The sequence below is a fragment of the Ornithorhynchus anatinus genome, chromosome 11 (genome assembly GCF_004115215.2).
Source record: "Ornithorhynchus anatinus isolate Pmale09 chromosome 11, mOrnAna1.pri.v4, whole genome shotgun sequence".
NCBI lineage: Eukaryota > Metazoa > Chordata > Mammalia > Monotremata > Ornithorhynchidae > Ornithorhynchus > Ornithorhynchus anatinus.
Window position 1 is genome coordinate 29,860,103 of NC_041738.1, and position 68,675 is coordinate 29,928,777.

The 68,675-nt window shown below is 42.2% G+C and overlaps 1 protein-coding gene across 2 annotated transcripts; it reads left to right on the forward strand.

Moving 5' to 3' along the window:
- Positions 1–19,208: 19,208 nt before the first annotated feature.
- On the forward strand, positions 19,209–59,162 carry ZNF507 (zinc finger protein 507). Of its 2 annotated transcripts, XM_001508659.5 has the most exons (6): positions 19,209–19,355; positions 34,904–37,035; positions 40,952–41,069; positions 44,584–44,698; positions 54,875–55,009; positions 55,131–59,162. In XM_001508659.5, the coding sequence occupies exons 2-6, from the start codon at positions 34,909–34,911 to the stop codon at positions 55,489–55,491; spliced, it is 2,856 nt and encodes a 951-aa protein (XP_001508709.2). In that variant the 5' UTR covers positions 19,209–19,355; positions 34,904–34,908; the 3' UTR covers positions 55,492–59,162. The 2 variants fall into 2 exon arrangements, 1 of the variants encoding a protein (XP_001508709.2); XR_005660530.1 differs by lacking the exon at positions 40,952–41,069 and having other exon boundaries at positions 55,131–55,229.
- Positions 59,163–68,675: the final 9,513 nt, after the last annotated feature.

Consider the following 68,675-nt stretch of genomic DNA (forward strand, 5'->3'; position numbering starts at 1 on the left):
TGCATCTTCCCCAGTGCTTAGAACACTTTCTGGCACATAGTAAGTACTCTACAAATATCATTAAAAAAATTATTTTTAAATCACCGATTGACAGTTCTCCACTCCGTCATTCTCTTTTATCCCCTTTAGCTTAGGATCTGAGTTTCCTCCTTCCCTCAGATCATAGCACTGGCCTGTTTTCCCTTTCATTATTCTATGCTAATGTCTTCTACCCTTTTGGGTATTAGACCTTACGTCATCTGTTCTAACTCTTTTGTACTCTCCTCAGGACTTAGTACAGTGCTCTACACAAAGTCGGTACACAATAAATACTTGACAGTTTGCATCTAATAAATTCTTTCTCAAAGAAATTGTATACGAGGTCCTGAGAGGAGATAGAGAAAACAAGAGAGCCAGGAGACAGGGAGAGATGAGTCAAAAGACCGGGTTTTAATTCCAGCTCCGTTATTGTCTTTTGTGTGACTCTGGGGAAGTCATTTAATTTCCTTGTGTCTCAATTATCTCATATGTAAAACAAGGATTAGATCCTCCTCCTTCCAATTTATACTGTGAGTCTTATGTGGGACAGAAACAGTGTCTCACCTGATTATCTTATATCTGCCCCAGTGCTCTGCACAATGCTTGATATATAGTTAGCACTTAAATACCATAAAGAAAAGTAAAAGGAGAATGTGGTAAAAACAGCAATTCTAGGTAGATACAAGGTAATTAGATCGGACCCAATCCCTGTCTCACATGGGGCTCACAGTCTAAAGAGTAGAGAGAACAGGTATCTATCCTCCATTTTACACATTAAAAAAAATGAGGCATGAAGTAGTTAAGTGATTTGCCCAATGCTACACAATAGCCAAGTGTCAGAGTCAGGATTAGAACCCAGGACCCCAACTCCCAGCCCATGCTCTTTCTAGTAGGCCACACCACTTCTCGGTGAGTTCCTCTATAGCTAAGTATCCCTATAGAGTAGGGGTACAGTCTAGTATTAAAAGAATGGGTGAATCATATGGGTAAAGAGGGATTGCCTAAGAAAAACAGAAAAGAACTTTTGAGGACTTGAACTTGTCACCCTTGGAAAACTAAAGTTGGGGAGGCATCCACCAAATTCTAACAAGTATCTCTGAGTCAAACGTATGTTCTCTGCCAAAAAGACTGCTAATAAGAATAGTTGAGGTGATGGATAGTATTTATCATCTCAATTACTTAATGTGGGCTAGACAGAGTTAATTATTACATGTGTTAACATTATGGAGGTTTCACCCATTTTTATTCAATACATAAAAGATTTACAGGAAATCTTCAGGCAGTTAAATGAAAAGGCTGGGTTCGTCCTTAAATTGGCCTGACGCCAGTCTTCCGAGAGGAACTTTAATTCCTGGGATATAGAGTCATGCAATCAGGAAGCAATCCTGACCTCAATAAGGTCAGTGTCATAGGCAACTACCAAGTGCTCAATTTAGAGACATAACTATGACAACTACTGTACCCAATAAGTTATTAGAAGAGATTTATTGACGGATATGCTTGAACAGCGAGACCATTAATTGCAATTATCAGACAAGACACTTTGTTCATCTCAGGGAACTGATTGCCAAAATGCCCTAACAACTTCAAAATCCCATTTACTTAAGCTTTCTGCTGGTATTACAGCACCTGATTTCCAACTTCCAGATTTTTCTGTATCAGGTATGAGTGAAGTCAGTTTTAGAAATAGTTCTGCTGACAGGAAGATGATGAGATAGGTAAGGCCATTGTGTTTGCCAAAGGGTACGTGAGAAAATGGTAAATAGAGAAGAATTTAGGCCCAAAAGTTGAATCGTCCCCACCCGGGGGTCGCCCATAAAACACAGAGAACTTCTAATAATAATGATTATAATAATTGCGGTATTTGTTATACGCCAAGCTAAGTTCTAAACGCTGGGGTGGGTATAAGCAAATCAGGTTGGACACAGTCCCTCTGTGGGGCTCATGGTCTCAATGCCCATTTTACAGATGAGGTACTGAGGCACAGAGAAGTGAAGTGACTTGGCCAAGGTCACACAGCAGACATGTGGCAGAAGCAGGATTAGAACCCATGAGTAAGATGCCATCATTTAGAATTAGTTCAGAGGGAGAAATGCTTCCTCATCAATAATCAATCAATTAGTGGTGTTTAGTAAGTACTTAATATGTGCAGAGCACTTTACTAAACACTTGGGAGAGTACAATAGAGTTGGAAGACATTATAATAACAATGGTATTGGTAAAGCGCTTTCTATGTGCCAAGCATATGATCCCTGCCCCAAAGGAGTTTACAATCTAGTTGGGTTAACAGATTTTTAAAATAAATTATGGATAATGGGGGAAGGAACAAAGTATAAAGATATGTATCTAAGAGCTGTGGAGTTAGGGTAGGGTAAGTATCAGAGTGCTTAGGAAATATGGGCTTAAATGCATAAATAATGCAGAAAGGAGGAAGAGGGTGGGGATGTGAGAGGAGAGTCAGGGAGAAGATATGATATTAGGAGGGCTTTGATGAGGAGGAGAGTGTAGTCTGCTAGATATGAAGGGTGAGGAAATTCCAGACTGGAGGAAGAGCATGAGCAAGGGGCTGATGGGGAGAGAGACAAGTGGTGCAAAGTATGTGCGATGGGTTGTAGTAGGAGAGGACCAAGGAGGGATGGAGAGTAGGAGGGAAGAGACAGCTGGTGGACAAAGGCACTGGTACCTTTCAAGCACATCACAATAACCTAACTACCGAGGACTCCATTCTGAGGCTCTGACGGAGTTCAAGATTCTGAAGCTTAAGGAAAATTGACAGTGAAGCAAAAATTGCTCAAACGGCATGAAACCCTCAGGTGTTGTCATTTCAATCGCCTGGTTTTCAACTTGCTTTTCTTTCCATGGCTCTGTCAGAGATTCCTTTATCATATCCAAAGCAAATGATACATTTTTTTCTTCAAACTTTAAACCCCCGTTTGTGATCACTCAGCAATCAGATTTAATAATTTGGCATCAGAAAGGCCAGGGCTTTTCCTCTGGGAAATTTGATGAGACAATAGCAAACCTGGAGGTACGGTGTATAGATTGAACAGGCCCATTTGAGGTCGAAGAACCAACCTTAACTGTGGGGGTCTCTCAAGGTTCAGTTCTGGGTCCCTGTCTATTTTCCAATTAGACCCACTCTCTTGGAGAATTTTTCTGTGCCCATGGTTTCAACTACCATCTCTATGCGGATGATACCCAAATCTACTCCTCCAGCTCTGATCTCTCTCCTTCCCTGCAGTCTCGCATTTCCTCTTGCCTTCAAGACATCTCTATTTGGATATCCTCCTGTCACTGCAAGTTTAACATGTCCAAAAAAGAACTCCTTATCTTCCCACCCAAACCCCACCCTCCCCCTGACTTTCCCATCACTGTAACAATAATGATAATGATAGCATTTGTTAAGCGCTTACTATGTGGAAAGCACAGTTCTAAGTGCTGGGGGGATACAAAGTGATCAGGTTGTCCCACGTGGGGCTCACACTCTTCATCCCCATTTTATAGATGAGCTAACTGAGGCACACAGAAGTTAAGTGACTTGCCAAAGTCACACAGCTGACAAGCAGCGGAGCTGGGATTTGAACCCATGACCTCTGACTCCGTAGGCCATGCTATTTCCACTGAGTCTTGCTGCTTCTCTATAGCGCTGTAGGCGGCATCACCATCCTTCCTGGCTCACAAGTCCAGAACCTTGGCATTATCCTCAACTCCTCTCTCTCTCATTCAACCCACATAACCACAGATCCACCACTAAATCCTGTCAGTCCCACCTTCACAGTATCGCTAAAATCTGCCCTTTCCTCTCCATGCAAACTGCTACCACATTAATGCAATCACTCATCCTATCCCACCTGGATTACTCCATCAGCCTCCTTGCTGACCTCCCAGCCTCCCGCCTCTCCCCATTCCAGTCCACACTTCATTCTGCTGCCGGATCATTTTTCTACAAAAATGTTCAGGACATGTCACCCCCACACCTCAAAAAATTCCACTGATTGCCTATCCGCCTCCATATCAAACAAAAACTCCTCACCATTGGTTTTAAAGCACGCCATCACCTTGCCCCCTCCTACCTCACCTCACTACTCTCCTACTACAACCCAACCCCCAGACTTCACTCCTCTAATGCTAACCTTCTCACTGGGCTTTGATCTCACCTATTTTGCCACTAACCCCTCACCCAGGTCCTGCCTCTGGCCTGGAATGTCCTCCCTCCACAAATCCGACAGACAAATGCTCTCCCCTCCTTCAAAGCCTTATTGAAGGTATATCTCCTCCAAGAGGCCTTCCTTGATTAAGCTCCCCCTTTTCTCTTCTCTCACTCCCTTCTGCTTCACCCTGACTTGCTCCCTCTGCTATTCCCCCATCCCAGCCCCACTGCACTTATGCACATAACTGTAATTTATTTATTTGAATTGATGTCCATCTCCCCAACTCTAGACTGTATGCTCTTTATGAGCAGGGAATGTGTCTGTTTATTGTTGTATTGTACCGTCCCAAAAGCTTAGTACAGTGCCCTGCACACAGTAAGCACTCAGTAAATATAATTGAATGATAGAATGAATGAACCCTTCTCTGATTCTCTGATCTGTTCCAGGTGAGTCACCTCAACCCATGCTCTTGGGCAAGGCTAACCTCACCAGAAACTGAAGAGGCCTGTTGTGGGCAGGGATTGTCTCTCTTTATTGCTAAATTGTACTTTCCAAGTGCTTAGTACAGTGCTCTGCACACAGTAAGTGCTCAATAAATACAACTGAATGAATGAACTGAAGCTGAGCCTGGGAGCAAAATGGTGATGTCAGTAAAGTAGGCTGCTGGCCAACTGCTTGAAATTTTAGCTTAAAAGATAAAAACAAGAAAGAAATGAATAAATGGAGGGATGGAAAAAAGGAAAGAAAGAAGGACATGTCAGAAGAAGGGAATGGGGGAAGGAAAAAGAGGGAAAGGGAGGGGAAGACAGAAAAAAAGGGACTGATGAAAGTAGAAGAGAAGATAACAGATGAGATTGCTTATATAGAACAAATCCAAACTCCACGATACTGTCAAAGTGAAAAGAGAAAAAAAAGCAGGAGATAGGAAAGAAGAAATCTAAAGTGGACCAGATTGCAACTCTTTTCATCATAGGGTGCTAGATTGCCAGGTGAAGTCAATTTGTGAAATAAATCAAATACAATATCCTGAGAGAATGATCAAGAAATAAATCACAAGAGATGAATACCTTAATAATTTGTTAGAATGTTGGGTGCGGAGGATGGGAAGAAATGATTTTATTAAACTGAGATTCACTGTTTTTTAATTTAGAAAGTACGATCATTAAATGACATACCCAGGGCCCAACCAAACTAAAAGAAGCAGTGTAGCTTAGTGGAAAAAGCACAGGCTTGGGAGTGAGAGGCCGGGGGTTTCAGTCCCTGCTCCTCCACTTGTCAGCTGTGTGACTTTAGGCAAGTCACTTAACTTCTCTGTGCCTCAATTACCTCATCTGTAAAATGGGGATTAACACTGTGAGCCCCACGTGGGTCAACCTGATTACTTTGTATCTACCCCAGCGCTTAGAACAGTGCTTGGCACATAGTAAGCGCTTAACAAATACCATCCTCATTATTATTATTATAAAAGGAAACATGGCATGGATATTCTCCTACTTATAAAATCAATACAGTACAAACCATATTTACAACTTCTGAGCAAACTATTTGGATTTAATCAACATATTCCTTCCTTCTCAAAATGTGGAAGATGCATATCCAAGATTAAACTAATAGAAACCAACCCCTAGATGTCATTGTTGCAGCTGAAATATTGCTCTACGGATTCCGAAAACTTGAATCTAAAGAGATAGCAATGCAGGGCTGAATAATACATCTAAATAATGCAAATTCAATTCACTTTTAATTCTTCACCACAAAGCCTAAAGGCTTCTGGACTCCTAAACTAAATTGCAGCTATATCTTAGAATGCTAGCATGCTCTGGATTGCCAAGAAGAGCAGCACTTACTCAGATTACACAAAAAAATACATGTGCTGTATCCATAGGAGTATAAATACAAATAACATAGAGTAGAGCCAATTCTGAAAACTTTAAAGGTTAATTATCCAGTTTGTGAATTAACCAGGCTTTTCCTTATACTCCCGCTCTCCTACTCTAGCGTACTTCTGGTTTGTAGTTGGGCAGATAGGAGGAGGAGATGGAATTCAAATCAGCCCATTTTGAAATCTATTAGAAGCTCAAATAGGTTTGTGTGGGAATAAGGTTGAAATAACTGACTAAAATGATACATGCTTATCTGTAGACTTCATTTAGTCATACTCCTCTTACAACGGATAATGAGTTATATCTATTCACCCAGACGGAGTAGCTGGAAATGAGATCATGTATTTCCTTAACTGGATTCAGAAAAACAGAATCCTCAATACCAAAATTTCTCAACTCTTTCAATAAATCAAAAATCAAAATCCTTTGAAAAAAGTCTACTCAAAACCACAATAAATTGTGGGGAAGCTCTGATTTGGAAAGTGATCTTTCTTAAATTTCTGCAGACCTTTTCAAAGCATCTGCATAAACAATCAATCAATCATATTTATTGAGAGCTTATTATGTGCTCAGCGCTGTACTAAGCACTTGGGAGAGTACAATATAACAGAGTTGGTAGACACATTCCCTGCCCAGTCTAGAGGCATAGGTTTTACCTTCAGAAGGTGAGGATTGATGATGACAATGTAAAACATCTGTCTCAAATCCATCAATCGAAAGGCATCCAACTCACAAACTGATGGCAATTCAGCCCTGTTTGAGAGTCTGGTATATCCACTTTTCCCCTTCTTCATCTCCCTTCTGCACAACTCTGACTTACTTGTCCTTCCCAGCTGCCGTAATGGCCTTTGGTTTGGCACCTGGAGGATGTTGCTGTATAGGGAGGGATAAATTTGCTTGTTTTGGAAAACTGGAGCGTCCTCGTGATAAGGTTCAATGGAGACAGCTTGATGTAATAGAAGGAAGGGTGCCACAGGTCCCCCAGCTCCTGAATTTCCAGTCTCTTGGGGGTTCCCGCCTCCTGAGGTTCAAGATCATCAAGGTTCTAGTCTAGATCATTGAGGTTCTAGATCACTGAGGTTCTAGATCGTTGAGGTTCTAGGTCCCTGGGGCTCTAGACCCCAGCTCCCAGGGTAGCTCTGACATCCGAAGGCTCTGGCGCTCCCAAGGCTCTAGGTTCCTGAGGCAGTTCCGGCATCCAGGGGCTCTAGCGCCCAGTGGCTCTAGGTTCCCCCCTCCCCCCCAGGAGGCTCTGGCATCCAGGGGCTCCAGCTCCCTGAGACCTCTAGGTTCCTCTCGCACCCAGGGGCTCTAGTTGTTCTAGACTTGTGAGATTCTAGATCATTGAGGTTCTGGATCACCGAGGTTCTAGATGAGTGGGGCTCTAGATCATCGAGTGTCTAGATCACCAAGGTTCTAGATCATTGAGGTTCTAGGTCCCTTGGGGCTCTAGACTCCAGCTCCCAGAGGCTCTAGGATCCCAGGGCAGCTCCGACATCCGGAGGGTCCAGCGTGCCGATGCTCTAGGTTCCCCAGGCGGCTCTGCAAATACCTTTCATTGATCGATAAAAAATATTTCCATATCCTGTTTTTTTCCCCTGAATCCATTTCTTTCATTTAAACAGTCCCCCTATGCTTAGTCTTACCCATACCTTTGTTTTATTTCGTGCTTTTCTTTTTTCATTTCAATTTATCGTCTCATTTTATCTCCGGAATTTCCCTGTTGGCGTCGGGGCTGGCGGGGGGGGGGGGGGGGGGTCGGGCGGGGAGAGTTATTATCACCATTTTACAGACAAGGAGACTGAGATTCAGAGAAGACTGCTCACAAGATCCCACAGCAACTTTAGAAAGAACAGCTATTAAACTCAGACCTTTTAACTTCCAACCCTTTATACATCCTCCCCCCTAACCAAGCCCCACAGCACATGCACAGCTCTGTAATTTATTTATGTATATTAATGTCTGTCTCCCCTTCCAGTCTGTAAGCTCACTGTGCTCAGGGGATGTGTCCGTTATATTGTTATACTGTACTCTCCCAAGCGCTTAGTACAGTGCTCTGCACACAGTAAGCGCTCAATAAATACAATTAACTGATTGACTCCAGTGTAAGCACCAGCCCCCTTTTCCAAGTTCTCCATTTTGCTTAGCAAAAGGAGCTTCTTACTCTTCTCGCTCTCTTCATCCTCACTGGGGAAAGAGTTGGGGAAAAGGGAAGGAACCACGAGTTTAATGGATAATTAGGCATAATGCCATCTCATAAGCACTTTTTTTGGAGAAGGGAACCTTTTTCACAGCTTAAATAGATTATTTCTCTCAGAAGAAGGTGATGATGTAACACCCTTTGGAATAAGCATCACCCACAGTTCGATGTCGGCCCAAATGGTACCACTGTCATCAGCCCACCTGGCCCTTCTGGGCATAAAGTGCCAATAAATCGTCAAACCTGGCCAGAGCCCAGTGGAGACTTCAAGTTCTCTTTTTTATATCCCTTGGGAAGAAGAAACAGATCTTATTGACAAAGATGACTGAAAATGACTTGGAGTACTCATGTTGTACGTCTGCATCAAAGCTGAGAGACAGTCTGGCTGAGGCGAACGCATTGCAACCCTGAATAACTCTACTGGGTCATGGTTTAGCTCTACAATTGCTCTGTGGTATATCCAAACCCAGACTCCATGGAGCCTTCTGTTATCCTCAAAACCAGCCCTTCGCCACCTGCACTTCCATCGTGCTTGTACATTTCCTGGATCCCAACCATAAATCAAAATGAATTCTCAGAATCTCTGACAGAAACAAGTCTTTCAGATGATTTAGAGGTAGGAGGCTGGCTAGTGATGGCAAAAAAGTACCAACTTAGAAACCAACTGCTCCTTCCTGGACAGCTGCACAGTTAGCTCGTGGAGCTTGGGAAAACCACTAGATGTCACTATTCCAAACAGGGATAATTCGTAAGGCACGATAGGAATTCTGGAAGAAAACGTTCAATATCTCCTTAACCAAGTATTGCTGGACTTCGAAATGCTCGCAGCATTTTCGACCAAGGGATCATATTTAGGCATGTTAGTGCCAGCTGCTATTTAGAACAGATAGAATTTTGAAAATCTAAAAGGTGTGCGAAGTCATGAGCTGTAAATATTGTATGTGGATTAAATATAAATACTCATCCTTGGGCTTCACCAAACCCTGCTTTATACAACCAGTGAACCTGACACCATTTCTGTAAGGGACAACACTATGACCAGTATAAAAATCCTGTTTCTTCCTGCAACTTAGTGGTGGACAATATCTCCAGCTCAAGTCAGTGAACATCAGGGGGATCTGACACTAGTTACTTTTCATTATGATTCAGAAAGAAGGACCTGAACGGTATTAAGCTGAGCACATACTCTTATTCATTCACTCAATAATATTTAAAGAGCACCTACGATGTGCCAGCCCTGAACTAACCACTGGGGACGGTTCAGACATGACCCCTGCTCACATCCTATGCTCACTTGCCATGAGATTTCATCTCTGTGCGTGTCCCAGAGGAATCAGCTCAACTGATGGATCCTGCCCAGAGACCAGCGCCCTGGCAGGTCTGGGTGGATCCCCCAGGATAAGGTGGCATTTCGAAGGGGCCAGTTCCTGTGTGGGCTGGTTTGAGCTGGTATACTTTGTGTCGAGTTCCAAGAACTCTTTACTTGCTTGGAACTTGGACCAAATCAAGAGCCGCTCAGAATCACTTGGGAGAGCAGCAGGTAGAAGTAGATGAGTTTCCATTTTTCTAACTTGCCCTTCCCCTGGCTCTTAAGTACTTAAGGCAGGATTTTCCATCAGTGATTTATTTTTGTGCCCATCTAACCTGGGGTGCCAGCTGCCCTGTACATTCTAATTTAACCCTCTCTCTGAACAAAAGCAACTGTCCTGAGGCCTTCAGGCGAATCACAGAATTTGGGGACAGGGTAAGAGGATGGGAAAAGCATGGATTTTTAAAAAATATTGTGTTGATATAAGGTCTCCTGAGCAGACTTGGGAAGTCCAAAGGCTCCAAACAGTTGATCTTTTCTGCACATGCATTCCTCTCAAACAAGAATGTAAGCTCACTGCGGGCAGGGAACGTGTCTACCAACTCTGTTATTGTATTCTCCCAAGCGCTTAGTAAGTGCTCTGTACATAGTAAGTGCTTAATAAATACCATTGATTGATTTCTCTGCATGCAGCAAGCGATCAATAAATGTGATTGATTGATTACATTGAGTAGCAACATTAGATTTGCTGCACGCAAATTATGACCCTATTTGGAATTTTCTGTAGAAAAATTACCTTAAAAAAATGCCTCCCCGTCTTTCGGCCACCTCTTGAGCTCTGGGAGGAAAAGAAAAATGAAAACTATATAGCGTATGTGATAGTGACAACAGGAATTTTAAATGTCAGAATCTTCTGCAGTAACATAGGTCTTCTAGCTTTTAACATATGCAGAATGACAGATATCTAATTTATGATCATTCTTGAGACCTGCACTATAATTACAAAGCATTTCTAGGTATACATTCAGGATCGAAAGCATAGGGAACTTTGAGTTAAGGTTAATCTAGTACTGACAGCTGTATATGTAATAATTTATCATGTCGGTTCATTTTACATTTCCTGAGTGCTCACATCCAGAAGTCTATTCATTCATTAATAAAATCAAGACTTATCATTCATTTTAATGACTGAAAAATGTTTTGAACCTGAGGGACATCTATAATTATACTTCGGATGCAATCCTATAATACCACATATCTGAAAATTTAAACAAGCATTAATTGACCTTATTTTAGGAGTAAAATATTGCCACAAAAAAAGTTCAACAACAGGCTCAAAATCACCTAGTAAATATTTTCTTATGACAGGATGAACACTTTTGAATTTTACTACTGGTCCTCTAGCCATTAGCCCTCATCATTTTCTTCATTTCACCCTCTTTTCTTTCCATCCCCTCTGTACCACCTATCTTTTGAGCACATCACATGGCTTTATCAGTTCATGTATTCAAAAGTTTTTTTGTTTTTCAAAAAAATCCGTAAAAGGTTTAGAGGGCTTTCCCAACTAGAGAAAGGATGCAATTTAGTGTCATCTCTATTCTTTGGGAATCTAGAATGTACATTATTAATCCTTAAAAAGGAATTCTAATCTAATCACACTGAACAGAAAGGTTGAGGGGTTTTTTTTGGTCTTCGTCACAGCATGGAAGTTATTTGCTTCTATCAAGTTTTAACTGCTTTTGTGTGTCCTGCTTGCAAGCAATCATCACCCTGAGATTATTGACTCCACGGCCCTCAGAACATTCCAAGAAGGTAAGAGAAGACCTCACTTAAATTATAAAACACCATGTTACCGAAGTAGATGTAAACCAAGATACTTCTAAGTCAAGTAGATCCTTTACCTTCCCAACTTTTTAATTACCCCAGAGTAGAATAATATGGTACTGTGTGTGGAGATAGTGATTTAGTTATCTAGAGTATCTTTCATCAGGACTCAGTATCGGATTCCACTGTACCCAGCTTAGATAACGGAGTAAGCAAGTTTTATATCTTTAGAACTAATTCCCCTGAGATGACTGGCTAATTAAATCATGATTAAATACATGTCTAAGGCAGGTGAAAAGGGACTTAGGTGGGGATGGAAAGTCCTCAGGTTCAGGGAAACTGGATTTCAAAGTTTCCTTGTACTTCCTTGCCAAACAGAGAACAGTGTGCCTTAGTGGAAACAGCACGGTCCTGGGAGTCAGAACCTGGGTTCTAAATCCTGGCTTTGCCAGCTGCTTGCTGTGTGACCTTGAAAAGTCACTTAACCCTTCTGTGCTTCAATTTCCTCAACTGAAAAGTGGGGATACAATATTTGTTCTCCCTCCTACACAGACTGTGGGCCCAAGCGAGACAGGGACTATGGCCAACCTGATTAACTTATACCTACCCCAGCGCTTAGAACGTGCTTGTAAGTGCTTAACAAATACCATTTAAAAAATTCTTAAATCTGATTTCTGGAAAAAATAGAAAGAAGGGCCACTTCTGTTGTGCACTTTTAAAATGGTCAGATTTGTTGCTTTTCTGATTTAAATAGATGGAATCCTCTTACGGTTCTTAGATCCTCAAAATAGTTCTCCTTCGAATTTGAAGATGACCCTACAAACTCAAAAAAGGCTAAAGAGCACTGCAGGTCTGTAGACTTTTAGTTTGGTCTGAAGAACACCAAACTCTGACATTCTCCCAAAAGAGTTTCTGACCTTCATGACTCAGAGTTCTACTTCCTTGTCAACCTTTACATTTTGGGGCCGTCAACAGCCTACATGATAGAATTCTGTGATGGCATTTAGTTTTATGTTACCAATGAAAATCTTTATTTATAAGGTTTCCTAGTACTGGTAGATAAAGCACCTGGGTTTGCATCAGTTGTACTGTCAGTCCAAAGCCCTGGCCTGCCTTTTCAAATCGGTATCCATTTATCTTGTGTTCCTGGGTACATGACTTTAAGATTGTATGGTCAACTGTCTACTAGATTGAAAGCCCCACCATTAGACTGTCAGGGCCTTGTGGGCAGTGTGCAGGTCTACCAATTCTAAAGTGCTTTTCCAAATGCTTAGTGTAGTGCTCTGCACACAGAAAGCATGCAGTAAATACCACTGATTGATAGAGCAAGTCTTGGAAGACTGTTTCTAGTACTTTTGATGATGCTCTTGACTTGAACTTGGATTTGCTCTCTTTATTCATCCCCTCCCTCATCCCCACAGCACTTATGCACATATCCGTAATTCATTTGTTTTCATTAATGTCTGTCTCCCCTTCTAGACTGTAAGCTTGTTGTGGATGGGGAACGGGTCTACCAACTCTGTTATTTTGGACTCTCCCAAGAGCCTAGTACAGTGGTCTGCACACAATAAGCGCTCAATAAGTATGACTGATTGCTCCTGTCCTATTGAGTTGCAAAAACTTCTCAGAGGACTGAAAGAGTATTTTACTGATAGTCCGCGTCCTATGTTACTTCCTCTAGAACGGCTAGATCCTTTAAACTAGACAGGATATGTCTACTCCCCAGCCTGTTTACCCCAACAGAGATGAAGAGTGGATCAGTTAGGATGCTCTCACAATAGGGGAAGTAGCCCCGCCTAGAGGACAGAGCACAGCCTGGGAGTCAGAAGGTCTTGGGTTCTAATTCCAGCTCTGCCACTTGTCTGTTTGGTGGCCTCGGGCAAGTCACTTCACTTCTCTGTGCCTCATTTCCTTCCTCTGTAAAATAGGGATTAAGAATGTGAGCCCCATGCGAGGCAGGGACTGTGTCCAACCTGATTTGCTTGTACCCACCCTGGGGCTTAGTACAGTGCCTGATATATAGTAAGCACTTAACAAACACCACAACTGATGATTGGCCAGGTAGTCGTGGAGCTCTCTCAAAATCCTGATGAATTTCTCAGGGCAGCCAAATTTACTAAGCAATTGCCCCAGCCCTGATCTACCGATGGCATCAAATCACTAAATCCTATCGGTTGAACCTTCACAACATCGCTAAAATCAGCCCTTACCTCTCCGTACAAAAGAATAGCACGTTACTCCAAGCACTTATCCTATCCTGCCTTGACTACTGTATCAGCTTCCTTGCTGACCTCCCTGCTTCCTGGCTCTCCCCACTAAGGTGCATACTTCATTCTGCTGCCTGGATCGCTTTTCTACAAAAACTTTCAGGCCCTGTTTCCCCACTCCTCAAGAACCTCCAGGGGCTGCTTATCCACCTCTGCATCAAAAAGAAACTCCTCACCATTGGCTTTATAGCTCTCAATTACCTTGTCCCCTCCTACCACAACTCAGCCCGCACAATTCACTCATCTAATGCCGATCTACTCACTGTACCTCGATCTCGCCTATCTCACCACCAACCTCCCACCCACATCTTGCCTCTGGCCTGAAACACTCTCCCTTTTCACATGTGACAGACAATAACTCTTCTCACCTTCAAAGCTTTATTGAAGGCACATCTCTTCCAAGAGGCCTTCCCTGACTAAGCTCTCATTTCCTCTATTCCTACTCATTCATTCATTCATTCATTCATTCAATCATATTTATTGAACACTTACTGTGTGGAGAGCTCTGTACTCAGTGCTTGGAAAGTACAGTTCAAGTTCTCAGTTCCCTCATCTGTAAAATGGGGATTATGACTGAGAGCCCCACATGAGACAGGGACTGTATCCAACCCACTGTGCTTGTATCACCACCCTCGAGTGCTTAGTAAAGTGCCTGGCATATAGTGAGTGCTTAACAAATACCATAATTATTATTACTTTGTACTCTCCCAAGCACTTAGTACAGTATCCTGCACATAATAAGCATTCAATAAATGCAGCTGATTGATGCTTTTGTAAGGTGAGTGAAAACCATGTCTTGGTACTGATCTCTATATTTCTCTTGTATTTGATGTACCATGGTGTGGCCTGAAACACAGTGCAATTCAGGGAACGTATGTCAACCATATTCTTCAGGAACTGATGCAGAAGGATTCTGATTAGGATCTTGCAAGCTGTGGAGGAGTGAGATGTCAGGATAGTTGCCACAGTCTGAACGTTCTTTCACCTATTTTTTCTTAATGCTGTGGATCTTCAAAATTAAAGCAGTCATCATCGTCAACTTTTTTTTTTTACTAAGCTCCTATTAAATACAAAGCACTCAACGACACGCAGGAAAACTACCTAAAAAAAAAATAAATTTGCTTTATGCTGCTCACAAACTGCTGCAAGGGATAAGCAAACAAAAGGAAACATACTGAGTGCTCAAGCACAGATAAAAATAACAGAAATATATGCATAAAGTGTTATTTATATATACATAAATATATATATGATGGTTCCTGTGATCTGTAGACCTTGAATGACCATGTTAGTGGAGGAATTAAATCAAAGAGTAGGAAAGTCATGAAGAAGATATGGTTTTAAAGGAGGCTTTTAGAAGAGGGGAGATTCACGGTCTGGCAAAATAGAAAAGGAACAGACTTCAGACTGGAAAAAACAATGGATTGGAGCCTTTAGCCTTTTAACTCCCATTTCTCTCTGTCCATTAGACATATTTTGCTGTCTACACATTTTATCTCCTCCTTATTCAACATTTGAAGGTTCACCTATTCAACCTATCATAGTGTATTTACAATTCTCCAAGTTTTCCACTACTCTTCTCTTTATTAATATTTCTTCCATTTGGCTACTGCAATGGCATAGCTCATCATCCAATAAATTGGCCTGCTTTCTGTCTTTAGCCTGTATAAATTCAAGGATCTTATCGTTAACTAAGGTAAAGTTGTCTTCGCACAGGCTGCTGCGAGCTGAGATTCTATGAATCAGCAGAGCAATAGAGGTAGAAAGTTTGGATTCTCTGTACATGTACTGTGCACTCAGTCCTGCCACAACACATGTTTTCGATATGAATTTTGGCTAAAAAGTAATTAGGGGATTAGGGGATGGATCTTCTAACAGCATGATCTTGTTTCAGCTCAGTGTGCTGAATTATCAAAGAAACTGCTTGTACACACATGTGCTGTGTTGGAACTGCCAAGTATTACAGCAAAGATTTTACTAAAGAACACAACTCCTGGAACAAAGAACAGGAGGTATTTGACTCCACTAATGGTTTCAGAGGCAGAAGGAGTAATGTCCCTGCATTTCAGGAAAGCCCTTTTATCCTGATCACTCTTTTCTACATTTCCTTTACTTTTCCTCACTCCTTTATTTCTACTTTGACTTAGATCTTCCTGATTCTCCCCTGTCTATTTCTCCTTTCTGTCACTTATTGTGTCTTCCTGCTCTGGAGGTATGCTTGTGTTCTGCCATTAGAAATCCTCTACTTCCCCCCTTCTGTTGTTTATCAAAATGACCGGCATGGAGTCAGACCAATGTTAGGATTCTGGGTTATTAGAAGTCAGTGTAAGAATTTAAGTCACTTCCCCAGTAGTCAACAATTTTTTGAAATGGCGCTACTGGTCCAAGAAATTACCGACAAGCATACACGGCACTTGATCGGATACCATCATAGTTTCAACCATAAACGATGCCCACTTGCAATCTGGCTGCGTTATTACCATGACCCTCCAGGCAGCCTTCTGGGGAACCGAAATCTTTGGTTTTTCAGGGGGAATATGGTTGAGCCCAGCTTAGTGGAAAGATCACGGGCTTGGGAGTCAGAGGTTGTGGGTTCTAATCCTGGCTCTGCCACTGATCAGCTGTGTGATTCTGGACAAGTCACGTGACTTTTCTGTGCCTCAGTTACCCAGTTACCTCATCTGCCAAATGGGGATTAAGACTGTGAGCCCCACGTGGAACAATCTGACTACCTTGCATCTACCCATGGCCTAGTGGCAAGAACACGTGCTTGGGATTCAGGGGTCATGGGTTCTAATCCTTCTTCCACCACTTGTCTGCTGTGTGACCTTGGGCAAGTCACTTCATTTCTCTGGGCCTCAGTTACCTCATCTGTAAAATGGGAATTGAGACTGTGCGCCCCACGTGGGACTACCTAATCACCTTGTATCTACTCCAGCGCTTAGAACAGTGTTTGGCACATAGTAAGCACTTAACAAATGCCATCATTAATTAACAAAGTTGATTTCACCTGAGCTGGGCAGCAGCGGCGGCATGGGAAAGAGTCAAAGACCATGTGATCAAAGCTTATCAAAGAGTTTTTACTGCGTAAGAAGGCAGTGGTAAACTAGCAGTGCAAACTGCCTCCTTAGCTGTAGTTAAGATCCCCAATTATTCAAACAATCGTATTCAGTGAGCACTTACTTTGTGCAGAGCATTGTACTAAGCACTTGGGAGAGTACAATGTAATAAACATTCACTGCCCACAGGAAACTGGGGCTCAACTGAGTCACTTATGGGTAGAACCAGGGGTTAATGCAGTACAACCTTAAGCACTGCCTGATGTAGGGACCCCTGAAGCCTCAAAAGTTGTATGTGGATTTAGAACTTCTCCAAAATAAATGGGAAATAGGGTGGGAGTTTCAGTGTATACCCCAGGGACAGTGAGGAACTCTTCACGGTTTTCTCTGGGGAAGAAAGTAGGCAATGAGCTGGATGTCTGCGGGAACCATCCTGCCATGAGAAAACAGGGGCTGGACTAGATGAAATCCCTTCCATACAGGAGGGCTGGAAGTCTTGCCTAAGGAGAATCTGGGGAGAAGAGTGATTAGAATGAGGCTGGCTCCTGAAGTCCCCACTCCCCAATCTGGGCAAAATCCATTATCTCTTTGAAGCGGCGTGGTTTAGAGGGCAGAGCACGGGCCTGGGAGTCGGAAGGATGAGGGTTCTAACCCCGGCCTCCCTTCACATCTGCTGTGAGACTTTGAGCAAGCCACTTAACTTCTCTGTGCCCCAGTTACCTCATCTGTAAATGGGGGATAAGGCTGTGGGCCCCCCTTGGGGTGGGGTGGGGGGACGGACTGTGTCCAACCAGCTTAGCTTAGAACAGAGCTCGGCACCTAGTGAATGCTTAGAAAAGCAGCATGGCTCAGTGGAAAGAGCCCGAGCTGGGGAGTCAGAGGTCATGGGTTCAAATTCCTGCTCCACCGCTTGTCAGCTGTGTGACTGTGGGCAGGTCACTTCACTTCTCTGTGCCTCAGTGACCTCATCTGGAAAATGGGGATGAAGACTGTGAGCCCGACGAGGGGCAACCTGATCACCTTGGATCCTCCCCAGCGCTTAGAACTGTGCTTTGCACATAGTGAATGCTTAACAAATAATAATAATAATAATAATGGCACTTGTTAAGCACTTCCTATGTGCAAAGCACAGTTCTAAGCGTTGGGGAGGATCCAAGGTGATCAGCTTGTCCCTCATGGGGCTCACAGTCTTCATCCCCATTTTCCAGATGGGAAGGTCCAGAGAAGTGAAGTGACTTGCCTAAAGTCACACAGCCCACAAGCGGCTGAGCCGAGATTTGAACCCATGACCTCTGACTCCCCAGCTTGGGCTCTTTCCACTGAACCTGCCATCATTAGTATTATTCTTAACAAGGACTTTGATTAGAGAAGCATCGTGGCTCAGTGGAAAGGGCGCAGGCTTGGGAGTCAGAGGTCACAGGTTCGAATCCCGACTCTGCAGCGGGTCAGCTTTGTGACCTTAATAATAATAATGTTGGTATTTGTTAAGCGCTTACTATGTGCCGAGCACTGTCCTAAGCGCTGGGGTAGATACAGGGTCATCAGGTTGTCCCTCGTGAGGCTCAGTCTTAATCCCCATTTTATAGAGGAGGTAACTGAGGCACAGAGAAGTGAAGTGACTTGCCCACAGTCATACAGTCGACAAGCGGCTGAGCCGGGATTTGAACCCATGACCTTTGACTCCCCAGCCCGGGCTCTTTCCACTAAGCCCGCCATTATTATTATTATTTTTAACGAGGACTTTGACTAGAGAAGCAGCGTGGTTCAGTGGAAAGAGCGTGGGCTTGGGAGTCCGAGGTCACGAGTTCGAAGCAGCGTGGCTCAGTAAGCGCTTAACAAATACCAACATTATTATTATTAGTCCTGGCTCTGCCGCTGGTCAGCTGTGTGACCTTGGGCAAGTCACTTCTCTGGGCCTCAGTTCCCTCATCTGTCAAATGGGGATGAAGATCGTGAGCCTCATGTGGGACCATGTGATGACCCTGTATCTCCCCCAGCGCTTAGAACAGTGCTTGGCACATAGTAAGCGCTTGGCACATAGTCAGCGCGGCTCAGTGGAAAGAGGCCGGGCTTTGGAGTCAGAGGTCATGGGTTCGAATCCCGGCCCTACCACTTGTCAGCTGTGTGACGGTGGGCAAGTCACTTCACTTCTTCGTGCCTCAGTTCCCCTCATCTGTAAAATGGGGATGAAGACTGGGTGCCCCACGTGGGACATCTGATTCCCCTGTGTCTACCCCAGCGCTTAGACCAGTGCTCTGCACAAAGTAAGCGCTTAACAAATACCAACATGATTGTTATTATCAGCAAATAGCACAGTCCCCCGCGCCCGTCGTTAAGCGGCAAGTGCAGGCCTCGCCCGAACGCCCGCCCCTTGGCTTCACCTCGCCCACCCCCCGTCACGTGACCCCGTCTCCATCGCCGCCATTTTGAAGCTCCGGTCGGGGAGGGGAAAAGAGAGGCCGAGGGGGGAGGGAGGGAGGGTCGGGGCGAAGAAGGGGAAAGAAAAAGAGGAAGAAGGTGCGGAGGGGAGAAGCAGGGAACGATTCGCCGCCGGGCTTTGGGTCGCCGAGGGTCGGAAAGACGGGATCGGGCCTAGGAGGAGGAGGAGGAGCCTTGGGCCTGTCAGCCGCCGCGGGACGCGCAGGTATGGCGCTCCCCCCCCAGGACCCTCCGCCCTGCCGGTTAGCTCGGCCCCGCAGAGTGCTTCTCTCCCTCCTTATCATCCCGGCCCCGTCGCCGCCTTTTTCTCTCCCTCCCTCCCTCCCTTCGCCCTCAGCGGTCCTCGCTTGACTGGGCCCGGCGGGCCGGTCCTGCCGCCTTCCACCCCCCCCCCCCTTCCCCTCCTTCTGATCACTTTATTAATAGCTCTCATTTTATCGATATCGTTTTATGAATAGCTGTTATTTATCACTCTATTAATGCTGCGTAGATATCTGTGATCCTCCTTATTTTGAGGCTGTGGATGCCCCCCGCCCTGTTTGGCTGGGGGAGTCTCCCCTCTTCTGGACTGTGAGCCCCTTGTCGGGCGGGGACGGGGGCCAGCGGTGGCCGAATAATAATGTTGGTATTTGTTAAGCGCTGACTATGTGCAGAGCACTGTTCTAAGCGCTGGGGTAGATCTGTAAAATGGGGATTAACTGTGAGCCTCACGTGGGACGACCTGATGACCCTGTATCTACCCCAGCGCTTGGAACAGTGCTCTGCACATAGCGCTTAACAAATACCAACATTATTACAGGGTCATCAGATTGTCCCACACGAGGCTCCCAGTCTTCATCCCCCTTTTACAGATGAGGTCACTGAGGCACAGTGAAGTGACTTGCCCACAGTCCCACAGTCGACAAGTGGCAGAGCCGGGATTCGAACCCATGACCTCTGACTCCCAAGCCCCGGCTCTTTCCACTGAGCCATGCTGCTTCCCTAACTCATTCACTCAATAGTATGTATTGAGCGCTTACTATGTGCAGAGCACTGCGCTAAGCGCTTGGAATGGACAAATCGGTAACAGATAGAGACAGTCCCTGCCCTTTGACGGGCTTACAGTCTAATGGTACCTTCCAAGCGCTTCGCCCAGGGCTGCGCACATAGTCATTCATTCAGTAGTATTTATTGAGTGCTTACTATGTGCGGAGCACTGGGCTAAGCGCTTGGAGTCAGCGCTCACTCGGTCCGGTGGAATGACTGAATGAACAAAAGGGGCCGGCGGGTGCGGGACTGGCCCGCGGGGAGAGGGGTGGAGGCTTTGTGGCCTCAGTTTCCCTCCCTGTCCCTGCCATGGGCCATTGCAGGTTTTTTTTGGATGCAGGGATGGAGTAGGAGATGGAGGTGAGGAAGATTTATCCCCCCTCCAACGCACAAGTCAGCAGAAGGGCGACAAGTCTGCTAGGGCCCCACTGGGACTTGGATCTTGCCCGCCCAAACCCAGACAAGTGAAGTGACTTCCCAAAGTCACAACAGCTGACGTGTGAGGAGGCCGAGATTAATAATAATGTCGGTATTTGTTAAGTGCTTACTGTGTGCAGAGCACTGTTTTAAGCGCTGGGGTAGATACAGGGTCATGAGGTTGTCCCACGTGAGGCTCACAGTTAATCCCCATTTTCCAGATGAGGTCACTGAGGCACAGAGAAGTGACTTGCCCACCATCACACAGCTGACAAATGGCAGAGTCGGGATTCGAACCCATAAACCTCTGACTCCTAAACCCGGGCACTTTCCACAGGGCCAGGCTGCTTCTCCAACACTTGGAGTCTGCGTAGCACTTGGGCGAGGACAGTAGAATTACAAGACACAATCCCTCACCTCTAGAAGTTTGCAATCTAAAGGCTAAAGGGAATCACCTTTACTACCCTGCTTAGAATGGAAATTTAACCATTTTCCCCACTCGTCCCACTGTGGCTCACTACCAGGTTCTGATTTATCCAGCCCTTGCTACTTCCCACGACACGAGGCCGGTGTGTCTTTCATCCATTCGGTCACATTTAAAATCCTGTTCAGAGAAGCGGCATGGCTCAGTGGTAACTCCCGGGCTTGGCAGTTAAAGGTTGTGGGTTCTAATCCCGGCCCCCTCATATGTCAGCTGAGTGACTTCGGACAAGTCACTTCACTTCTCTGTACCTCATCTGTAAAAGGGGCTTAAGGCTGGGAGCCCCTTGTGGGGCAATCTGATTACCTAGTAATAATAATAATAATAATAATAATCATGGTATTTGTTAAGCACTTACTATGTGCCAAGCACTGTTCTAAGCACCGGAGTAGATACAAGGTAAGCAGCTTGTCCCACATGGGGCACATGGTCTTCTTCCCCATTTTATAGATGAGGGAACTGAGGCCCAGAGAAGTTAAGTGACTTGCCTATAATCACACAGCTGACAAGTGGCAGAGCTGAGATTAGAACCCACGACCTCTTACTCCCAAGCCCAGGCTCTTTCCAGTAAGCCACGCTGCTTCTCAATCTACCCCAGTGCTTAGAACAGTGCTTGGCATATAGTAAGCGCTTAACAAATACCAACATTATTATTTATTGAGCGCTTACTGGGTGCAGAGCACTGAACTAAGCACTTGGAGTATACAATTCAGCAACAGATACAGTCCCTGCTCCCAACAACGGGCTCAGAGTCTAAAAGGGGGAGACAGCAAAATATGTAGTCAGGCAGTTATGGCTTTCCCTGGTGTTTTATAATAATAATTATCATGGTATTTGTTAAGCACCAGACTGTGAGCCCGTTGTTGGGTAGGGGTTGTCTAGATTTGTTGCCGAATTGTACTTTCCAAGCGCGTAGTACAGTGCTCTGCACAGGGTAAGGGCTCAAAAAATACCACTGAACGAATACAGCCCCTGCCCCACACGGGACCTGCAGTCTCAATCCCCGTTTTACAGATGAGGTCTCTGAGGCCCAGGGAAGTAAAGTGAGTTGCCCAAGGTCACACAGCAAACAGACGGCGGGGCCGGGATTAGAACCCATGACCATCTGATTCCCAGGCCTGTGCTCTATCCACTATGCCATGATGATGGTATTTAAGCACTTGCTATGTGCCAAGCACTTGGGTAAATACAAGGTAATCAGGTTGTCACATGTGGGGCTCACAGGCGTAATCCCCATTTTACAGATGATGGCACTGAGGCACAGAGAAGTTAAGTGACTTGCAGAGAAGTTAAGTCACACAGCTGATAAGTGGAGGAGCTGCTTCAATCTAGCCTGTACTAGTCACTTCTCGACTTAGAGCTTCTTTCAACTTCTTTCAAGGTAGCATGTAAGCTCGTTATGGGCAGGGAACGTGTCTACTAATTCTGTTGTATTGTTCATTCAGTTGTATTTATTGAGCACTTACTGTGTGCTGAGCACTCGACTAAGCGCTTGGAACATACAATTCGCAACAGAGACAATCTCTGCCCAACAGCAGGCTCACAGTCTACAAGGGGGAGACAGCAAAACAAGAAGTCAGGCATCAATCCCATCAAAATAGATAAATACACATCATTAATAAAATAGAGTAATAAATAATATATACAAATATACACAAGTGCTATGGGGAGGGGAAGCGGGAAGAGCAGAGGGAAGAACTAGGAGCAATGGGGAGGAGGGGCAGAGGGAAAGGGAGGGCTCAGTCTGGGAAGGCCTCCTGGAGGAGGTGGGCTTGCAGTAGGGCTTTGAAGAGGGGAAGAGAGTTAATTTGGCAGATGTGAGGAGGCAGGGCATTCCAGGCCAGAGGTAGGAAGTGGACCAGGGTGGACAGTGGGACAGGTGGGAACAAGAGACCGTGAGGAGATGAGCGGCGGCAAAAGAGCGGAGTGTACAGGGTGGGCTGTGGAAGGAGAGAAGGGAGGTGAGGTAAGAAGGGGAAGGTGATGAGAGCTCTGAAGCCAAGAGTGAGTTTTTGTTTCATGCAGAGGTTGATAGGCAACCACTGGAGGTTTTTGAGGAGGGGAGTGACATGCCCAGAGCATTGTACTCTACTGTATTGTACTCTCCCAAGCGCTTAGTACAGTGCTCTGCACACAATAAGAACTCAGTAAACTCGTGGGTAGGGAATGTGCCTGTTTATTGTTATAATGTACTTTCCCAAGCGCTTAGTACAGTTCTCTGCACGCAGTAAGAGCTCAGTAAGCTCGTTGTGGGCAGGGAATGGGCCTGTTTATAGTGTACTCCCCAAGCGCTTAGTACAGTGCTGTACACACAGTAAAAGTGCTCAGTAAGCTTATTGTGGGCAGGGAATGTCTGTTTATTGTTATAGTGTACTCTCCCAAGAGCTTAGTACAGTGGCCTGCATATAGCGCTCAGTAAATACCATTGAATGAAATATGATTGATTTTGGTGAATCCAGAAAACTCCTTTTCCTAGGGCCAATTACCCGCAGTTTGAGTTTGAACAGAACCCTACAGGTGGTTATGGACTAGGAGAAGCAAACATCTACGTGTCCTTTTATGATTAAGTTTTTTTTCCCTAGCTATGCAAAAAAGTAACCAAACAGAAGTGGGAGGCAGTGGCAGGAAGCTACAGCGTTTAAGAACAAAAGTCTCCTTAGAGGATATAAGGGAGAGTCTCAGTGCCCTCATTTTAAACAAAAATAAACCTGTATTTACTTGTGGAGAAAGGGTGAATCAGTTCCCTAATTTTCTTTTGAGAATTGTAAATGCCTTAAGGTCTGGGACATATCTTGTACTTCAGTTTGACAGCAAATACGTCCTTATTAAGTCCTGTTGATTCTGGGAATTAGCCTGAAATCTCTGTTAAAAGGTGTCTATCTAATCTGATTTTTTTTGTTGTTCTGGGTGTAGTTATCTCTGCGGTTTGGATAAATGCACAGCGCCAAATTCACTTTTGGGTTTTGTTTTTAACCCATTCTGAAGTTTTAATTCCCCTTGAAAAGTAAATTTTTAATGACACTTTTTTGTTGTTGCTGCGTGATTTTTTGTGACTATTAGTCAAATTTGCAGGTTCAGCTCTTGAACATGGCCCTTAGGACTTTGTGGTTTCAGCGTAAAAGTTCGAAAGATTTTATTTGCTGTGGTGTCAATTTGGAGTATCTGTTAATATAATTTAAAGTTGGTAATGTTCAATTGAAGAGTTCCTCTTTAACATCAGCCTGGTTCGAATGGTTCATTCTTCCCTCCGTCTCCTTAGATCAGGTGACAAGAAACGGAATGACTCCGTTTTTAAAGTTATAAAAGTTGTAAAGTGCTTTATAAAGTCATTTTGGAGTGATGGCAGATTGTCCAGCTTTTTAAATTGTTGAAAGCATCTATTATATCAACCAACCAGTATGCTTACTACGTTGCCAGAAACTCCCACCCTTGTTTGAAGCGTGTCTGACCGTCAGCTTCCATTCTACAGAACTGGAGACAACTGTTTTAGAGTAGCAAAGTGACTTTGAATCTCCCCTACTCAGCCAGGGAACTATGGAGAAGCTATTAATAATCATAATGATGGTATTTGTTAAGCATTTACTATGTGCCAAACACTGTTCTAAGCACTGAGGACTGTTCTAATTAGAATAGGATCACTCTCTGACCTTTTTCACCATTGCAGTCCCCCTCTTGATGTTATCACCCCATATCACTTGAACTCTTAATTTGAAGTATGTAGTTCTTTAAAATACAGGAAACTACACATTCCCGCATCAACACTGAAAATTATAACCTTTTCTCTAACCCCAACTCATTCTCCATAATTCTTTCGACTGTGTTATTTTTCTACTAGTTGCCTCAATGCTACAATTTAAAGGAACTAATTAGATGCTAATGTAAATCAAGTAGTAAATTGTAGGGAAGTGAAGACGATTGAAGTGCAGTAGTTGGCTCTAAGGTTCTCTTAGGAAAGATGTTAATTGCAAGCTTATGTCTGTAAAATACTGCCTATGATGGAAAATATGAAACTTGTACCGAGATTGTAGAGCATTAAGATGGGCTAATTTGAGGGGTTTTTTACATAAATTTCTTCATTTGGGCTAGAAATGGATTCTTTCTTTACTTAAAGCATACTACCAAAAATGAAGGAATTGTATGTTTTGTATAATTTTAGAATTTGTAGCTTGTAAAATGCGAATTATTTCCACTTGTATGAGGTGTCAGGACTAATACTAGCACTTTTCTGTGTGCCAAATCTGAGTAGGTTTCCATTTTTTAATGGTATTAAGTGGTTTATTAGGTGCCAAGCACTCAGCACTAAAGTACTGGCATACAAGCACTAAGCACTCTGGCAGATACAAGATAAGCAGATCAGGCTCAGTCCCTGGCCCTACAAAGAGCTCACCATGTAGGAGGTAGGAAGAGCAGTAATTGATTTGCATTTTAAAGATGGAGAAACCAAGGCCCAAAGAGGTTAAGTGACTTACCCAAGGTCACGTAGGAATACGGTAGTAGAACTGGGATTAGAACTGGGACTCCTGACTCCCAGTCCTAAACTCTTTCCACTAGACCACCTTCTCTCTCCCTAATGATTATTCCCAAATTTTGAGTTTGTCTGCACAGGATTGGGAAATTATTTGGCCCAGCAAACCATTTTACATATGTTTTCAAACGACCTGCAACCTACATATGCATTTTTCCAGCTGTTATTTGATAGTAGGGAGTAGGGAAGGATTTAAGAGGTGGAAGTGGAGATACTTCAGTTTGGGGTGGCCCCTAACATTTAGTGGATGGAGTCAGCAATCCCACGTGCTGGGGTCACCACTACAACCAGCAGCCCCGGAGGTTGCCTGGGTGGGTGGGGGTGGCCGTCTGCAAGTTTAGAGCAATTTAAAGGCTGGGCCAGAGTGAATCTCTTGGTGGATCAGATTCAGCCCTTGAGTCAAATTTTGCCCATCTGTAACTTCCCAGGAGGGAAAAAAAAACCATTTCTTTGTAGAGTGGCTTTCATATGTGGCTACCGAGTGTCACGGACTCCAGCCTATTTTAATAATAATAATAAGTATTATTATTATGGTATTTAAGTGCTTGCTGTTTCCCAGGCACCGTTCTAAGAGCTGGGATAGATGGAAGATAATTTGGGTGGACACAATCCCTGTCCCATATAGGGCTCACTCTCTTAATCCCCATTTAACGGATGAGGGAACTGGAGCACAGAGAAGTTAAGTGACTTGCCCAAGGTCACACAGACAAGAGATGGAACTGGCATTAGAACCCAGGTCCTCTGGCTCTCAAACTCGTGCTGTTTCCACTAGGCCATGCTGCTTCCCACCCACTGCTCTATCTCAGTGCCCTTCAGGGAATAGGATTTACAAAACGGTTTTGAGACTGTTCCACTTAATGCAGATGTTTGGTTCTTAACAGATCCCACATTTAGGAAAAAGGCGCTGCCTGACTGCTGCATGCAAACATGCAGTCATTTCTTTCACCGTCACATCATAGAAGCAGCGGGGCTTAGTGGAAAGAGCACTGGCTTGGGAGTCAGAGGATGTGCGTTCTAATCCCGGCTCTGCCACTTGTCTGCTGTGCAACCTTGGGCAAACCACTTAACTTATCTGTGCCTCAGTTACCACATCTGTAAAATGAGGATTAAGACTGTGAGCCCCACGTGGGACAACCTGATTACTTTGTATCTACCCCGGCACTTAAAACAGTGCTCAGCACATAGTAAGCACTAAACAAATATCATAATTATTATTATTATTATCACCTTGCATCCAGATCGATACACATTGCTGGAAGAAGAGTTCCTGAATTCTCTAATCGTGTTCTAACCAAGATGCATAATAGGCCACACATTATGGAAGAACTTAATGTACTGTGATCAGGCATTTGTGCTTTTTAAAAAAATAAAATTTATGTATGCAGTAATGTTTCTTCCTTAAGGTTGTAGTCGGTTTCTCCCCCAATCGGTCAGTGGTATTTGTGCTCTTACTCTGTGCAGATCATTCATTCAGTCATACTTATTGAGTGCTTACTGTATGTAGAGCACTGTACTAAACACTTGGAATGTACAGTTCGGCAACAGATAGAGACAATCCCTGCCCAAAAACGGGTTCACAGTCTGACATTTTACTAAGCACTTGGGAGAGTAAAGTACAACTGTTGGTAGACATGTTTCCTGCCCACCTCCACAACCAGTTTATGGGCCAATATTTGGACAGCATTTACTATACAGACGTCAACATCCTTAGAATTGAAAAGTTCACATAGGCACTTCAGAAAAAATCCAAGCATCTGCTCAGAGCATCCATTGCTTTGTTATCAGAAGACCACTTTTAAAAGTACCAAGTCTACTCCAGTCTGCATTGTTTTATAAATTGGGTTTCTTCTCCTGCCTGCACTCACAAAACTTTTTCCCTTTCGTAGAGCATACCGATAATATTCACAGGAAACAATTTATGTTGCCTGTCTTCTTACAGTTCTAACACACAGAGTTAGGATGGCATTTCCCTGTGGGTGGGCAAAGCAAAGCCTCATTTGTATGGCTGGGCATTCTCATTCAGCCTTTGTGGGTGAATGTTTTACATGGTAAATAAAGCATCCTCATAAATATCTTGGATACCTTAGGGGCTAGTGTGAGACAGGGTATCACATCTTCAGTGGACCTCTGAATTTTTTGCCTGGACATGTTCATTTTCTTTTGTGATGCTGTTTCTTAGAAAGAGGCATAAGATTAAACGTGAGTGAAGGAAAGATCCAAAATTGAAGGAAATTATCCCAGTTGTGTGCTAATGATTACTGATAGTTGACACTCCTCCTTTAAAAAGCCTTAAAGTACACAAAAATTTGTCTCCCCTTCTAGACAGTAGGCTCGTTGTGGGTAGGGAACCCTTGACTACCAACTCTGTTGTACTCTCCCAAGCACTTAGTACAATGTTCTGCACACAGTAAGCCTTCAATAAATATTACTGATTGATTTGGAACTGGAAATACCATACTTTAGGGAAACAGGTAAAAGATATCTTAAAGGAAAATCCTCATCTTTTTCTGACTTTATTTCTGAAGGTTAAAGTGGAGCTTCACCAGCATAGAAGCTTTTGTTCTATTTCTGCCCCTGAGGAGGCAGTTGGGGGTGTCAAGCAAAGTTCTTTAGGAGATGGCCTGCTCTGATCACTTTACAGAGCTACCACCCTGGAGACCAACCAGCTCACAGCGGAGGAAGCATGTTGCATTTACCACTACCTCCTGGGTAGAAAAATCCCTGAAGGAACCCCCGAACCAGATCCTGAAAGCACACCCCTAGTGACAAGTGGGTTTCTTCAGGAGTGAAAGGAACTGAGAGGAATTGCTAACAATTAGCTGCAGTGTTAACCACCCTAACAGAAAACTAGACTGATGAGACTGAAGCCGGACTCCTCTCAAATTCCCCTGAACGTGAAGTAGGCCTTAATGCGCAGTAGGGATTTCTTCCAGGAGGTCTTCGCAGATTAACTTCTAGTCCCATCCCGTCCTCCCCCATCATGTCCCCATACCGCCATTTCAACACTTTGGGTCTAATCAGTCATATTTATTGAATGCATACAGTGTGCAGAGCACCAAACTAAGTGCTTGAGAGAGTACGGTAAAACAGAGTGAGCTTACAGACTAGAAGTGAAGACAGATATTACTATAAATAAATCACGGCTATGTACATAAATACCATGGGGCTGAGGAAGGGGTGCATAGGAGTTAAGGAAGCGGGCTGTGGAGGTGATCCAGAGCTGTGGGTTAATGGTATGAAATCAGCAAAGGGGAGCATGTGAGTACAGTTTAGTAGAAAGAGGGTGTTGAGGATGTCAAGAGTAGATAGTTTGGGTCTGGAGACTAAATGGGGTATGATGACGTAAGAAAATTGAATGGGTTCAAAAGATCAGAGGTCTCGGTGGGGAAACAGAACAGATTTTTGGCGAGGTGGGGTGAGAGAAGGCAGGTGAGGAGGTTGTGGTCGAATAGAGGGATTTCAGAGTTGGTGAGAGTAGAGAATCGTACAGCGACTCAGTGAGGAGATCAAGTAAGTGTCCAAGTTGGTGAGTGGCTGAGGCGGGGTGGAGCAGGAGGTTGGTGGAGTTGAGGAGTTCGATGGAAAAAAGGCAGCAGAAGGTTCGTCAGGAACATCCACTGGGTTATTGAAGTCCCCAAGAATGAATGTGGGGATGCAGAAAGAGATCAAAATGGTTCAGGAAGTTGGAAGTGGGACCCGGGGGTCAGTAGGTAGCCATGACTAGAAACTGCAATGGGTGGTAGAGATGGATGATGGGGACATCAAAGGAAGAAAAAGACAGGGATAGCAACCATTCCACCTCCCCTAAGTACTCACACACTCCCAGAGCACTTACGTACATGTGATGGAACTTTATTACTTCCTCCTCATTGGAATTTATTTTAGTATCTGTCTCCCCTGCTGGATTATAAACTCTTGGAGAGCAGGAATCACATCTGCTAATTCAGTTATACTCTCCCAAGCCTTTAATTCAGTACTCTGCAAGTAACATGGGCTCATAAAATGTTAGGTTGGTTAGACCAGCTGTAAAGAAGAACTTCATGATGGTTTGGCTGTGGGGCTGCAGAGATTAAAGTTCTGGAATGAAGTAGGAAAGTTGTGGAATTTTCTTGCCCAGAGATATTTGAGTATAAGATATGAGCCCATTCATCCCTCGGGAAGAGGTTTTAAGTGTAATCCTGCTTTGAGGTAGAGGGCATAAGTCGATAGTATTTATTGAGCACTTACTGTGTCCAGAGCACTGTACTAAGCACTTGGGAGAGTACAATAGAGTTGGTAGACATGATCCTCGTCCACAAGAAGCTTACATTGTAGAGGGAGAGGCGGACATTAAAATCAGTTACCTATAGGGGAAATGGCAGAGTATAAGGATATGTACATAAGGGCTGGGGGACTGGGATGGAGTAAGTATCAAAGTGCTTAAGGCTGCTGTGGGGAGAGAATCAAAGTGCATAAGGCATACAGATCCAAATGTATAAGTGATGCAGAAGGGGAAATCTAATAGGGGGCAAAAGAAGAGTTAGGGAAGGCCTCTTGGAGGAGATGTAATTTTAGTAGGGCTTTGAAAATGGGGAGAATTGCGGTCTGTTGTATATGATGTTGATGGTATTTGTTAAGAGCTTACTGTGTGCCAGGCATGGTACTAAGCACTGGGGTGGAGCAAGCAAATCGAGTTGGACACAGTCCCTGACCCATGAAGAGCTCACAGTCTCGATCCCCATTTTACAAATGAGGTGACTGAGGCCCAGAAAAGTAAAGGGCCCAAAGTCACACAGCAGACAAGTGGTGGAGCCGGAATTAGAACCTATAACCTTCCGAGTCCCAGGCCCTTGCTCCATCCACAAATAACGTTGGTATTTGTTAAGCGCTTACTATGTGCAGAGCACTGTTCTCAGTGTCATGCTGCTTCTAGGGGTGGATGGGAGGCAGGAATTTCCAGTCTAGAAGGGGAAGATGAGCAAGGGAGGAGCGAGACAGATGAGATCAAGATACAGTGAGCCCAGAGGAGCAAATTATGTGGGCTGGATTGTAGTGGGAAATTAGCAAGGTAGCGGAGAGGTGATTGAGTGCCTTAAAGCCAATGTTATGGAGTTTCTATTTAATGCCAAGATGGATGGGCAACCATTGGAGATTTTTGAGGACTGAGGAGATGTATACAGAACCTTTTTTAGGAAAAATGGTGCAGGTAGCAATGTGAAGTCCAGAGTGGGGAGAGACTGGAGCTTGGGAAGTCATTGAGGAAGTTCATGACCTCATTGATAGATTCAAGGTCCTCCAACATTTTTTCCCCATCCCTTTGATTAAGCGATATCAAAATGGACTACATTTCCCCATTTTTCCAGTGTTCCAACCTCCAGAGGGAGGAATGCCAAGTAAATGACAATAAAACCAAAAAATTCAGTCATCTCATTTTTAAAATGTACTGCTAAAGAATAATTTATTTGGATGTCTCAAGTTAGTTTAGCTTACAAATGTTAAAACTAATTACATCTTAATACTAATGTTACCAATTTTTAAGTACATCGGGCTAAAATGCAAGACAAAGGACAGTGCTGGAAAAGTCAGGGGTTACTTGGGCTCATAAGTGAACACAGCTAAGTGTTTAGAAGGAAAATGCTGCTGGTAAATACCAAGGATAGCCTATACTTCCAAACTGATATGGGCCATGAGTATTTTCTAAAGGATTGGTTGCAGTCTGTCCTCCACGCACTGTTGTAAACTTCACGGAACATAAGTAATCTTTACACAGAGCCACACACAGTTCCAGCCCCGAGAGATAGTCAAGCTGACTGTTCTTCTTATAACTTGATTTTTTCTTCCTTTAAAAAAAAAAGATATTTTATGACTAACAACTATCAAACAGTCGTATTTATTGAGCACTTTCTATGTGCAGCGCACTGTACTAAGCACTTGGGAGAGTGCAATACAACAGAATTAGCAATTTCCCTGCCCATAATGAGCTTACAGTCAAGAGGGGGAGACGGGCATTAATATCCAAGACACATTAATATGAAGCCATCAACTAGCCGCTAATTTGACCTCTGGAAAAACCACATCATTGTTTGTGGTTTGTAATTGGGATGTTTTAAAGGAAGTAAAAGAAGGAACTGTATTATTGCCTTTATTTAGTTGCTTGCGAACAGTACTTCTCAGAGTAGCGGTGTTTCTGGCAGGGTGGTGCGAGAGTCATATTATTCCATAAGAAACACTTTGAGAAAAGTGAAGGAAAAATGAGTTCAGAACTATAAATTTTCTCATATTTATTTCCCCTGTTAATAAAGCCAAAGTGTCTTACCTAGAAAATATAGATTTCAGAACAATTCTGGTCTGTACATGTCCTGCATATTTCAGGCCAAGTTTACAAATGAACATCGTTAATTCTGAAAAAGGGTGCCAGTTTCTGGTTGCATATTTAGGCTCTGGCCACCATTTTGAAGCATATAGGTCACCTGCTTGGCCACTCCTGACAATCACCTCATTGGCCTTCTCTGTCCCTCCCTCTTCCTAGGTAGCAGGGGTATTACGGGAGATCCGAAATAATGGAGTATGTGGCAGGTGTGGGAAACCTAACTGCTCTAATTACACTGCCACAGCAAACCCCAAAAAGCTTTTGTGGCTCAATGGAAAGAGCATGGGCTGGGGAGTCAGAGGTCATGGGTTCAAATCCTGGCTCCGCTGCTTGTCAGCTGTGTCACTTTGGACAAGTCACTTAGCTTCTCTGGGCCTCAGTTACCTCATCTGTAAAATGGACATTAAGACTGAGCCCCACATGGGACAACCGGATCACCTTGTATCCTCCCTGGGGCTTAGAACAGTGCTTTGCATATAGTAAGCGCTTAACAAATGCCATCATCATTATTATTATTATTATTATATTCCTCTAAAATCAGCAAAGAGGGATAAAAATGGTGCAGTTTCTTAGAGTGATATGTTGAAAATGAGATGGATTGATTTAGTTTTTTTTATTTATTGTCCCCTGACTTCAACTACCATTTCTATGCAGATGATTCCCAAAGTTACATCTCCAACCCTGATCTTTCTTCTTCTCTGCTGCCCTGTATTTTCTCCTGCCTTCAGGACCTGTCTACTTGGATGTCCCGCCAGGACCTCAAATAGAACATGTCCAAAATAGAGCTCCTCATCTTCCCACCCAAAGCCTCTCCTCCCCTTGACTTTCCCAGCACTGTAGACAACATCTCACCTTCCCTGTCTCAGAAGCCCATAACCTTGCAGTTATACTCAACTCATCTCTCATTCAACCCACATATTCAATCTGTCACCAAATCCTGTCGGTTCAACCTCCACACCATCACTAGAATTCACCCTTTCCTCTATTCCAGCTGCTACCACATTCATCCAAACACTTATCCAATCCTATAGACTGTAAGCTCATTATGGGCGGGAAACAGGTCTGCTAATTTTGTTGTATCGTACGCTCTCAAGTGCTTAGTACAGTGCTCTACACATAGTGGTCGCTCAATAAATACCACTGATTGATTGATTCTGCCATTATTACTGCCTCAGTCTCCTTGCCGACCTCCCTGCCTCCTGTTTCTCCCCACTTCAGTCCGTACTTCACTCTGCTACCTAGATCATTCTTCTTCAAAGCCATTCAGTTTGTGCCCACTCCTCTGGAATCTCCAATGGTTGCCCATCTACCTCTACATCAAACTGAAACTCCTTGCCATTGGTTTTGAAAGCACTCAATCATCTTAGCTCCTCCTACGTTATCTCTCTGATTTCCTACCACGGCCCAGCCCGCACACTTCACTCCTCTAATTACCAACCTACCCACTGTACCTCGATCTCACCACTGACCTCTCGCCCACATCCTGCCCCTGGCCTGGAACTCTCTCCCTCTTCATATCGGACGGACGATCTCTCTTGCCCCCCATTTTTGTAAACTATAGTATTTATTAAGCTCTTACTACGTACCGGGCACTGTACTAATAAAAGTACATCTCCTCCAAGAGGTCTTCCGTGACTAAGCCCTTTTCCTTTTCTCCCACTCTCTTCTGCATCACCCTTACACTTGGATTTTCACCCTTAATTCACCTCTCCCTCAGCACTTATGTACATATCCATAATTTATATCAATGTGTGTCCCCCTGTAGACTGCAATTTTGTTATGGGCAGGGAACGTGTCTGCTAATTCTCTTGTATTTATCTAAAGTGCCTAGTAAAGTCCTCTGCACATACTAAGTGCTCAATAAGTACCATTGATTGGTTGATAGACTGTAAGCTCCTTGTGGGCAGGTAGCATGTTTTCCAATCTGTTACATTGTACTCTCCCAAGTGCTTAGTACAGTGCTCTGCACACAGTAAGCACTCATTAAATATGATTGATTTAGAAAGGAGAAAAAGTAAGGGACAGTAAAGGCAAGTGGGTTTTTGTCAATCGGCTAGTAGTGTTTATTGAACATCTCATGTGTGTGGAACATTTGGAAGAGAAACAAGATTCGTGCCCTCCAGAAGTTTACACTCTAATTGAGTAAGAGGTACTAATATAATTTACAGATAAGAAGGAGAGTTTGGCTTTAAAGCACTCAATCACCTCGCCCCCTCCCACCTTACCTGTTTAATCTACTGTGGCCCAGCCCACACACTTTGCCCCTTTAGCACCAGTTTACTCAATGTGCCCCAGTCTTGTCTCTCTCACCACCAACCCCTTTCCCATGTCCTCCCCCTAGCCTGGAACTCCGGCCCTGTACATACACACCAGCTATTAAGCCTTCAAAGCCTTACTGAGATGAATTCTCCTCCAGGAGGCCTTTCCCAATTAAGCCCTCTTCTCCTCAGCTTCCTCTCTTTCTTCGGCGTCATCTGCGACCCTTGGACGTTTGATATTTGCCCCACTCTCAACACCATAGCACTTATAAATCATCCGTTATAAATTACTTTTTATTAATGTCTGTCTTCCTCTCTAGATTGTAAGATTGTTGTGGGCTAGGAGCATGCCTACCAACTCTGTTGTACTTCTCATAAAGTGCTTAGTACAGTGCTCTACACCACAATAAATGCTTAGTAAATGCCGCTCTTGATGTTGAAATTATTTCTCTCGATGCCTGTCTCCTCCTCTAAACCCTAAGCTCATTGTGGACAGAGAATATATCTACCAACTCTGTTATATCATCCTCTCCCAGGCACTTAGTAAAGTGGTCCTCACACAGTAAGCACTCATTGAATACCATTGATGATAATCACCGTCAACTTGCCACAAGTACTGTTTTCTCTTTGATGCAGACATTCCACTGAGTATTTTGTAAGTCAGAATTTCATGCTAATACTTTCTTTTTAATTTTAGGTATTATGGAAGAGAGCAGCAGTGTTGCAGTATTAGTGCCAAGTATCGGGGAGCAAGAAGCTGTCCTGATTTCTGAAACTGTCATCAACCCATCATTGGAAATTGGCGAAGCACAGAGAAAATTTAAAACAGATCCACTAATCCATGTTATCCAGAAGCTAAGCAAGATAGTAGAAAGTGAAAAGTCACAAAGATGCCTTCTAATTGGGAAAAAGCGCTCACTATCCCTCGAGACACAAGACCTCTGTGAGATTCCGACTAAAATCATCAAGCTACCTGCTACTGGCACCAGAAAGATTGAAGCTTTGCAAGCAGATTATTATATTACTGACTGTCTAACACAGAGTAATAGAAAGACCATGTGTTACCAGTGTAGCCTTTGCAATTTTTTCTCCCTCTCTTTTTCTGTTTTAAAAGACCATCTCAAACAGCATGGTCAGCAGAATGAGGTGATATTAATGTGCTCTGAGTGCCATTTTGCATCTAAAAATCAAGAGGATCTTGAAGCCCATATTGGAAATTTCCATGAAAGTGATGCCACAATCCCCATCCAGTCCAAAGTCCAGCAGTGTATAAACCTTTCCAGTTCTCCATTGAATGGACAAGTGGAAGGGAATGTCAAAGCCATTCCTGAGCCCATAGTAAACCCAGACTATAAAGACACACATGCAATCCAATCTGCTGCTGTGGCAGAGATGGGTCAGAGGAAATGGTATACATATGAACAATACGGGATGTACAGATGTTTGATTTGCAGCTATACTTGCGGCCAGCAAAGAATGTTAAAAACACACGCTTGGAAGCACGCAGGTGAGGTCGATTGCTCTTATCCCATCTTTGAAGAGGAAAACGAGCCTGCCGGATTTTCAGACCCTGCCGTGACTCCTACACCTCAAGGAGTTGAAGCCGTAGTACTCGCGATAGAAAATGGCGACCTGGGTATCCCCAGCGGGCAGTCCGTTCAAGTTCAGATTTGCAGTTCCGAGCAGCTACCGTGCAGAGTGTCTTCACTTGAACGAAATGTCAAAGGGAAAGAAGATCCAAGTCAGTCGACCACTCTCGACCCCAGTGCAGAAGACATGTTGGAAGCGGTGTCGGATACAGACGACGGTTTGATCACCGATAGCCTCCTTTCGTCGGCACAGAAGATCATTAGTTGCAGCCCAAATAAAAAAGGTCACGTAAATGTAATAGTGGAACGGTTGCCCAGCGCTGAAGAGAGTGTTTTGCCGAAACCTTTCCTCATGAATGCCGACTTCGAGGAGGAAAAAAAACAGATCTCTACCGACACCCAGATTTCCTGCGAAGGAGCGGGTGAGATTTATCACGCTGATAAGAGGGCTGTTGAAATCGAACAAGTGATCATAGGATGGAGCAGTCCCGAGAAGAAAGACTGTGAGTTAATCTCTAACAAAGGTCTGGCTGCTGATGAAAACGCCCCCCCAACCCGGAGAAGAACAAACTCTGAGTCTCTAAGGCTTCATTCTTTGGCTGCAGAAGCTCTGGTCACGATGCCCATAAGGGCTGCGGAACTAACACGGACCAGCCTGGGGACTTTCAGCAGCGCGAATCCTTTAGATCCAGATACGGGTCAGAGACAAGTCGATGGTACTTTGGCAGGACATTCTAAAATTGTATCTCCACTTCAGAGCTCTTCAGAGGAGTTACCGAGCTTAAACCAAAGTGACTCTGCCTTGGTAAAACTTGAGAAGGAAGAACAGGAGATCTCAGAAGTGCCAGTAAAAATGGGCATCAGCATGTCGCTGCTCACTGTTATTGAAAAGTTAAGGGAGAGGACAGACCAGAACGCTTCCGACGACGATATTTTGAAAGAGTTGCAGGATAACGCCCAGTGCCAAGCTACCGATGAAGCAAGTTTGTCAGGAGGCAACTTGGTAGAGTACATCCCCAGTGCAGAGCGACCCTATCGATGCCGCTTGTGTCACTATAGCAGCGGGAACAAGGGCTACATCAAGCAGCATTTGAGAGTCCATCGTCAGAGGCAGCCCTATCAGTGTCCCATCTGTGAGCATTTAGCTGACAACAGCAAGGACTTAGAAAATCACATGATCAACCACTGTAAAACCAGAATGTACCAGTGCAAGCAGTGCGAAGTATCTTTTCATTATAAGGTAAAGATTTCTGTTCTAGAAGCCTGATTTTTCTCTCTGACCTTTCATATTTAGTTATTGCAGTTTAGACATAGCACGGGTTCCGAACGACTCCCGATATGTAAAATCTGGCGATAGGTCTTGTATCAATTGCCGTTGTACCCTGATATCTGAAAGCCCTGCCTGATGTCACTTTCAGTCACTGCCGGGAAGTCAAGACCCTCCCCGCCCTTTCTCTTTAGACTCGAACCCCAGCTTCTCCATTTTGACCCGGGTCTTCTGAGGGAGGAAACTTAGATGGGGCCGGATGGAAGGGTTAACTGTTGTGGCCAGTTAGGCCGATTTTGCTGCCTTCAGTTTGGGCGGCATTGACCCTGCTCAGGGCCAGGCACAGGACCCGGTGCCTCTCACCACAGTCGTCTTTGGGCGGCACTGGCCCCCAGTTCCCACTTGTAAGCCCTTCCCTTCCCAGGCTGCGATACGGGCAACAGCTGTTGCTGCAGGTGTGATTATCAGTGCATCTGCACTGCCTCTCCCCTCTCCCTTCCCCTGACTGGTCGGGATTGGGAGTTGGAGTGGGGCAATAAAGTTAATGGAGGATGAAGAATACAGGGGAGGAGGGGCCTGAATTTGGGATACGTGGAGACAGGAAAGCAATCGCATACATGTGGATAGGAAAATATTCCCCACAGTGTAGCAATACATGCTACATCTGCGTTTTCAAGAAATACATCATGGCTATATCATGGGATTTGCCTGTACCTAAAAATTGTTTAAAAAAAGAAAAAACCTAGTTCATTGGGTGAAATTGGGAAAATCATTCAACTCTCCCACTTTCCATATTCCAAGATGGAAGTATCACTGCCTTCTTAATGTACAAGCTTGTGGGAAATAAATGAGCTGCACCTTCCTTTCCGACACCAGTGACCTGCCACCTCGACAATACAGAAATCCCCAGATTTGTCTTCCTCTCGGATATCAAGATCTTGGGATCTGGCTCTCGGAGCTGAGATAGGAAGAATCTGAGAGATAGAAATAGATCCCCTAGTGGGCTAAGATCCAAAATTGGAAGATCTGGCCCACCCCAGCCCAAGCATGCCAGACCCCAAACAAGCTTCCACATTGAGGTCTCTGAACCAAAACCGGAGGGAGACCAAAAGTCGGTCTGACTTGATTTCCAGTTCATGTGAGTTCACTGAGTCCACCCGATTGACCCCAGGGTTATTGGGAGAGGTGGTCTCAGCAGATGTTCCACAAATACTGAACTGTTTTACTCCATCCCCTTGTCCTGCCTCACCCTAACTCCTCCATCTTAAAACTCCCCAAAAGGTGGGTGAGGTGGAGGGCATGGAGAAGCCAAAGAGAGCACATAAACCAGGACTTCAATATACGATGGTATTTGATCTGGGGATGGCCTGGCTCAGCCCTTCAAACTCTAGGGTGAGAAATCCAACTTATTCCATTCATTTAGCCCTTATAAACTGGTCCTGCCACCAATCAGCTTGCTGTTCAGCTCCAAATTTGACATCCTTGATGCTTTCCATGACCTTGACTGAAAAGATAAGTCATCACTTGTGCCTCATGGACTATGGAAGGGTGGCGTAGGCACTGTAAATGTGAATTATAATTACTCTTAGGGTTATCAGATCCTCTAACCCTCTGCTGTGTTCTTTTTGAGGAGTAGGGGAATAGGTTGACCCTCTTAAATAACTCATGATTACCTGTCTGCTGAAATAACTTGCCTTATCACTGCCCCCCGCCCCCAGTTGCTCTGTAGTATGGGATATAACTTGCTCCATTATTTCCTATAAAACTGGACATATTGCCTTTCCTTTCCCTAGTATTAACTCTTGGCTGGAAAAAAACAAAAGCATAAATGGGAGTAGTAGGAAATAACATGATTTCCTAGCTCTGGTGTATGTTTCTGATTCTTAGAAGTAAGGAGGGAAAGAAGAAAACAGCATCACACACTACAAACATTAGGCATAATAACACAAAGGGCAGGCTTTTTGTATGCACAGTGGGACTGTGGGTTCCCCGTTGGCTTTTTCAGTCAATAATAATTGTGGTATTTAAGCACTTACTATGTGCCAGACTCTGTACTAAGCACTGAGGGAGATATAGGGGAACAAGGTCACAATTACACTCACAGGCAAACTTCATCCATCAGTGCCATCTTCTTAAAATATGAAGGACATCTATTCTCATTAATAGTTGGAATAATTGAGGTACACCTGTATAAGGAAACTTCCTTTTGAAGGTCAGCTAATGCATTTTAATGATAATAATCTAGGATTTAGATTTGTCCCTTTTGGTTAGTACTTTTTATATGACAAGCCACCTTTTAAAAAGGTGAAAAGAACTACAAATGAAACAGCAATGACACAAAACTTTTCCTGCCCATGGGCTTCAATTGGCTCTGGACCAATATCTCTTAATATGGGAAAGTAGGTGATGCTTCATTTGAGAAATATATACAGAACTAATCCTAAAATTTGCTATGTTTTGTACTGTCCCTGAGATAACCCTATTATTGTGACCCTGGATAGGAAAGAGACCCTGCCCAGTGTAATTTATCTTTTATCTGCATCAATTACTTGGTAGTACCTGCCCCGTCGGGAACTAGCGTAACATAGTGGATAGAGCACGGGCCTGGGTGTCAGAAGGTCATGGGTTCTAATCTCAACTCCGCCACGTGTCTGCTATGTGACCTTGGACAAAACACTTCACTTCTCTAGGCCTCAGTTCCCTTATCTGTAAAATGGGGATTGAGCCTGTGAGCCCTATATGGGACAGGGATTGTGTCAACCTGATTTGCTTGTGTCCACCCCAGCACTTAGTACAGTTCCTGGCATGCAGTAAGTGCTTAAGAAATACCGCAGTTATAATTATTATAGAGAAACAGCATGGAATAGTGAATAGACCACAGGCCGGGGAGTCAGAAGATCATGAGTTCTGATCCCAGCTCCGCCACTTGTCTGCTCTGACCTTCGGCAAGTCACTTCACTTCTCTGGGTCTCAGTTACCTCAACTGTAAAATGGGGATTGAAACTTGCGAACCCCACGTGGAACAAGGATTGTGGCCAATCTGATTTGTATGCATCCACCCCCCAGTGCTTAGTACAGTACCTGGCACATAGTAAGTGCTTAACAAATACCATCACTATTATTATTATTACTTAGCACATAACTGGTGCATAATAATACTGTAACTATTTTGCAGCCTACAGTTTCCTATTATGTGGCCTAGATGAATAGGTTTACCCTGTCCCTGTAAAGAAAATCAGATGTGAATTTCTAAAGCTTCTGAATTCTGCCAGCGGACCAGTCCTGGCCCTACCGCCAAAGGGGATCCAAGTATTAACGGATTTCAAAATTGATTTGTTTCATTTTAATTTCCTAAAACTATAAATGAAGGGTGTTCCTGGATACTTGTCTGCTTTGGCGTGTATATCTTGCCAAATCTCTATAATCAAGAGATTTCTTTTAATGGCAATATTAAGCACTTACTATGTGTCAGGCAGTGTATTAAGCATGGGATAGATACAGGCTAATAAGGTTGGACACAGTCCATATCCCACATGGGGCTCACAGTCTTAATCCCCATTTTACAGATGAAGTAACTGAGACAGGGAGAAGTTAAGTGACTTGCCCAAGGTCGCACAGCCAATAAGTGGTGGAGCGCGATTAGAGCCCCTCTACTAAAAAGATCTAAGTAGAGTCCTAGATTCTTGCTCCCTTTTTTAATCTACCAGTAACTTTTGTGTGGGATCTTTCATGTGTGTTTAAGACAGTAGCGTTCATCTTTAGGAGGACATAGGGAAATTCTTTATAGACTATTACTGAAGAATTATATATCAAAACAGTATTTGAAAACTAGCTACCATTACTATTAAAATATCTTCTGATAATTAAATCATTCCTCTTAACTTTTTAGAGTCAGCTGAGGAATCATGAGAGAGAGCAACACAGTCTTCCAGATATCTTGTCAGCAACAACGCCGAATGAACCAGTAGATTCTAGTGATTCAGTGGAAGGAAAATGTATTCAGGAAGGTACTGTATGTAGTTTTTACATAAGGTGCACCTGATGTCACGTGGCATTTGCTAACATGGTAGTAAAGTGCAAAAGAGGAGGGCGGGCTAGGTTACCCCTAATTTAAAACATCTCATTTTATCATTCTCTGAGGGAGGAAGAAGAAGGATAACTTTTAGATACCAGGCTGCCTTGTGTTTCTCTACTCATCGTACCTAGAGAATCAAGCAAATGTGGCTACTAGAGGAAAATGTAAATTGTTTCCTCACTGAAAGTGAAACAGTTCCGTGCTGTGCTATTGACTCTGTGTCTTCTCACCCAGGTTTGTCGGTCACAAAGCGCATACCAAATGACAAGGACTAGGTCAAGTGAGGCAGGAGCTGAAAATCTAAAGCTTTTCCTCCTTTGCCAACCCATTACAAAGTCTCTCATTGAACTCTGTTGTTGTAGGTGATAGTGCAAGAACATTAAGTGAAGCTTTCTGTTCTTTGTCTTACATTACTAGGGAAGCCAAATTTCATATGCATTGTTTACAGAAAGTCAAGTAAGGATTTTTGGCAGTTGTGGAATAGTTGCCCATCAAACTAAGCGTCTGGAATATGGCTCAGAACCGAAAACCAAATGTAGGTTTCCATGAAAAGATGGGTGCCGTATTCAGGGAAATTAGGCTCAACTCTCATAGAGGAATGTTTTCTTTCATCAGATCAATTTCATTGATATGCTCTAAGTGTTTCAAAAAGAGTGGTACATGGTGTTTATCTGAAATAAAACGTATTAGGAAAAATGATCAAGAACTGAAATTAGAAACATTACCTCGGAGTTAAAATCCTCTATTAAAATGCTCCATCGTTATACCCTAGAAAACATATTGGTTCTTTCAAAAACATTTTAGATTCGAATTGTGATACTACTGTAGTACCAAAATCTTCTTGTCGACAGATGTCATTCTTGTAAAAACTACCCAAAACAAAAGAGTTTATGATATAACATCTGTTCCTGGGCTAGATGCTGGAGTTAAAACCATTTTATTTCTTGTTTATGACCTATTCCTAAACGTTTGCTTTGCTATTAATTCCCATGGTTTGTACACCTCTTGCCTAAAAAGGCTTGGATATGATTGGACGATAAATGCTTAATGAAGGGAATAAAGTAGGATCCCACATGATAGGCCACATCTAGAGTAAAGTCTGTTACCTCTAATTGTTAATTCTAGAGGGCGGGTTTGTACAGCACCACTTTTTTAAGGAACAGAAAAGCAATGAATATATAAAAACACTCAAAGTCAGATGAAATTGAAATGTTATAACTCACAATTGAATTCAAAGGAGAAAGCAAAAAATGCAAGCCCATAGTGTAAATAATTGGTTTTAAACCTTTATGATAATGGCTACTACTCTTCTGCCAGGCATAATTTCTTGCATTCTTTTTGCAGGCTGTTTTCTTTGAAACTTATTGGGTAACTTTTTAATGCATCTACATGTTCAACCCCCTTTCACAAAAGTAATGTCATTTTTTCTGCCGTATCGTAGGAAGACTTCTGTTTTTAGTTCTCTAAAGCAGTCTACGTGATACTTTTCAGTCAATCAGTGGTATTTATTGAGCACTTACTGTGTGCAAAGCACTGTGCTGCTTAATCTATGGACTACATACTTTCTGAAATTTAGCTGTAATACAATAGGGCAGATCTTTCAAAAGATAATAAAGATGACAAAGATTAAAGAGCATTTATTAAAATTCTTGGTGGGCTTTTTCTGAGGATTCAAAAACGGCAAAATCAGCAATCAGTATTTGGTCTTTCATAATGATGGATCTAAAGAGAATGGTATCGTAAATGTTCTTATAAATTGGTTTTGAATGGTGTAATAATCCAGAAAAACCTCTATATAGGAAATCGTGTTTAGTTACAAGTACATAAACTTTTAGGCAAGAACACAGATATTTAAGTAAATGGGCATGGACTGCTTTTAAACTTGGCCCCTTAAAACAGATCTAATGGAGAATTTTGGGTTTGAGTTACTTTAACAAAGTATACTTTAGATAGTATCCCACCTGGGAAAATGTTTACAGCATAATGACACTTTAGGGGGTTGAAGTCCCCTAAATTGGTTTTGGGGAATGAGGTAGGAATGGGAGAAAAGAAACAGAAGCTTGAGTGAGGAGTCGGTTCAGCTTCTTTGTTCAGGACTCTGTACTGAGCAGTTCCTCAGTAAATACCACCAATTTTTAGTCAAAGTAGTTGCTTAAAGTGGAACAAGTTTCTTCTCTGCTATTGTAACTTTTCTCTCTGGACTCACTTTTATTTCTAGCTAATACCCAGCTGAAATATTCCTTATTAAGAAATCATCAGACCTTCACACTTGGTTTTTTTCTTTGTACTCTGTCTGAAACTGCCACTCCTAATCATGTCGAGTTTTTAGCTTACCAATTAAAAGCATATCTGAATAGCTATAATTATTATTACTAATAATATGAATGCTAAAGAGATTGTTTATGGCCAGTGTGCTCAACGTAATAGTGATTATTAGCAAAAGAGAATGTAACATTTGAAAGCTTAATTTTGACAAGTATTTTCTCTGTCCTTCTGAAATTTCACTGTGTGAATTCTTTTGTGTTATCGATTCTATTTTCACAGATCTTGTCATAGTCTTTGTCTCTAAGCCTTTTCTCTCTCAAGAGGGGTGCAGCTTTCTCGATTCTGCCCAATAGTTATTCTTCAGCATTCACAAAGATTGTTTCTAGAGTTGAAACAGTAATTCAGTCCCTGGGCAATGTTTGGTTTCTTTGCCGAAGGTGCTAATTGTCTTGGAGAGGCTTTTTAGTAAGGGCAAGGAACCAAAGTGAGACCAAGTCATTCAGTAAAACCATTGAATTGTTTTCTGTGTGTAAAGAAATTTTATTGATTCAAGCTAAGCCCAGTGTCCTGCCTTACCATATTCAGTGAATAGTTATTTTTTTATTGTGTGACCCTTGTCTCTTTACCTGTAATTTTTTTTTTACTTGGTCTTATAAGAGGGTCTGTTACTTGCAAAAGAAAACCCATAGGCTGAGCAGGCTTCAAGTATCTTCATTCTGAATTGGACAGATCTGTCATGTCCTGCCTTGGCTTAGTTATAGTTTTTATTAGATGATTTTCAGGCTCTACAAAATATGCAAGATATTTCTGTGCATTTCTGAAGCTGCTTCCTCCCATCAGATTGTATAGTGGTAGCCGTGGCCTGTCCCCTTTCGAAATTCTAAATCATGCAAAGAGGCTGTGTAATGCATCTGCCCAAGCAGGCCAGGTTTCAAGTTTTATCCTTAGTTCAGCTTGTGAAGACATTATATGGATGCAGCACTCTTAGCTAAACTCCCTTTTAGGATTTTAATTAAATGTTCCTTCCTATTTTTATTCCGTGGTAATGAACTGCTTAAAATGTTATTACTGTGTATTATGAATTTTCATTTGAAAATTAATATGCACGCTCATGTTAGAAATTAGCAGTTGCCATAGATATTTCTCCAAATATGTCTCTGAAATGAAAATGTCTTGTCTAGGGACTAAGTCTTCAGTCCAGAAACTCTATAGATGTGATGTGTGTGATTATACAAGCACGACGTATGTGGGTGTCCGAAATCATAGACGGATACACAACTCAGATAAACCATACAGGTGAGTGTAAATTTTTTTTTTTTTGGTTACTTCGGAGGGTTGGTCATCTTATTTTGAACACCATAGTTATTCAGGTGGACAGTAGGAATTTAGAGCTGCCAGTTTTCTAAATGCATTAACTTTTGTTTACTGGTGTGCAGCATAAACTGTTTTTCTTTTTTTTATGGTATTCATTAAGTACTTACTATGTGCTAAGCACTGTCCTAAGCACTCGGGTAGAAACAAGGTTATCAGGTTGTCCCACATGGGACTCACAGTCTTAATCCCCATTTTATAGATGAGGTAACTGAGGCACAGAGAAGTTAAGTGGCTTGCCCAAAGTCACGCAGCTGACAAATGGCAGAGCTGGGATTAGAACCCACTACCTCTCACTCCCAATCCTGTGCTCTTTCCACTAAGCCACACTGCTTCTCTGTATCACATCAACAGTAGCAATCCATTCATTCAGTGGACATTTTATCATTTTCATTGGTTTCCCTCATTTTTACTGAACATGTGAGTTATTTTCAAAAGCAGTTAGCTTGGGAAAGTGGGTGTCCTCATGGAAATAGGTGACCTCAGTATATAGTGAAAGCTCTTTTTCTCAAAATAGTGAAAGAGCATTGAACATTATTGCAAAAAACTTCGGCCGAGCCATTGATAGGTGCGTAATAACCAATAAGTCCATTATTTAGGTTACAATTTTATGCAGCCTTTTTGTAGACATCAACCAGAAATTATTTGGATCATGGTTAGAGATTTAGCCATTAATTTACACGTAGAAGTGCAAAACCAACTGGTATTTATTCTTAAGATGTGGATCTTTGCTCATTAAGGTTAACCAGAAAGTCTTCTTAAGTATTTAATTGCTCACAGAGGTCCAATCATCAGTCTAACTGGAATATAGGTTACCTTCTCTCTGTTAAATTATCAGTGAAAGCCATCTATCTTGCCAGTAAAACGCATCTCATGTCCTCAGTTTGAGTCACTGCTCAAATACTTCAAGGTTTTATTTTGTAATTGCCACCAAAAAGTCTCAAGGATGGATATATATATGTATGTATAGATACAGAGTGTGAGTAAAACCTCTTTAATTTGGAGCCTTATATTCCAGAAATAACCATAATTCAGACCAGTACCTGTGTCCTTGCTTCATCCCTTTGTCCTCTCTACAATTGCCAAAGACAGGCTTTGATTTAAAAATTGAAGTGTTTGCTCTACCCTATGGTTAACAAGCTTCAGTTAAGCTGCAAGCAGAAGGAAATATGCAGAACAGAAGTAGTGGGAGAGGAAAAACACGAGTATCTAGACACCTTTAGCAAATATAGCTGGAAAAAGAGGCATACCAATGCAAACATCGGAAGCTCCTTCTTAGTGAATATGCCAGAGATGTGCCTGAACACTCACCCACAGATTCAAATAAAACTGTTCCAGATTCAGACGTTTCACCAATTCCTTCCTATCATTTCCTTTCTATCCTATCTTTTCCCCTTCTTCCTATCATTTCCCTTCTATCCTGTCCCCCTCCAATTTTAATTGAAATGAAGGTGGTTTTATTGTAATGCGAAATTGACTGTATCCCAAGTTGAGACATACCCTGGGTGACATTACACCCAGAGACTGTTCTGCACTGTTTGCTCATTTACGTTGGCATTTGTACACCCAGAAACTAAAATGAGTTCAGTCATGACAGGTAAGCCAGTACCTTCTTTGTCTTCCCCTGTTCCCTGCGGCTTTCTTGATCTCCAGACTTGCCTTCTACCCCCGTTTTCCCAAATTCTCCTCCCCTCTCAACTTCAGTTTTTTATATATTTTATTTGAACTGCATTTGAGAAGCTGTTGCTTTTATTAAAAATAAAGTAAAAAGACACACTGGAGCCTGTGGGGGACGTGTGTGGGAATGTGGGGAGGGTGGAGCAAAGGGAGGAAAATGTGGGAGAGATTGATGGCTATTACATCAGGCTGGTTCTGGAACAGATTCTAACTCATTACATGAAAATAGAAGGGAAAATATTTTTAGAAGGCAAAATAATTTATGGGATATGCCTATATCTCAATGGGGTATATATGTATTTACACATTCAGTAATATGAATAGTTTTCAGACCAACACCAATCATTCTTGAAAAGTGGATAACCTGACAGGCTTGTGTATTGTCTTCTGTTTTAGGGTGGAAACTTGTGTCTGGGAGGGCAAATTTTGTAGAATAATCCACCAGAGAATTGGTTCTTTGTATTCATTGTGATTTTATTAAGTTTGGTTTTCCAATTCTAACTTTAAACATTATCTTTTCATTCTAAATAATCCACTTATAGACTGTAAACTCCATGTGGGCAGGGATCTCATTTACAGACTCTGTTGCATTTTCCCAAGCACTTAGTAAAGTGCTCCACACACAGTAAGTGCTCAATAAATGCCATTGATTGAGGAGCAACGGGGCATAGTGGAAAGACCCCGGGCCTGGGAGTCAGAGCACCGAGGTTCTTATCCCAGCTCTGCCACATGCCTGATGTGTGACCTTGGGCAGTTTACTTAATTTCTCTGTGCCTCAGCTACATTTAGTTGCCATTGTTTTTACCAGATGTTCTTCCCCTTGACGCTGTTTAGTGCCATTGTTCTTGTCTGTCCGTCTCCCCCGATTAGACTGTAAGCCCGTCAAACGGCAGGGACTGTCTCTATCTGTTGCCGACTTGTTCATCCCAAGCGCTTAGTACAGTGCTCTGCACATAGTAAGCGCTCAATAAATACTATTGAATGAATGAATGAATGAATGAATGAATCTTCTGTAAAATAGAAATCAGTACCTGTTCTCCCTCCTGCTTAGACCTTGGGTCCTGTGAGGGACAGGAACTGTGTCTGACCTGATTGTCTTGAAACTTCCACAGTGTTTGACACATAGTAAGTGCTTAACAGATAACACAGTTATTGTGGATTGATTCCAGACAGATTAGACTCTTACCCATTTTCAGAACATTCAGAAAACAAGACCCACAACTTTTTTTCAGTCATCCATTAGAACATTTAACATTTATTGTCAGGAAATATTTCCCTTAAACTGTCTCGATTCTTCATGTTTCAGTTTAAACTCCTGTCCTCTTGTTTTGTGCTTTATGAGGCAGAACAGCTGGTTGCCATCTTTTAGAGAATGTGCTTTCCCTTCAACATATTTGGAGAAGGATCAATCAGTCAGTAATTTTTAATGAGTTCCTCCTTTTTGTCAAATACTGAACTAAGCTCTTGGAAGGGTACAAACAAATTGATAGATGTGATCCCTGCCCTCAAAGCGTTTACAAAGCGCTATTGGGGAAGAGTCACTAAAAATAAGTTACAAGTAGGAGGAAGCAATAGAGTATAAAGGTAAGTACATAATCGCTTTTGGGGGTGTTGGTGGGGATGAGGGAGGGAGTTTGGGAACAGAGTGTGGGTACCAACTGCTCAGAAGTGGTGAAGTGGCATCTGGGGGAATATAGAGTGGACAGATGAGAAATCTGTCAGGGCTAAGGCCTTATGGAGGAGATGTAACTTCAGAAGGACTTTGAAGGTGAGGAGTGCAAAGATCTGCCAGCTTTGAAGGGAGAGGGAGCGTTAGGTAGAAGGGAGGGTGTGAACAGGAGGTATACAGAATAAGAGTTGAGAATGAGGCCCAGATAATAGGTTTACTGTAAGCTCCTTGGGGAAACCTACCAATTCTGTTGGGTTGTACTTCTCCCAAGTGCATGGTACAGTGTTCTGCACACAGTAAATGATCAATAAATACCATTGATTGATTGGAAATGGAGTATGCAAGTTGGGGTTTGGTTGGGAGAAGAGAGCAGATGCGTAGGAATGAGAGAGGTGACTGAAGACCTTAAAGCCAACTGACAGAAATTTCTGCTTGATGTGGAGAAGAATGGGCAGCCATTGGAGGTTTTTGAGGAGTGGAGAAATGGTTATTTCTAGCCTTTACTTCTGCAAGCAAACTAATAATTTTTGTCATCTTTTAGGCTAGATCCCATTGTTTATCCTTTAATCACTTTCACTGCTGTCTCTGAAACCTAATCAAGTCATACACGTTCGTCTCAAATTATGAAATCTGAATAAAGATGCAGTACAAAGTACAACTATCCTAAGATGACTTTTAGTTGTGATAAGCCGATAAAAAGCTTTGGCTAAATGTGTTGATGCTGGAGACTCATAAATCCAATTGGAGGTAGTTTTTGTTCTGAGAGCTGAGCCAGAAGAGCATAGGGGTTTACTGCAGTCTACAGCACCAGCCCCTAGGTCTCTTATTTCTTTGTCAAGCTTGGCTATGAAGATGACATGAGCCGAAACTTTTTTACCTAAGGCCAGGGCACAAATCAGTTCTTGAAAGAATTTGTGCTTCACTTGTTGCTCAATTTAATCTGTGTTATCACAGTATTTTTTTTCTGCATCATTTCAACCATGCTTTAGGCAGAATTGCTGTCTAGCACTCTTCACGATGCCAGAGTTTGAGCTTGTTTTGACAGAATCCATTAGGCCAGTGTTTTTATTTATTTCCCCTCTTCCTAGAAAATAGCAATTATGAATTTTGTGTGTCAGAATTGCCTGTCAGAGGACAATATAAGACCATATATATGTCTTAGATGACTCCAACTTCTTGAACTTGGAGTAATAGATACCTGAGGTTCATTATGTATCTGACCATGTTTGGACTTTTGTGTGGCAGAGATTGATCTGTGAGGTAAGTGATGAAATCGATGGTCTACTCTCTTCCCCTGTTTGTTTTCATTGTTACATCAATCTTGCCATCTTCTTAGTCTTCTTTCTACATCTGAATCTCAGTGAACCCAGTTCTCCCCTCTTGCACAGGTAGGAAGCTTGAGAAGCAGTCTGCCCTCGTGGATAGAGCACGGACCTGCGAGTCAGAAGGATCTGGGTTCTGATCCTTGTGGCTCTGCCACTTTTCCGCTTTGTGACCTTGGACAAACCACTTAACTTCTCTGTGCCTATCACCTCATCTGTAAAATGGGGGTTAAGCCTGTGAGCCCTATGTGATCATGACTGTGTCTAGCCTAATTATCGTCTATCTACCCAGCACTTCGTACAGTGCCTAGCACATGGTGAATGCTTAACAAATACCATTTTTAAAAAATGATTCAACCTTGTCACCAAGAAGCGGCTATAGTATAATACCTCAGTGGACAGTGGCCACTAGGATAAAGTATCCTTCTCCGTATTAAAATAAATCTTCTTCTGAAGCCAGGGACAGGGAGACTTGCTATGATTGTTCACCCTTTTAGGGCAGTTTAACCTCTCCCCGCAACCTTCAGGATTCTTTCCAAGCTGCACAGAATGACTACACCGTGCATTGGGTAATGAGAGGTTCTCCACCTCTGTAGATGAGGGTCTGTTAGGAACTATTCTCTCACATTATAGATAGAACCGAGCACAATTTTTCTAACATTACAACATTAAGAATCATCCAGAGAAGGTTGGTTCTCAGAGTTTTGTTAAGCTTTCCCTGCTTAGCAAACTATTCCAGTACTTTGAGTAGAGTTAAATATTTGAACAAAGTGTTGCAATAAAGTTTGGAAGCTAGACATCCCATCAGTGGTATTTATTGAACACTTACTGTGTGCCAAGCATTGAACTAAGCACTTAGGAGAGAAGCAGCATGGCTCAGTAGAAAGAGCATGAGCTTGGCAGTCAGAGATCATGGGTTCGAATGCCAGCTCTACCACTTGCCAGCTGTGTGGCTGTGGGCAAGTCACCTAACTTCTCTGTGCCTCGATTACCTCATCTGTAAAATGGGGATTAAGACTGTGAGCCTCATGTGGGACAGCCTGAGTACCCTGTATCTACCCCAGCACTTAGAACAGTGCTCTGCACATAGTAAGCACTTAACAAATACCAACATTATTATTATTATTATTACAGTAAGAGTGAACACATGATCCTTGTCATTAAAGCCCTGAGAATTTCAAGCTTATACATTATCCTGGAGATACTTTACTAAAAATTCTTTTTTCAGATATGTGCCAGTTTTCAGGGCAGCCTCAAATCTTTGTAATAGGGAGGCTTAAGGCAATTATCTTTGATTCTGACCAGCTTGTTTAACATTTTATAGAAATATATTTTCTCTGAGACTTTATTTATGGAACAGCTGTTTCATCTTTCAGCGTAGCATCTCTCACTTGTTTCTTTAGATGACAAGTAATGTGACTTCACACAACAAATACGAATGGTTTGAAATGCCATATGAACACACCAGGCAGTTCAAGTATTTTGTGGAGAAATCTGGGCCTAAGCCTAGTAATATATGTTTGGAGGGGTGGTTTTCATTGTAAAAGAGCAACTCACATTGTCAGGATCCCATAATTGTTGAGGGAGTCAGACAGAGCCCAATTGGAAAGGCATAGACTTGTTTATTAAAACTTTTCCCATCAGGTATCTCTACCTCATGTCTGAGAGGTAGGCCTTTATTCAGAGTTAAATGAGGTGGAGTTTTCATCCAATTTGGTATTGGAGCTTTCCTAGATTAACACTATTCAGAAAATTGCTTTGTGGAAGCTAGAGGAAAGAAGATTATATATATCTATGCCATTTACTAACAGGAAATAATAATAGATGATTTCCAGAATGTGAAAATTCAAGTGTGTCACAAAATGTAGAAGAGGAAATAGGGAATTAAGTCCGGGTTTACACAGACTTTTCACTTTAAAACAGTAGGTCTTGATTACGTCATATCTGAGAAATTGAAAGTGATTTCAGTGCTTTTAAATGAGTTTGCAACTATACTGGATCTTCGCAGTTTGTATCAGAATAGCTGCCAATCTAAAAGTACACTTTCTGTAGAAATTTGTGTATGGTTAAGTCTAGTCATTGTAAAGCCCAGTGCTAATTCTTTATCTCTTCTACCTCATCCTTTAAGGAACATAGAGAGCTTCTTCAGGTCAAAAGAAGTTTGTTTATTAGCAGACTCAACACCTATCTGTAATTTCCTACAAGTAGGGGATAAGGAAGGAATTGGGCAATTAAAACCAGAAGATAAAAAGGTTTTATCTGTGTGAATTATTTACCCAAGTGAGCTAATGAAGAAAATGATAGATACTGGGTCAAATTCCCACTTGTTCCAGGGTTATCTCAGTTTGAATGGCTTAGAAAGAGGCCTCTGTCTCAGATGCTATTGAATCGAAACTGCCGATTTTAGCTACTTTACTCCTTCTTTAAAGTGTAATTAATCTTAAATCAGTGAGGTTTGCAGAAAAGACTAAGTTGAGCATTAGTTTTGTGGGGGGTTTTTCCCAGGTTTAAACCATATTCAACTATGCTCTTCCACAGGATATTAGGGAGCAGCAAACTCTAGTAGAAAGATCAAGAGCCTGGGAGTCATATAATCTAGGTTCTAATCCCAGATCTCCAGTTGCTTGCTTTGTGACCTTGGGAAGGTACTTAACTTGTCTGGCCTCAATTTCTGTATTTATGAAATGGGTATTCAATCCCTGTTCTCCCTCCTAATTAGACCCTGAACCCCATATGGGGCTGGATCTGCGCCTGACATGATTACCTTATATCTACCCCAACGTATAGAACAGTGCTTCACACATCATAAGCACTTAATAAATACCATAATAAAGGCATTGAACAAATACCAAAATTAATAATTAGTAATGGATTCCTGTATATGATTTCAGTTTTTAGCAATAACACTGAATATATAATACTTATTTACTATATTATGGTCTTTATTAAGTGCTTACTCTTTTGCTGGGAAAACATGTTCAAAACAGAGCTCCTCACCTTCCTGCCCAAACTATACCCTCCCTCTGACTTTCCCATCACTATAATCCCATCACTAAAATCAAAATCACCAACCTCCTTGACTTGCAAACCTGTGTGTAAACTTGGCATTATCTTCAGCTCATCTCTCTTCAATCTTTCAGCAAATCCTGTCAATTGTTTTTTTATGGTACTTGCTGAACAGTTGCTTAGTGCTAAGCACTGTACTGAACAATGGGATAGATACAAGGTCAAGCAGGTTGGATGCAGTCCCTCCCTCAAATGGGGTTCACAGTCTAAATAGGAGGGAAAAGGATTTAATCCCCAGTGTACAATTGAGGAAATCGGAGACACAGAGACATTAAGTGACCTGCCCAAAGTCACACAGACAAATGTCCTCTGATTTCAAGGCCAGTGCTCTTTCCATTAGACCGTGCTGCTTCCCCGTAAAGTCTTTCTTTATAACGTCTCTACAATCCACCCCTTCCTCTCCATCCAAACTACCACGCAGATCCAAGCACTTATGAAAGCCTGCCTCAACTACTGCATCGGCCTCCTCATACTCCTTCTCCCTTCTTCATTTCCTATTTACTTGGATCTGTACCCTTGAAGCTCTTGATATTCACCCCATCCTCAGCCCCACAGCACTATGTACATGGCTGTAATTTATTTTAATGTCTGTCTTCCCCTCTAGAAGGCAAGTTCCTTGAGGACAGGGAACATGTCTACCAACTCTGTTATAGTGTACTCTCCCAGGCACTTAGCACAGCGATCTGCACACAGTCAGTGGCATTGGTTTGATTGACTGAAATAGCATACTCTGATGTCAGAAGAAACAGTCTGTTCACACGTGGATGATGTCAGGCCTGGTTTGTACTGACTAGAGTGTGAATTTTCCCGGCTCTGCCACTTGCCTGCTATGTAACCTTGAGCAAGTCATGTAACTTCTGTATGCCTCAGTTACCTCAACTGCAAAATGACTGTAAGCCCCATATGGGACATGGACTGTGTCCAACCTGATTAGCTTATAGTTATCCCAGCACTGAGTACAGTGCCTGGGACATAGTATGCATTTAACAAATACCATTAAAAAAAGAAAATCCTTAACAGGGTTGCCCAAAATAAAGATATAGACACCATGTAAATATTCAGGGCCACTTTATTGAAAACTGTTTTTATGCATGCACATGGCATTGGAATGGGACAGCACAACTTCTCCTTCATATGAAGTTTTGCAAGAACACATATATGTTATAGAAGAACTAGGTGTAACTGGAAGAACATTCTCTTCATAATTGGGTTTAATCTAGGCCTAACACAATTTTCAAGTTTTAAAGACCCCTTGTGTTGAACTCTGTGTTTCTGTAAATGTTCGGGAAGGAATGACTCTCTGTTGCATACCATTGATTGATGTTATACAAATTTAACCTGTAATTGAGAAGTAATTAGATTTAAAACAACTGCTTTTACTCTGTACAACTAAATTCTGAAGGGAAAGGAAAATATTGTTAATTCATTCAATAGTATTTATTGAGCGCTTACTATGTGCAGAGCACTGTACTAAGCGCTTGGAATGAACAAGTTGGCAACAGACTTAACAGACTTGTTAAGAGTTTCCTTTGTGGTAGGCACCATACTAAGCAGTGGGGTAGATATAAGATAATCAGGTTAGACGCAGTGCCTATCCCACATAGGGCTCACAGTCTTAGTCCCCATTTTTTAGATGAAATAACTGAAACACAGAAAAGTTAAGTTATTTCCCCAAGGTCACACAGCAGACACATGGCAGAGTCAGGATTAGAACCCAGGTTCTCTGACTCCCAGTCCAGTGCACCACTAGACCAATGTGCTTAAATATGGGGGCATGAATTATGAGTGTAATCTCTAATATAAATCATTACAAAATGCTGCTTTATCAGTTTTCACAAGAAGCTACGGATTCATATTTATGTCTTCCACCAACATAGTTGTAAATGTCAAGTCAAGCTTTTAAAGTAGGAATTTGGGTGGATAACCAAATGCCAGCTTTTGTCTATGAAGCTAAATCTTTAAAACCTGATAGAAAACTACTTTTTCTGTTGTTTGAACCCTTGGCTTAAGGAAATCTTTGTTGAAGGGAATTTATAAAATTTCTTGGCCATTTTTTTAATTGTACAGAGGCTGAAAAGTTGTAAGCCTAGGGTTCATTAGATCCTCTAAAAAATCTGCCGAGTGGAAATTGCAGTAGTATGAAATTTCTAGTGTGCTCTGATTCGAAACTGCTGTGAATGTGAAAAAAGCTGTGCATCAGTTCCAGTCATGAGGGAAGAAGGTAACTGTGTTGTCACAGAAGAAGGTAAATACAATGTCGCAGAAGTTAAGTAACTTATACTATATTGGTCCAGCCTGGCTCTTTTCAAAAGGGAAGCTCTCATTGCAGCTTCATGTCAGTGGCTTTTTATCAACTTCTCTTTCCAGATGTTCACTCTGTGGCTATGTGTGCAGTCATCCTCCTTCTCTAAAGTCCCATATGTGGAAACATGCAAGTGACCAAAATTATAACTATGAGCAAGTGAATAAAGCGATTAATGATGCAATTTCACAAAGCGGCAGGTAAGTGATTTTGAAAAAAATGCACCTATTTCATCTTTATGAGTTCTAAGCAATTCCATTGCATTTGAAGACTCTTTAAAATGACTAAAAATTTTCTTGTCTGTTGTCTCTTGGTCTGTAGGTTTCAAGGACAGCTCCCCGGAAAGAGTTTATTAGAGAATACTGACGAAAGGGCAGAGCCTGTTGGGAGTTGGGAGAACTTGGGATTTTCAGAGATGGTCAGCCAGACTCCCAAAGAAGTGGTCGGTTTCAGTGAAAACCAAAAACTTAGTCCAATAAGGAATACCTCAGGCATTTCTGAAAAGAACTGGAGTCAAGCTCCACCCAGTATGGAATACTGTGTATTACTTTTCTGTTGTTGCATTTGTGGTTTTGAGTCCACCAGCAAAGAAAATCTCTTGGATCATATGAAAGAGCACGAGGGTGAAATCATAAACATCATCCTAAATAAAGACCACAACTCAACTCTAAGCACAAATTAAATAAAATTGTAATCACTCTAGCAAAAACAATTGACGAGGATTCCTTTAGACAAGCTTCTTCCTTTGTTGTCAGCTGAGATTTTAGATGAAGAGGGAGTGGCAGGTAGAAATCTGTAGTTTTGTAAACTGTATCCCTGCTGCAACTAGTGAAAGTAAGTGAGAAATCGATCATCAAGATTAAATACTCTTATCTTGGGATAGGAGGGAGGGGAAACAATGGAGTGATCTATTTTAAAACTTTGTACTTCCTTAGCGTCAAGTGTTTGGACTTCCAAATGCCCACTCACATCTGACAGAAATTTTTCAGAAAGTATTACGATAGAAGAAGAGTCTCATTAATTTCAAGCCAGGATTGCTTCTCTCCTTTCATGTGGTGACCAAGTATAAGGTGATAAGACACTGTACAAGAAATTAGACAGGCAAATTTAATGTAGGATATCTTCAGTGTTAGTTGACAGGCAGTGCTGATATTAGGAAGAAAAAAAACCCAACAGGTTCATTGAAAGTAGTAGTTGACTATATGTGAAATACCTCACTTGATGGAAACCATCGTCTAATCAAGCCTGATTATAAATATGGCCCTTTGCTTCTTACCGCAGATAGAACCCTCTTTAGTTTGAGTGTGTATGGAAAGTTGTTTTTATTTCAGGTTACAGTAAATTTGGGAAAGGGGAAATCGGGTTATCACCAAAACACATAGTTTATGAACAAGATCTTAAATTTGCCATAAAAGAAGTAACTACTTGAAGTTTAATAATCTGGCTCAGTTCTAAAATGGGAAAGTGTTTTTGAATGATTTTTTAAGGGGGCACTTCAAACTTGCCGGTTAACATTTTGTCGTCTTAACTTTTGTCACGAAATAAAGCTGAACTTACTGAATGGCAGAGTTTTAAGTTCTACTATTTACAAATAGTCTGGATAACACACACTAAATCTGTTTTGTTCTTTCCAGGATTTATTTAAAATATGTATTCATGGTTTAAAATGTTTTTTATACCCAAAACAAAAGTCTGAGAGACAAATCCTATCGTGCTTAGAATGAGCACTGATGTCAAGTTTTTTTATGAGTGTGGTTTACAAATGGATACATTGTTACATTTGCCTGCAAAGGTACTGCAGACTGATATATTTGAGGATTGTATCTTGAAAGAAAACAAAATTTCCTGTATAAGGTTTTTAAAAATGAACACTAGTAAGTCTTCACTGAGATCTGACCTGAGGCAAACTCTATGGAAGTTTTAGAGTGTTCCATTGGGGGTGGAGTGAAAGGCTGATTCCAAATGCATTTGCACTGAACCCATCACTGTTTCCCTACATAATTTTTCATTGATTTCAGATTTGTGTGTCGTGCTTGTGGTGTATTATAAGAGTGGTGGAGAAAGAGTTTCTTTGGTATTTATTATCATGTATTTATGCTTAATTTCTGAAGACAAAAATAATTTTAACTATTTTGAAAGACTGGTACATGCCCAAAGCATTGTACTATTTCTGTGCTTGTTTTCTGACATCATCTTCAGACTGTGAAGCTGTGTGGAAAAGAGAGAAACAGAGAGAAAACATAACGCGTCCCATTTTACAAAGCAGATTAAAGCAGGATGTAGTCACACCTTTAATTACATGAATGGTTTAAGGGATTTATTGGACTATCTTAATGCACTGTCTGGTTCATATTCTGGTAATTTGGTGGTAAGTTAGGGTGCATATGTAGAAATGTTAAAGCAAGCAAAAACAATTAAGACTGTAGCAGTGTCTTCATGAAGTTAAAGTTGACTTCAATACACATTTTATAGATTTAAAGTAGCATTTGTACACTTAACATGAGATTTGCTCAGTCTTAGTAGCAGGGGATTTTACATATTCATAGACTGCTATTTTAGAATCAAAATGTATTTATAACAAATTTTGAATGAGAGCGAAATATTTAAGTGGAACTATTGTCTTCCCAGGATTTGTTGCTACTAACATTGTAGGCTCATTTTCAGAGTCAAAGGATAAAAATGGGTCTGGAGCTTTTTTTTTCTTTTTTTCCCTAACTCATGTTGAAAATATCTACAGAGGACCCTTGTGTTATCTATAGTGTGGAAATTCTTGTTCATGGTTCTCGATTACTGCAGTGACTATTTAAAAAACTAGCATCCAAAAATATTTAAATAATTTACTGTAATATGAATTTTAAATTGCCAGTCTTCTTTCTCAAAACTCATTTCAGTGATTTTCATTTAACCTTTCCAGAAGATATCATGTATTTAAAAAGTCAGCCTAGAAGTAAAAAACAGTTGTTAAACTTCTACCTAGGTCTACATTTGAGTCCTGCAAAAGTAAAATAATGTTGCATGTTTTCTTGATTCAAATACAGACTAAGTATGAGTGCTCTTTATCATCCTATAATTATATTTTGATATGCTTTAGGTTAACCGTGTTCCTACCATGAAAAGTTGGGGAATTTCTAAGGATGAAATTTGGGCTACATATAATTAGTGGCCAAGAAATTAGAGCTTAATTGAAATGAAGCTGAGAAGAAGCGATTAGAATTCTTGTGTAAAAAGAAATTGAAAATAGGGTGTTTTGGGTTTTTTGATCCTTTACAAGCGTACAGTAAAAGGGTATGTGTTTTGGGGCTAATAAATTGCCCTTTTCAGAGCTCCATCACTTTAGTCTTTTCCATTTTTTATTTTTTTTGAAAACCCAAAATGCAGTGTACATTCTAATGCCCCAAAGATACCTTCCAAAACTCATATTTACACTGATTTTTTTGTAAGTGCAGTCAAGACAGTGACTTGAACTACGTGATATGTAAACTTTGTTCTGATCTCATTTGGTTTATCAATACACCCGGCTCTCCCAAGAAGTGAGGATTGCATTCTTGCAAGACCTCGCGTTAAAGAAAACACTCTGTACCACTCTCCCCATCTGGTGCCTCAGACACACACACCCACCGTTCAATCCGATAACATGTAATGCTGCACGCAAACTGGCCCGCATTGTTAGGAGAACGTTCCTTAATGTCCTAACGATGTTCCAGTCAAAATGCACAGCGACAACAAGATTTATGGTAGGAAGAACTATCCAGAAAAGCATCCATTCCAGACCATTCACCTTCATTTGTGCTTTACAATGTTTACATTTCAGCTTCCCCCAGGGAACTTGGTCTGAGGAGAGACTAATAGCTGAAGACTTATTGTATCTTCAGTTTTCACAAGCACTTATTTAATCATTTTTTAAAATGTACAGCAGGTGCTCTAAGTAATATTCTATAAAATATATTTAATAGAAATTTGCATTTGAGTTTGATATTCATTGACATGGATACATGTATTTTTTTAAGACAGAAGTATTGTGTAACACTGACACTGCTCTTTTATAGCCAAAGTATAAAACCTTTAGAAGACTGACATGTAAAGACTGCAGTTAATTCCAGCCCTTATTAAAATAGGATAAATGACATTTTATAAACTATCCAGCACATTAAGCTGCATGCCTTAAAGCCTAAAGTTCTAGGATTGTGTTCATGGTGGAACAGGTTGTCTGTTCCAAACAATGAAGCAAAGTCTGTAGTACTTTAACTACCTTCTGAAATACTGTATGTTAGAATAATTTATTTTGCTTTACAGGAGTTTGTCATGTATTGACTTTAATACTGTATTTTGGTAATAAACCTTTTGTTAAAAACATGTGCCTATTGATCTTGCTTTTGGATCTTACCATTCAGATGTACAGTAGGTGAGGGAGCCTTTCCAATCACTCAGTAGTATCTGAATACCTGCTTTGTGCAGGGCACTGTAGTGCTACTCCAGCTAGGAAGACAGATAGAAAAGAATTTACAAATAGGAGAATGAAATGCTCAATTAGTAATAATAATAATGTGGGTATTTAAGCGCTTACTATGTGCAGAGCACTGTTCTAAGTGCTGGGGTAGATACAGGGTAATCAGATTGTCCCATGAGAGGCTCACAGTCTTAATCCCATTTTACAGATGAGGTAACTGAGGCACAGAGAAGTGAAGTGATTTGCCCACAGTCACACAGCTGACAAGTGGCAGAGCAGGGATTTGAACCCATGACCTCTGACTCCCAAGCCCATGCTCTTTCCACTGAGCCAGCTGCTGGTTGTGGGCTTTTAGAACAGAGTATTGTAAAACTAATGGGAAAGTTAGGTGGGAATAAGTTCAGTTTTAGACATGCTGAATTTAAGATGGTGAAATACCCTGGGGACAAAAGGAATCACATCTCTCCTTAAAATGCTACCTTGCACTTTGTTTTTACAGAAAACTGTCAGTCTATTCAGCCAAAGTGAGGTGGAGGAATGAATGAGCCAGTGATTGGATTCAGGTACAGCCAAATAAATCAGACCCCAAACTGGGTTTCTTTGTGCTGTCTATGTGGAGCAGGTCAAACGCAAGTTTACTTCATTTTACAGTTCACTCAGAGCCATTTAAGATATATGCCCTGGAAAGCAGGGATCATCATATTCTAATTTAATAGATTGTACCCAAGAAGGATGGGTGTGTATATGGGTGTGTCCGTGTGTATGGGTGTTAGGGGGATTGAAACTGTGAGCCCCATCTGGGACAGGGACTGTGTCCAATCCGATTTGCATGTATCCACCCCGGCGCATAGAACAGTTCCTGGAACATCGTAAGTGCTTACCAATACCATAATTATGATTATTAGCCTTATAATTTGGGTTTGAGTCTGGAATTTAGAAATGGAATCCTAAGACAGGTTCTGCCCCTGACTGCAAAGGGAGCTAGAAACAGGTATTTCATCTAACCAAGCTCTGGGTTTCTTATGCACTAAGCTCACCTTCGCATAAATAATCCTCCATATTTGTTTCATCAACCGATCAACAGTCAAATTGAGAGTTATTTATACATTTCTCCTACTTGAAATGGAACACATGATCTCTGTGGATTTGCAAGAAGGCAGCAGCAGTGGGCTATAACAACTAGCCTTTAACAAGGAATTTCCAAAATAGTGCTAGGGCTATTCGCTTTTGCCTTTTTATTAACACTTGGTGTCCAGTAACATAAGAAAGCAACAAATTCTATAAACAGTATCAATGCACCGTCAACTGCCCAATCCTCTCCCCTGCTTTTAGGGTGATTATTCTCTGCATGTGGTAGTCCTTTTCATTAATTTTAGTTTTGATGTTTCATAACTACTCCATCTGCATTTTTCTGTAATTAGTTCTGACAATCTACATCTTGTTCTGTTTATTAATAAAAGGTGCAGAAAAATCTATTTCGAGTCTATAAGGAAGCCTCAATATGGACCTAAAATCAGGAGGGGATGGGTTTGGATTTTGTGTTGCTTTTGTCGTGATTCTCTGATTATTTTTTCAATGTAGAAAGATAACTGCAACATTATACAGTAATGTAATGAAAAATCTTACCTGAAAATGGAGCTTTCATGCGGTCATTGGGTCCCATCGTCTAGGTCCGACACTGGCCAGTCCAGATACTCAGCAAGAGAAGTTTCTTTTAAAGATTCCTCATAACAAATAATAATAGTAATAGTAGTATTTGTTAAGTGCTTACTGTGTGCCAGGCAATTTGTATTAAAATCTAACTAAATGCAACTGAGAGCTCTAACTGTAAGCTCATGGGCAGGAACTATGTCTGTTTATTGCTCTATTGCCCTCTCCCAACTGCTTTGTACAGTGCTCTGCACACAGTAAGTGCTCAATAAATATGACTGAATGACAATGAAAGTACTAAGCACTGGGGTTTATACAAGCAAATCGGATTGGACACGGTCCCTCTCCCACATGGAGCTCACAGCCTTAATCCCCATTTTACAGATGGGCACCGAGGCACCCAAGAAGTGAAGTGATTTGCCCAAGGTCACAAAGCAGACAAGTGGTGGAGCCGGAATTAGAACCCGTGTCTTTCTGACTCCCAGACCTGTGTTCTATCCACTAGGCAATGCTGCTTCTCAATACTGCATACAGTAAATGCTCAAATAAATACAATTGAGTTAATACAACTGAATTCTCCATTAGTGAATAGCAAAGGTTTTAGTAGGTTAGTTTTATTCTTTGTATTTTATCCATTTTTTTTTCTTTGCACTCCCCAGTAACTTTTGACTTCCCACTGGATGGGCTGTCTATTTTCAGGAGAGAGTAGAGTGGTGGTAGAGAGTTCTACCTTTGGACTGTGGGGTTCAGTTTTCAGAAAAGACTAGGATTGCCATACTACAACTGCAAGATTGGCTATCATGCCAACCTCAAATATGTCACCCTTCCTCCCTCATCACACTCAGTGAAAGTTTGGGGTTTTTTCGTTTGGTGGGGTTTTTTTAATTTTATGGTATTTTTTAAGCACTTACTCTGTGCCAGGCAATATACTAAGAACTGGGTTAGATACCAGCTAATCGGACTGGACATAGTCCATGTCCCACATGGGGCTCACAGTCTTAATCCCTGTTTCACAGAGGAGGTAACTGAGGCCCAGAGAAGTGAAGTGACTTAGGGTCACAGAGTAGACAAGTGGCAGGGCCGGGATTAGAACCCACGTCGTTCTGACTCCCAGGCCCTTGCTTTAACCATTAGGCAACGTTGCTTTTCAGGGAGGTGGTACTGGTTCTTTGCATTATTAGCACCTAATACAGTATTCTGCACACAGTGAGTGCTCACTAAATATCACTGAGTGATTATCATCACTGCTATCATCACTGGAGTAATCACTATGTAAAGGAAACTATCACATTATAATGTTGGTATTTGTTAAGCGCTTACTATGTGCAGAGCACTGTTCTAAGCGCTGGGGTATATAGAGTAATCAGGTTGTCCCACATGAGGCTCACAGTCTTAATCCCCATTTTACAGATGAGGTAACTGAGGCCCAGAGAAGTTGTGACTTGCCCACAGTCACACAGCTGATAAGTGGCAGAGCTGGGATTCGAACCCATGACCTCTGACTCCCAAGCACTGAGCCACGCTGCTTCTCGTTATCTTTGAATAGCTGGGGTTAGTCCCCTGTAAATCAAATCAAATCACATCAGATAAAATGGCATCACCCCACCCCAGCTTCAAAATGACCACTATTATTGATCACACACTGTGTAAAATACATTGTACCAGGTCCTTGGTGAACATTTAAAAAAAAAGTAGATGTCGTTCCTGCCCTCAAGCGTCTTACATGTTAACAGATGAAGATAAACAGAAATTACTTACAAATAAGAGGATCAGGAGGAAGAATGAAGGATACAATGGGTAGGAGTATAGATAGGTCAGGATGAAATAGCCGAATAACTTAACAACACACACACACTGAAATAGCTTTTGGAAAGGAAAGATTTTTTTAGGAAGGCTTTTCTGAACCGGACATTCTAGGCAGAGGGTAGATCCATTCAATCGTGTTTCATTCAATCGTATTAATTGAGTGCATACTGTGTGCAGAACACTGGATTAAGTGCTTGGAAAGTACCATTTGGCAACAAATAGATAAGTCAAGAGCTCACATTCTGGAGAATTTTTTTGAAGTATATATTTAAAAAGGTGGATTATAAATTGTGTGGCTATCCACTTCTAAAAATTAGTTTAACATTAGTAAGGTGTGAGAGAGAAAGGGGACTGGCAATATTATCTCTCCACCAATAAAGATCTCTGTTTGTTTTTAAAATTTAAGGAGTCACCAAGCTTGGAGCCTACAACTGTAATTCACATTTACATAGCACCTTTCAGCTGATTTTCTCAAACGCTTTACACACATTTACTAATTAAGTCCTGGAGATGTTCTAGAGATAGCTCCTATAGTGAAACTCCTTCCAATGAAATTGTATTTGTGAAAAAAAAGTGTTTAAATTTTTCCAGAAGGCCCATTAAGATCAATATACACAGAACATAAAACTGGGAGCCTCTCCAATCAAATAAGCTTGGATTTGGGGGCACCTTACAAATTAGTAGTGTTCTTTCTCCCAACTCTGCTTTCTTTTAAAGATTCCTCATAACAAATAATAATAGTAATAGTGGTATTTGTTAAGTGCTTACTGTGTGCCAGGCAATTTATAGCTTTTAATACCCACTGGGCTCTCAGCAACCTGGCTACCATGCCCAGGCACTCCAGACTAGAAGCATAGCAAAGGAACGAGGCAGAAGGAAGCTTGCCTTTTTAATTTCTCTACTCTGTTTTCTTCCAAATGTCTTCTTTCTCAGGTTTCTGTCCCTTCCAACTTTTCCCAGGGTAAGGAAAAACAACATAGCAACAGAAGCAATGTGGCATAATGGATAGAGCACGGGCCTGTGAGTCAGAAGATCATGAGTTCTAATCCTGGATCCACCACTTTGCTGTGTGGCCTTAGGCTAGTCACTTCACTTTTCTAGGCCTCAGTTATCCCCTCTGTAAAATGGAGGTTAAGACCTTGAGCCTCAAGAGGGGCAGGGACTGTGTCCAACCCGATTTGCTCGTATCCACCCCAGCACTTAGTACAGTGCTTGGCACACACTAAGAGCTTAACGAATACCACAATTATTATTATTATTTGCCTGCATCCACCCCAATTTTTAATTCAATGCTTGGCACATAGTAAGCACTTAACAAATATCATTATTATTAGAAAAAGCTGGGTCCTGAACAACCCAAGATGAACTTTGATTGGGCCCAGATTCCTTTCCTTCCATTTGTTTTATACACTTTCCCCCCCCCCCATGAATTTGTGCCCAATAAAAATGAGCTTTCAGTGAAGTGAAGCACTGTATTAATATAACTGGCACTGCAAACAGTATCTACATAACTATTATCTTGCCCATTTTATGAAGAAAGAAATTTGGTCAAGATCATGTGGCAAGATTGAAACTTTCTTTTTTAGATTGTCAGCTCCTTGAGGGTAGGGAACATATGTTGGAGTCTTCCAATCGATCAGTCAAGGGCATTTTCCAAGTGTCTACTTTGTGTTAGGTGCTGTACTAAGCATTTGGAAGTATACAATAGCAGCAAAACCCATTTAATGGGATGAACAAAATGTTTTTAGAAATAAGGGCTTTACATTCAGTAGTTACTCCAAGTGCTACACCACAACAGAATACTGTCCCTCTGAAATGTATGACCCTCCTTGGGCAGTGTGGGTGAATTTACAATACCAGAAGCCCCAGGATTTGAGTTTTTATCACCTGATTAACATTAGTTTAAAAGATACTGAGCTATCCTTCCTCAAAATTTGTTGGAGTCCAAACTCACAACGAACATGAAAAATTGATTTCCACAGCAATTTTTATTGCTGACACTTACTGGACAAACAACTGTACTAAGTGCTCCTGGTATTTTGCCGCTAAGGCTCTCAGAGTCATTCTGTTCCATGACCACAATTCATTCATTCATTCCTTCAATAGTATTTATTGAGCGCTTACTATGTGCAGAGCACTGTACTAAGCGCTTGGGATGAACAAGTTGGCAACAGATAGAGACAGTCCCTGCCGTTTGACGGGCTTACAGTCTAATTGGGGGAGATGGACAGACAAGAACAATGGCAATAAATAAAGTCAAGGGGAAGAACATCTCGTAAAAACAATGGCAACTAAATAGAATCAAGGCGAGAGTACAGTGCTGTGGGGAAGGGAAGGGAGAGGTGGAGGAGCAGAGGGAAAAGGGGAAAAAGAGGGTTTAGCTGCGGAGAGGTAAAGCGGGGGTGGCAGAGGGAGTAGAGGGAGAAGAGGAGCTCAGTCTGGGAAGGCCTCTTGGAGGAGGTGAGTTTTAAGTAGGGTTTTGAAGAGGGGAAGAGAATCAGTTTGGCGGAGGTGAGGAGGGAGGGCGTTCCGGGACCGCGGGAGGACGCGACCCGGGGGTCGACGGCGGGATGGGCGAGACCGAGGGACGGTGAGTAGGTGGGCGGCGGAGGAGCGGAGCGTGCGGGGTGGGCGGTAGAAAGAGAGAAGGGAGGAGAGGTAGGAAGGGGCGAGGTGATGGAGAGCCTTGAAGCCTAGAGTGAGGAGTTTTTGTTTGGAGCGGAGGTCGATAGGCAACCACTGGAGTTGTTTGAGAAGGGGAGTGACATGACCAGATCGTTTCTGCAAGAAGATGAGCCGGGCAGCGGAGTGAAGAATAGACCGGAGCGGGGCGAGAGAGGAGGAAGGGAGGTCAGAGAGAAGGCTGACACAGTAGTCTAGCCGGGATATAACGAGAGCCCGTAGCAGTAAGGTAGCCGTTTGGGTGGAGAGGAAAGGGCGGATCTTGGCGATATTGTAGAGGTGAAACCGGCAGGTCTTGGTAACGGATAGGATGTGTGGGGTGAACGGGAGAGACGAGTCAAGGATGACACCGAGATTGCGGGCCCGAGAGACGGGAAGGATGGTCGTGCCATCGACGGTGATAGAGAAGTCTGGGAGAGGACCGGGTTTGGGAGGGAAGATGAGGAGCTCAGTCTTGCTCATGTTGAGTTTTAGGTGGCGGGCAGACATCCAGGTGGAGACGTCCCGGAAGCGGGAGGAGATGCGAGCCTGAAGGGAGGGGGAGAGGACAATCGGTACCTGATAATCAGTGGAATTTATTGAACGCTTACTGTGAGTGGAGCACTCTACTAAATGCTTCTCCTGACAGCTGTTTTGCAAAGCATGCTGTGAGGCAGCTCAGTGGGGGAGGGGAGAGAGAGATTGGGGGAGGTGGGAGTTTGGTTGAGAAAAACGGAGAGAAAGGTTAGTACAAACACCACCACTACAAAAAAACTCAAGCACATGTCCTACAGCTGTTAGTCTATACCTTTCCCCACTTCATCCTTGGAATCCAAGCAAAGATCCCCCCAAATACGAAGAGCCTGAAAAAGTGCACTACTGCTTCACATGGCCACATTCCCTTAGTAGCACGTTCTTGAATTGCCTATCCATAGCACTGTCTTCTTACCAAAGGACAACTCTATGTTAAGGGTTAGAGAGACAGAACCAGGCACAGTCACTGGCCCACAGGATGCTCACATCGTAAAAGGTGGAGGATGGAAGTCAGACCTACGAAGAAGGAACTAGAAAGTTACACCCTAAACAAATAAATAAATAGTATTTAAGCCCTTACTATGTGCAAAGCACTGTTCTAAGCACTGGGGAATACAAGGTGATCAGGTTGTCCAACGTGGGGCTCACAGTTTTAATCCCCATTTTACAGATGAGGTAACTGAGGCACAGAGAAGTTGTGACTTGCCCAAAGTCACACAGCTGGCAAGCGGCTGAGCCGGGATTAGAACCCACGACCTCTGACTCCCAAGCCCGGGTTCTTTCCACAGAGCCATGTTGCTTCTCTAATTCAATAAGATTCTCTAATTCAATAATTCAAGAGAGGCCCTGTAGAATTACATATAGGGTTGTGATTCTGTTTTTGTGCTAGACGCAAGCCCTATTCTAAGTGCCAGGGAAGATGCAAATTAATTGGGCCGGATACAGTGTTCTTGAAGAACCCCGGTCATGAAACCTCATATTGTAGTACTCACACCGAGACTGATGCCATGTGTCTAATAATAATCCTTATCCAAATAATGGCATTTGTTAAATGCTTACTATGTAGTAAGAACTGTACTAAACACTGAGTTAGGTACAACATAATCAGATTGGACCTAGTCCCCATCCCACATGGGGCTCACAGTTTAAGTCGAAGGAAAAACAGGTATTTGATCCTCGTTTTACAGATGAGTAAACTGAGGTGCAGAGAAGTCACGAGACATCCATAGTCACACAACAGGCAAGTAGGGGGGCCACAATTAGAACTCAGGGCCTCTGACTACCATGCCTGTGGTCTTTTCACTAGGTCATACTGCTTTACATGCACTAAACCATTTCCAGACATCATCATCATAATAGTTATTATTATTATGGTATTTGTTAAGCACTTACTATGTGCCAAGCACTGGGTTAGATACAAGGTAATCAGGTTGGACATAGTCCCTGCCCTACATAGGGCTCAGTCTTAATCCCCATTTTACAGATGAGGTAACTGAGGCACAGAGCATAAATTATGGTACTTAAGCGCTTACTATATGCCAGGCACTGTAGTGAGCAGTGGAAAAGTGAAGAGGAGTGAAGTGTCCTGCGCAAGGTTATACAGCAGACAAGCAGTGGAGTGAGGATTAGAACCCATGACTTTCTGACTCCCAGGCCCATGGTCTATCCACGAGGCCAAGCTGCTTCTAATGCCTCAACACTGTGTTCTCCAAACATGACAACTAACAATACAGAACTGACTGTATATCACGGAGCTACTCATCCTTCCAGTCAGGGCCAGCCCTGATCAAAACAATCCCAAAATCTTCCCAGTGTCTACCCATTTAGCAGCACGTGGCAAGTGGGAAGAAGGAGGGAATTTGCAGTTTGGGGGTGGGGTAGACGTAATTCATCTTCATTTCAATAAACTCTAAACTTGACCGCGGATCTCAAAGAAAAGGTAGTCTGCCCATTTTGAAAAGCAAAAACGAGAAGCAATACGTTTTCTCTCTATTCACGGGGAAAATACATTGTAAACATTCAACCATTAGCTAAATGGAAGAGTTCTGAGGAGTAAAAGAGGAAATTCCAACCCCAACCTCCCACCCCAATCTCTCATCTTTTTAACTGATGCTGTGAGAAAGTCACGAATTTATGTTGATGGGGTAAGTATTTACAAAAGGGTGGATTGCCTGTCTCTAGGACGCCTGCTGGGTGACTAATTCAATTTACACAGTGCTAACATCCATCCAGAGAGCCCCGAAGGTAACTTTCAGGTCCAGCACCCTGTTGAAACCTAAGAAACAAGATTCAAATACTCATTGTCCCATCATTAATCCCCTAAGCAATCTCATCACTTGTTATTAGCGGAAACGGCTATTTTAGTAAAATCATTTTACAAATATGATTAAATGCTAATCCAGCTCAGCAGTAGATTAGCAGTAATAGCCACAATAAATGACTGGATTCAAGGGAGTTAGCAGCACAGGTATTCCTGACTGAAAGTCTCATTTCTTTTCCCATAAATGATTCTAAAAATACTTTAGTCAGGCAAGGCTCCTGCTTCCAGATTTGTCAGACACCTGTTGTGTTCTTGCCAGATTTACAAGGAAGAAAAATCGCATTAGGAAAACCAATCTAGTTTTTCTTGACCAATCAGAGATTTCCTGGCCACAGAATTCTAATTTCTTGGACTAAATGTGTCAAGATCTCAGAATTAGGACACTTGGCAATAATCCAATGGCAGTGTAATTACAATCTACTTTAATTCAATCACCTATCAATCATTA

Excerpts from the sequence above, each read along its gene's own strand:
- ZNF507 (XM_001508659.5), top strand. The coding sequence starts at position 34,909 with ATGGAAGAGAGCAGCAGTGTTGCAGTATTAGTGCCAAGTATCGGGGAG. Across the intron at positions 44,699-54,874 it reads AACTCAGATAAACCATACAG|ATGTTCACTCTGTGGCTATG; the intron begins GTGAGTGTAAAT and ends TTCTCTTTCCAG. Across the intron at positions 55,010-55,130 it reads GCAATTTCACAAAGCGGCAG|GTTTCAAGGACAGCTCCCCG; the intron begins GTAAGTGATTTT and ends CTTGGTCTGTAG.